The 72,089-nt window shown below is 40.7% G+C and overlaps 3 protein-coding genes across 4 annotated transcripts; 2 read left to right on the top strand and 1 right to left on the bottom strand.

Moving 5' to 3' along the window:
* The first annotated feature begins 1,176 nt into the window (after positions 1-1,176).
* On the top strand, positions 1,177-6,330 carry tmem168b (transmembrane protein 168b). The gene is made up of 4 exons (XM_029522118.1): positions 1,177-2,674; positions 3,196-3,338; positions 3,711-3,985; positions 4,834-6,330. Exons 1-4 carry the CDS (start codon positions 1,538-1,540, stop codon positions 5,379-5,381), a joined length of 2,103 nt encoding a protein of 700 aa, XP_029377978.1. The 5' UTR covers positions 1,177-1,537; the 3' UTR covers positions 5,382-6,330.
* Positions 6,331-8,656: 2,326 nt separating this feature from the next.
* On the bottom strand, positions 8,657-30,135 carry ptdss2 (phosphatidylserine synthase 2). The gene is made up of 12 exons (XM_029522119.1): positions 29,019-30,135; positions 24,908-25,009; positions 22,025-22,107; positions 20,058-20,125; positions 19,314-19,448; positions 15,684-15,734; positions 15,078-15,191; positions 14,104-14,222; positions 13,844-13,958; positions 13,128-13,273; positions 11,092-11,277; positions 8,657-9,837 (listed from the first exon to the last, which is right to left on the bottom strand). Exons 1-12 carry the CDS (start codon positions 29,249-29,251, stop codon positions 9,684-9,686), a joined length of 1,506 nt encoding a protein of 501 aa, XP_029377979.1. The 5' UTR covers positions 29,252-30,135; the 3' UTR covers positions 8,657-9,683.
* A 7,449-nt stretch (positions 30,136-37,584) lies between these two features.
* Positions 37,585-39,949, top strand: cdkn1cb (cyclin dependent kinase inhibitor 1Cb). 2 transcript variants are annotated; one of them, XM_029523419.1, is made up of 3 exons: positions 37,585-38,432; positions 38,606-38,723; positions 39,186-39,949. In XM_029523419.1, exons 1-2 carry the CDS (start codon positions 37,898-37,900, stop codon positions 38,719-38,721), a joined length of 651 nt encoding a protein of 216 aa, XP_029379279.1. In that variant the 5' UTR covers positions 37,585-37,897; the 3' UTR covers positions 38,722-38,723; positions 39,186-39,949. The 2 variants fall into 2 exon arrangements, with proteins under 2 accessions (XP_029379279.1, XP_029379278.1); XM_029523418.1 differs by lacking the exon at positions 39,186-39,949 and having other exon boundaries at positions 38,606-38,928.
* Positions 39,950-72,089: the final 32,140 nt, after the last annotated feature.

Below are 72,089 nucleotides of genomic sequence, written 5' to 3' on the forward strand. Positions count from 1 at the left end.
ACTATCAACTCAGCTACAAACATCTCCAGTGTTGAGATAATGTGTGCTGTTTACATCCCCATATCATTTTCTAGTAATACACATCTCTTTGCTGATATTGCCTCTGATTTAACAGAAAGAAAAACAGTACTGTTCATATTCAAGCTCTGAAAAAAATGTGTTTGTGACCAATTGGTGCATTTGTCTTCCAGTGTTTCTTTTTGGCTCATTTGGTTCATGTTCATCTTCATTATCAACATTTTCAACATTTTCAACAATGCAGAACAATGTGTGCTTATAGTATGGTTGTATTTCTTTTATAAATGAATGTAAATGTAAACTGTCTGTGTGACTTTTTCTTTTGTGGACTGTTTTGTTTTATTACTATTATTATTATTATTATTATTATTATTATTATTATTATTATTATTAACAACAGCATTCTTGCTGTGACTATTAAGAAATTCTGAAGGGAAATTATATCTCAGGACACAGAATGGGTCATTGACCTGTCACTGAAAATACTTATCAGGGCTGAAAACATGACTAAAATGTGGACCTGTATTAAGAAGCAGAAATACATAATATGCAGAAATACTGCATTACATATATTATCCTACACATACATAGTGCTCTGATGTATAGATGTAAGGGGAATTTCGGTCATCTCTGTTATGCCTTCAAGTTTAGAACATGGAAAAAGTTAGTCTCATGGCAGAAGGCCTCAATTTTCATACCTAATATTTTTTATATGAATTTATTATAGATCCTTAAACAAGGAAATTGGAGATAGAAAATGTCATTGAGTAGAAAGGACCTCCAACTCCCAGGAGCAACAGATAACGATACTTCACAGTAATTTAGTAGTAAGCTCATTTTATGTTCCTCATTATTCAATTCTCTTTTTGGTTTTCTGTCTTTCCATCTTGTAACATCTTGTTGGTGTCATTGTGTGTTTAACTGAATTTTAAGGTTATGCAGAGGATCAAACCACTTGGACTGTATCAACCTAAAGTCTACATGAGAGGCAAATTACTGGGAAATACGCCGTTTTGGTAAAATAAATACTGTTGAAATTGTTAGTGTTAAATATGCGCGATTTTAAAATTACTAATTTTTGACTAGATTAACCCTTTTTTTACGTTCGCGGGATACTTTTGACGCTCAGTGCTTTCCGTAGTCGGAGCAAGTGTCATGGCGACTGTCATCTGACTCAAAACTTTTGACGTGACAAACTTTTTCAACGGATATGTCTTTCACACCCCTGACAGCTACTTCCTGGGCGCCCTGTTCAACGCGTCTGAGGACATTGTGGGCCACCAGGTCAAAAGGACTCAAAACAAATTCCTTCAAGATGTGAATGTTTGTGCCGCTGACGTTAAACCAGTTTGGAGATGCATCGATGAGAGCTAACAGTTGTTAGGCTAACCACCCACCGAGGTTAGCTCAACCTGTTGCAGGTATCAACGATTTTTCAAACGTCCAACCGGACAACAAATCGACTGTAGCTCGTGAAAGTGCCCGTTTTTGGCTTTGACGGGCAGTCTTTAATATCAAAATGGTTCGTTTTGTTCGCTACTGCGTAAGCCACTGCCTTCACGGAGCCATGACCCGGCTGGAGGGGGTCAACGGGGAGGTGAACATGTGGTCGTCGGTCCGGTGGCTTGGCTACCTGTCCGGACTCAACCTACTGCTGGCCCTGTGCCTGGGGCTCTACGCCCGCTGGGAGAAGACCGCGGAGTCCAGTCTTCTTGCTATTTTCGTGTTGGCCCTGGTCGTTCTGGGGATAGCCAGCGTGCTGTACTGCAACTGCAGCATGGAGCGGATCAGCGGCAGCATCTTCCATCTGTGGTTCGGCTTCCTGCTGGGTTTGCTGTGCCTCCTCAACACACCCGCCCTGGCGGGCGACATGAAGGAGCGCGCCTCCAACTACCTGCTGCTGGCTAGCCTGGCCCTGAGGACGCTTTGGGCGCTACTGGAGAGGCTGCTGGGATGTGCAAGGTACCGCCCCGCCTTCCTCACCGCGGCAGAGCGTCTGGAGTTGCTGGGTTTCGCCGCCGCCAGCACGGCGCTGCTCGTCCACAAGTCCCTGAGCGTGATGGTACTGGTGGTGGCGCTGGCCACAATCATGGTAGCCCTTCGGATGAAGGCGGTCTTGGCTCTTCTGAACTTGGCCCTTTTCGCCGTGATCACCGGGGAGCTGTTCTTCAAATCTCTGAACATCAGCACGAACCCGTTCGCCCTCGCCTGCTTCTTCAGCCAGCTCATCTGCGACCCGCTGCTGGACTTCTACTTCAGCAGTCTCTCTGTGACCGAGCGCTGGCAGCCTTTCCTGGTGTGGGGAGTCCTGTGGCGCCGCCTGTCCGTCCTGCCCCTGCTGCTGGTGGAGGTGACCTTCATCATCCTGGCCTCCCGGAAGCTGACAGACCTTTATCAGTGGTACTTTACGATCCCAGCGTTCGTGATCTGTGTGATCTTCTGGTTCATCTGCCACTTGGTGTTTGTGATCACCGTGTGGGGCTTTCACACCAAGCTCAGTGATTGTCAGAGGCTGTGCTTTTCCCAGGGGACAGGGATCAGCGGACTGGACAGGATCATGGCCTCAAAGGGCATGAGACACTTCTGCCTGATATCCGAGCGCCTGGTACTCTTCACTATGGTGACAACTGTAGCGGTTGCTGTTTTTTGCTGGCAGGTACAGCGGCTGTACCACATTTAAATTTTTAAGAGGCAAAATCACATCTAAACATCTCAGTATCACAGAGCTTTATTATGGTGGCATTTTCAAAGAAAACAAGCTGCAGGTAGCGATGTTCTACAAGCACTAAAACATTTACAAGAAGTAGATGTACAACAAAAATCATGAATGGCCCAAACAACTATCCAAAAATGCAATAAATACACTGCCCTATTATCAGTAATGATTGCTGTATGAAAGTTTAAGCCGTTTACCTTTTGCAGTCAACTGTTTAGTCTAACAATATTCCCAGATCACAGATAAATTTGTCAAAGCAATCATCCTGCTGTGCAGTGGTACACTGTCAAAAGGTGTCACATGAACCCACCTGTGAGAACTTAGTTGTTATGAGGGTAACATCTTTCTCATCTACACTAGAGAATCTGCTAAATTGTGGACTCCTTGAAGTATTTCACTTGCCAGTTCAAATAAATAAATAATAAAGCAGCAGTTCATTCACTCATGAATGTGCTTTGCAGGCCTCCAGCTTCATCTTCGTCAGCATGTTTCTGCTTGTCCTGCCCCTGGAGTCTCTCTTCCATGGGCTTTTCCATGAACTCGCCAACAGTCTTGGAGGAACCTGTGTGGGCTACGCCGTGGTCATCCCCACCAACTACTGCAGGTAGATTGGAATACATGAGACATAAGACAGTTACCAGACATTAGATTTGTGAAGATATTAGTCAAATAATGATAGTAATAAAAAAAAAAAATATATGATGACAGTTGTAAGAACTATGTATCAAAATAATCCCACCGTATATATTTGTGTATGATGTGTATACACACACACACACACACACACACACACACACACATATATATATATATATATATATAAATCCTCATATTGAGCTATTTCCACACATTAATAAAACAACGATGGGCCGATATTTACTTGGATTCAAGTAAAAATGTCTGTAAAATATCTTTCACTGGACATGGTTCACTGGTTCACTGATGTCACCTGTATTTATTGGCATTCGTCCTATAGCCCTGATGGCCAGCCCATGCTGCTCCCTCCTGACCAGGTGCAGGAGCTGAACAGACGCTCTACAGGCATGCTGAACAACGTGCAGCGTTTCTTTGCCCACCACCTGATCGAGACCTTTGGCTGTGACTACTCCACCAGCGGGGTGACACTTGAGGCATTGCAGGCCAAAATCAAATCCTTCTTGGAGCTCCGCACCGCAGACGGGCCTCGCCACGACACATACGTGATCTTCTACAGTGGCCACACACACAGAACTGGAGCATGGGCGCTGGCAGGTGGGACGAGCATCCATTTTTTGTCATTGTCTCACATACACAAAAGCATATGTCCTTAAGATCACAAGATAATCTGTAACAAATAATGATGCTTAATTAGGGTTTTTATTGTGATATGATACTTTTTCTAAAAAATAAACTAATAGCATTTTCTATAATAATCCATAATAATCTCTAATAATTCAGATTGTTCAATTAGGAAATAAAATGTCCTTACAGCCCCAGTTATTATCCTTGTACTTTCACTGTGGGAAAACTATGTTCATGTTTATCATCAATCAACGTTTATTACATTTTTGCAATTTGAAAGCATACATAACATAATGTAGATTAGAGGGCACTGAAACTACATTAGGTCTAATGATGCTGTAGGGTGAAAGCAGTTGCCACCACAGTCACAATGAACTGAGTAACACTTTATACTTTTAACAATACAAGATCTGGGATATATTATTCATTTTAAATCATAAAGATACAAACAGTAAGATCTTAAATCCATATTGACATTTCTTGAATCTAGTTAGTTAAGAAGTTTATTTATTTATTTTATTTATTTTATTTTATTTTTTTAATGTAATCCAACTGTGGTCAAAGAGGAAAAATTTTAAAAACAGGAAGTGGAAATCAGATTTCCTCACATCTTCTATTTAAAAATGGTCAAGATAAGCAATATCAACAATGTTAATATTGCCTATAGCTTGAAGACTGTTTTTGTTGTTTTTCAACCAGAACATCGTACATTACATTTATTTATTTATCATCACCTACAGCCTCCTCTACACATGCACTTATTGTCAGTGTGATTTGTAACATGCTGGTGTGTGTGTGTGTGTGTGTGTGCTCATTAGGAGGAGACACACTCCGCCTAAATGACATTGTGGACTGGTGGAGAGAGAAGAACAGCAGCTTCTGCGCACGCCTCATTCTGGTGCTTGATTGCGATGATTCAACGCTGTGGGTGAAGGAGGTGAGGAAGGTCAAGGGCCTGTATGTGGCTGTGCAGGGAGCGACACTCACTAGAGTGGCGGACGTGGAACTGCAGGAGACCCCGCAGCTCGGAGACTTCACCTCCCAGTGGGTGGAGTATAACTGCAACTCAAACAGCAACATCCAGTGGTCAGAGAGGGGCAGGCCGGTTTCTGCTGCCTACGGCATCTCCAAACATTGGGGTGATTACACACTACACCTGCCAACAGGAAATGACCTCACCAACCACTGGAGCATATACTTTCCCCGGGTGACCTACCCAGTGGTCCACTTGGCACTGTGGTGTGGCAGTTTGAACCTGCTGTGGATCTGTGGCATCTGCCTGCGATATCTCAGGAGAGTCAAACTCAACTGGTTTCCACCAGCAATACTGGACACAGGCCAAGGCTTCAAACTGGTCAGATCCTAGAAATACAAACAGGCCTATTTTTATTTGTAGCAAAAATGTCACAGACCATTTTCTACAATAGGCAGCTAATGGATCATTCAAGTTACAGATTGGTGCATTTTGTTGCTTTGCCAGTTTTTATACTCTTTTCAAAATAGTTTTATGCGTGTGCCTTTTTGATAAAGCGCACACAGACTATTTTTTTGCACATTTTTGCATTGTACTTTCTATTAGATAAATTTGCATGGTGCCTTCTACCGTAAACCCAAAACCAAAGAACATCAAGCTCACCAGGCTGAGGAGGCTGTGGAAATTTTCCAGAGAAAGATCTCAGGCATACATTATATTCCAAACAGCCAATTTCCAGATAGTTTGATTCAAAAGGATATATTTTTGTTGATGGTGAAATGATTCCTCTGTACTTCTCTATGCATTTTATGCTCAAAGCTTTGACTGTTTCCTATGCACTGCTTTGTGTTTATTTTCTCATGCTTTTCAGGACATTTTTTTTTTATCCACTCCAGCATCATGGTATTCAGAAAGCGTTTTCACTGCACTGATTAACACAGTCCAAGCAAATGTGTGTTGGAATACAGTACATATTGTACAATAAACCCCAGAAACACACTGCCAGATGAAATGTTTTTTCTTGCTGGGGTTTACTGCAGTTTACTGGGCTGTGCAAGATTTTTCTGATTGATTTTATGTGAACGCAAAGTGGTTTGTTGAAGAATGGATCAAAATATACAATAAAGCACAAACCGGACTTCACAGCTCATTTTTTTTATTTTAAAAAAATCTTCTGTTGATTGGTCTGTACCATTGTAAATACATTTGCATGTCATTTAGCATAGTTAGCAGAGCATCCCTTTTGTGTAAACATTTTTATCATTCCTTTGTTGGAGATTTTCAACTTCATAGTGACAGATTAGTTGAGGCGTTTAGAGACCTGTAAAAGCTGAACACAGCATTTTACAATGTCTGAAATACTATTGCAGAAAACATGTAGTTTAGCATCTTGGTTGAGTTCAACATGCAGACAGATGGGGCTTACAGTCATTGGGCAACCCATTCTACCACCTGAGCCATTAGAAACTCTGTGGTGAGGAAGAAGGTTGGGTAACACAAGCAGCTTCAAAATAAAGTGGAAAAGTTCATCTTCTCCATCTACTTGTCCAACCTGCCTGGTGAAAAACATACACAAACCACAGCAGGACACACTGGTTAGTGGAAAGCATTCATCAGCACAGTCAGGTAGTTTCTCTCAACTCTTTGTGATGGGCTTGGCCAAAAATGAAGCATAAGCTTAGCCTGATTCAGGTTTATCAGATTTTATTGAAAACATTATAAAATTTTGTGGCATAGCAGCATATTTGTTTTATAATCTATAACATTTTCACATGTACACAAACCAAGTTGAAAATGGCTTTTACACCAAGTTGCCAATGATCCTTGAAGAGGAGACCAGAGCACAGGACAGACAGGAAGGACACATCTACCGCCCCCATGTGGCTACACCAACCCCTCAACCACGCTGTAGGGAAAGGCCCTGCTTTACACTGCTGATTTTTAATTTATTATATTTTATTCTGGGAGTTATTAATTTTATGTTATTTTACCATATAATTTAAGAGTTCAGTCTCTCATATCTTTCCAGAGCAGATGTGCAAATTGTTGACAGGTTGGTGTAATTCTACAGTTTCATACCAAAGCACCCCAACCAATCCCAGACAAGAACACAGTGAATCCCCCAGCCTAGGTACAAAAGCGCTTTCCATTAACAAGAAAAACAAACATACAAAAAAAGGAGCAAATTCTGGAATTCTAACATGTTCTGATGCGACTGTGTCATCACAGCACAGAAAAGCAAATACAAAGTTTGATATATTGTCTAAATGCTGAATGGATGAGCTTGAATCTGAGTGTGGCATAAAAGACAAACTGTCAGAGCTTCAAGCTGAGCACAAGTGTTGGTGGTGATGGGGCCCTCTCATTTTAACAGAACACTGCTGCGTTACATTCACAAAGAAATGACTCTTTAAACAGCAGCCTAGTCTACAACAAGAAGATTCACAGATGTTGTCTACTCTGTCAGATGTATTCACTGGGACAAGATGAACAACACACAGGTGTTTACTGTAACAGCCACTAGACCTGGAGAAGTTAAACTGTCAAGCTATTTCTTTTATTTTTATTTTTTCTATTTTTATTTTCTGGGGGGAGCTAAAGGGTGTTTTCAGTTTGGTGTAAATTTAATTGTATTGCATCACCATGAAACATCTTGATCATTGACCTAAGCTTGCAACAGACCTCTTATTATAAATCATTAAAATTCTGACATTAAATCAGGAGAATCAATAATTCAACAATCAATAATTAGGTGTCTAAACCCAAACATATTCAGATCACTATCACAGAAGAAAGGAAGGTGCTCCCAGAGACGGTTGGGTTGATTTGATTTTAAAGAGTTAACGAAACATTTAATAGGTGGATTTTCTGTTTATCAACGGAATGATTGATATCTACAGGTTCAACTTAACATATAATTCTGACCAAACTAAAAGAAATTATTTCACAGCAGACACACCCAGTGTTATCGAAACAAGGGAGCAGTAAATGCATTTACCTGCATTTAATGTGGTTTCAACAGCCTGACCTGTGTGCTGGTTTCTGTCTGACATAAAAACTTAACTGATCCCAATGGCTTTGAAATGCTGCTACAGTTGAGATTACAAGGAAGAGAAATGAGGTTTAACAGCAGTTTGAGTGGCTCAAGTGTGTCTGGGTGCCATCTATGGCTTTAGCAAGAAGGAGATCTAAGCCTTGGGTGATTGCATGCGCAAAATGACAACCCTCCCACCCCCTCAGAGCTGCAAAGGTCTGGCTTCTTCCCAAACTTCAACTCCGCAGAAAACCTTTCAGTCTCACCCTCTCTCAAAATAAAGCTGTTTTTAATATTGCTTTACACATTTCAAGTATAATTTTGTAATAAAATGCAAGTCTTATCTGGAAAATAAAAATATTTGGCATAGAAAATGAAATTCATATTCTGATGTGTCTAAATGAGCCAACAGTTTGAGGAAGCCAAAATTATAGTCCTGTCATGGTGGGGAAATATCCAGAACTGCCTCTGCTGTGTGAGCTAACTTGTCTCTGTCAGAGGGAAACTGAGCACAGCCTTCTGTCGCTGTAATTGCCGTGCATCATTTCTCAGCACCTTGCACAATCTAGTGTTCATAATCATTGTCCCTTAAAGAAATAGCAACAGTGATAAAACAACTACAAAATAAACACCAAATCTATAGCTCACATATGTCTATTATCAGCAGTTAAATACTTAGATTATTGTACAGTTTTGTTTTGTTTGTTTGTTTTTTTTTGTTGTTTTTAGTACATACGTGTTCTTTTCAAAAATGACCCAGAGAGGTGAGGATGTCTTTGGCTGGTTTTTATCTCCTCTCTGAGACCGGGGGAGGATTCCCAGCAGTAACAAGGATCTCCATGAATCACAACCCTGAACTGCAAAAGAAAAGCTGATAGATTCCCATGTGTAAACATGTCAAAATAATAATAATAATAATAAAAACCTGGTACCAAACACAAGAAAAATTCTATAAACTGTGAAAGATGAATAGAACTCAATTCGCAAAAAAAATGTAAATTTAACTGACCTAAATAGAAATGTCATTACTAACCGTGCTGGATTTTAATTGCTGCTTGGAAATATTGTGGCCAAAGTCCCGCTGACACTGAAACTGCCCAGCAGTGGACAATGAACAGAACCCAAATCAGTCATTACATCTACAGAACCTGCCCTGAAACGCCCTCCTCTTTCCCCATTGACTCTGAACGGCACAGAACCACAACGCTCATCACTACTGGTCTGAAGAAAACAGCAGTTGAGAAACTAGAAACTGGCATCAATCACCTGTCTAGACTATAATCTACTTTCTGCTCACCTTTATCCCTGCCTCTGCTCGTGTCCCACTTTGTCTAATCCTACATGTATAAATTACACAGTTCTGTCAGATATGTAATTCTCCATATGTTCTTAAAAAATAGATTGAGGTAAATCCCTGTAGTATGACAGTAACTACACAATGCACCAAATGAAAACTGCCCATTCCACCCCTCACCCCAGTTGAATGACTACTCTGTTCATGTAGGCACAAAAACAGTCTATACAGCACAGACGTGTCCTTTTTGTGTGATGTTCTTCCTTCAATCTCCTAATTTTTCCCCATCAAACATTGTCCTTTCTTCTCCATCAGCTCCTGGTGACCAACGGCCACCTCATCTCCTCCCACTTCCTCCTCATCAACCTCAGGATTTCCTCTGTCGCAGGGTCTCGGAGTTGCCGTTCAGTTTGCTGCGTCCGGAGGTGGTGGCCGTGCTGCCGTTGCCCAGTGGGCGGTCCCGATCAGCTGGGACCTCCTGTTTACGTCTACGGGTCTCTTTGTAACGAAGTGTGATGTCACTGTGAGGATCAAGTGAAAACGGACACATTATTAATGGAAAAGCAGCTGAGGAAATCCCCTGCCTCAGCGAGTTCCTGTTCCTCCCCCTTTCATTACTTAATGTCTTTTCTCACAGAGGGTTTTTTTATGGACAGTCCATTTCACAGCCATTATTACACTGGAGGATAATTTTAAATGCCATTGTTTTAGATAACAGCTATTATTTGCCATCTTTAAAAAGAAACTTCCATGGGTTGAAACATAGAATTCCTATTAAAGGACAAAAATTATCATCTGTCCATTAAACCTACACATCATAAGTTACATAAATACAGCAGCACTCAACACACTTTCTTTGAAGTGTTTAGTTTGTACTTTGGATGTCAGCTATCTGGGTTTTTGTCACAAACCATATTTGGAGAAAGTGAAACTGAGGAAGATCTGGGGATTGCCCTTTCTGGTACAGAGTAGCCATGTCCCAGTGAACACCTTGCTTTATGGTCCATTTTTGTCTAAATGTAAGTAAGTATAGCACCAAATAGACAAATGAGAACACATACTCACTTGGTCTACTCATGTAAAAAAAAGTCAGGCCATTCCAGAGACTTCAATACAATCTGATTTCTACAGTTGAACATCTTGAATCAAGTAGACTTGTCTCCGGTAATAATGCTTTAGTGTCTGTACAGGCTGAGTACAGGGAGGTACACCATGAGAAGTGGTGGTTCTCATCAGAAGGAGGACACTTCAGTGTGCTGGCATGTTGACTGGAGCCTAATGTGAGCAAAAAATGTGTCTCTGTCTATCACCTCTAACAGTGTCTGTCCTCTGAATCACTGAAGAAAATCAAATAAAAATGATTTGAGAGGAATAACTAGCAAAGTGCCATGCAGGGGACTGATCCAGGTGGACTAATGGATCAGGATGGTGATAAAAACAAAACAAGATACTGCAGACATGAGGGAATGGGTGGTGCCAAACACCTTTCTCCTATACCTACCTCACTGGTCATTACTGTATTACTGCAGGAAAGAATTAAAAGGCCGGGGAGGAGAAAACAACATTAACATGTTGGGGCAGAGCCATTTTTAACAGGGAGAAGGCAAATCACTCTAAAAGTTCAACAAAACTTATGCAGGACCAACTCAGTTGTTGCTGTAACAGCAGCAAGGCAGCTTTAAGTGTTGTTACACTGGTAGGTGCTCCTCTGTTGAAACAGTCCCAGTTCCAATACCCAATTTGCCCCAACCACAGTGATACATGCCACCTCTTACCGGATGAAAAAGCGCCAGAGTGTCCAGATGAAGATGAGTAGGATTCCCAGTAGCCAGCACTCCATGATGAAGAAGGGGATGGGCAGCATGATGGTGTTGGGGTCATACTTGACCACTATGAGGAATTCAGTCACTGTGATTGCAGCCACTAGCCACGCTTGCTGGCCTAGCTTCTTGTGGAATTTCCTGATGGAAAAATAAAACAAGCTGTTAGTATGGAACGGTAAAATGACTGGGGAATGTTTTTGCTGTTGTAATAATAATTATTGGTTTAACAATTTGAGGTAAAAATGCCATCTCTAATTTCAGATCCTCAAAGTTTTTGTTAAGATGACAAAATGCACTTGAGCAAACAGTTTCGAAACCTAACGACGCTTTTATCTTAGCATGATTTGACAATGCTCCACAGAGCTTCTGATGATGTAACTAAAAAACACATCTTTCTCAGGGATCAAGGATTAAGTGGAGCTGGAGGAAAGAGTTAAATCTTTCCACCATGTTTCACTGTGGTATCATTCCCTCTTCTGCTGGTATCCTTACATAAACTCTTCTGTTCCTGCCATGAATCCAAAATTTGGATCTGCCATTAAACCACTCACTGCAATCATTTCTTAACCTACTTCGTACAGCCTCATTTTCCCTCTGAAGAAGAGTTTTGGGAACTGCTGCTGGTAATCAGAGTCTTATGTTATTTATTTTGCAGATTCTGTACCTGTGGTTAAGTTTGTTTTTTTTTTTTTTTTGTAACTGCCTCTCTGGGAATGTAGCTAGATTTACAGATCCGTTCATGGTCTTTGATAGAAGCAATTTGACTTTGGACATTTTCATTAATTTTTGTTCATTTTGGCAATCATTACAATAAGATGGTCAGCAGCAGGGATCTGCGCCAACCTTTATTTACAGCCTTATTAATAACAGTTGAACACTGGCAACAGATTAAGTTACTTGAATAAGCCTTAAATGTGCAGATCAACTTCACAACCAAAGAAGAAAAGCTGACCCAAGATTAATAATTTAATCTAAAATCAGTGCTGAATCTTAAATGTTTTCCTCTTTATTGTACATAATTGAAAAGGAGATGTTTCTGAATGCTCAAACTTTCTGATTGTTTCCAGGTTTACAGGAGAACATGAAAGATTTTTAATATTGTTTCAGATGTTTTGACCCCACTGCAGATAAAAATAAAACATGAAAGCTCCAGGACAATTATACCCATCAATTCAGATGATGATGTCAGGCAAGCAGAAATGTTTTTTTTTTCTGTAAGTGGATGTGATACAAGCTTACACTCAGTTAAGTACACCCACTTGCCACCCCCCCCCCAAAAAAAAAAAAAAAAAAAAAAAAATCTGATGCAGCAGACACTGTCCACAATTCCTCTTTTAGCACTGAACTGAAAATAGGAGACTTGACCTGCAGTGACCACACTGCAAACTGAATATCCATGCACAGTAACTTAAGTGATTTTGTCCCTTTATAGCTAGGATTTATGGGAACTGTTAGGAGTGATAACACAAAGTACAGTAACACAGTAGTCACACAGTAGCACAGTTCATGTATTACTGCCTGCTCAGTCTAGCTGTCAACAGGGACGATTTTGAACCAGTTGAAGAGACAGCTACAATGCCCATATGCAGCCCAACACGTCGCTGTAAGGTCACTAAGCAACATTCCACTCTTACAACTGCTATTATTTAAGGAAATTTAGGTAGCCCTGAACATAAAGATAATTCAATTTTTTTTTCATCTTCTTCTTCTTTAGCTCTTCCTTATTCGGGGTTGCCTCAGCAAGTCAGCTTGCTGAGCATTTCATATATACTTTATATTTACTATTAAATATCAAATGAGGAGTATGTTGTCTGAGTGATTGTAGTAATTAATATTCGCCATAAAAATCAGACATGATTGGCACCAGTCTTCCCCCTGTGGTATACAGCTGGGCTGCAACAGTACAATATGTGGCCATAGAATCATCACCATACATCTTCACATCATTCTGTGGTTGTTCCTTCACCCAGCCCGAACTAGCTACTTACGGGTCATCCATGAAGTCATAGATCTCCCTCATGGCTACGCCTCCCACATTAACAAAGAAGACCAGGCGGAGCAGCACCAGGTAGTGTTCAGGAGGCATCCACAGCACAAACTTCAGGTAGAAGGTGTTCAGCTCTGCTAGGAGGAACTGGGGCGATACAAGCCCAAATAACATACATAAGAAATTAATTCCTAACAAAATGGAGTGAAAAACAAAAAGAAGCCTTTTAAGACTTGCACCAACTACCAAACGATACATTTGGGGATATTATTATGTTCTCATTTGTTTGTAAAAACTATTCAAATTCTCTCTTCTGGTTAAAAGCCAAATGGCCAAGTTTCATGTTCTCTGTTGTGATTACATAGGTATGTGTACTTTGGAATTGACTGAGCTTAATTTGCTCCATCAGTGCCATCTGATTTTCTTGTTTTTTTTGACAGCCACACCTTGATTATCACACATACATTTCCACTGGTTAATTAATTGTTTTTTTATCAATCAACTAATTGCTTTAAAACTATGCTTAATGTCTAATGTTTCAGGCATTATACCAGCTTGCAGAAATAATGACAAAAAGCAATGGTGGGTGAAGTTTATGGCGGAAAACATTTTTCCATACAGACATGAACTTGTGCAGTGCTTTGGCCATATGAATGATGGAGGCTGAATTTTTATTTTCCATTCAAATGCATTGTTATGTCAGTATGACCCTCTCACCATAAAGATGATGCCTAATACAGCAAGCCAGCGACGAAGGTTTGAAGCCGGCTTCCACTCAAACTTCACCCAACTGTATGGCGTAAACTGGAATGCTATACGCTTTATCTTCCCCCTGGGAAGCACAGAGCAGAGATTTAGTTAGGAGATAAACACATAAATCCCTAACAAAGAAATATTTACATTAAATGGTAGGCTTGTGGGGATGAATGTTCTCAGGGTAAAGTGAAGAGGAAAGTGGAGGATGTGGAAAGTCATACTTGTATGTAGGAATGTTCCACAGGCCTTGCCATTGGTAGGGCTTCATTGACAACCAGGCCAGGGTCTTCATACCACAGTAGATCCCCAGACCATTACACACTAACACATCCATGATCCACTGAAGAGAGAGAGAAAAATGCAACAAGTTTATCAAAAGCTAAGCGAGGGCAAAGCAAGTCTCCTATACAACGGTGATACACCCACACAAATTTCTGAGATTAGGACCGTGTGGGGGTGGATACAGACTGAGCTCGACTTCAATCTCCCTATTTGTGTCATTGCAATGTAAGGGGAGGCAAACCTAACATGATCAATTTATTTCTGTCAGAATACCTGACAGGAAGTTTGTCACACAGACTTAATATCATTACATATGTACGTGAAGTCTGACGCACTGTTTTATTTTCTCACCATTTCAAAGAGTAAAACTGTATTAACTGAGAATAAGCTGTTCGTCACAAATTAAATAACCATTCTTATTTCTTACTGCCACATTTTATATTTTTCATTTGTAAAATGTAACATCTGCAGTGTATCCCATATAATATCCCAGCTATTTGGCTGCACACGCTATTTTACTAGGGCACTGCTTCACACTGAGCCTTTATGAACAGAGGACTTTGCTTATTAGCTATCATTAACACGGTGCATGCACCCAAATGAGATACTTTTCCATCTTATTTTCTTTGGTCCTGCGTTTTGTCTAGTACCGCTCAATCCATCTGTTCCCGTGACAGCTCTTAGAAACATTCTAACACCGAGAACATGCCAAAGTTGGTTTAGTTTCTAGTACAGTGACAGAATTGAGTCTGTAGCATGGCTGTGAGGTTCTGCTGACATTTCACATGTTGATGTTGCTGTCTTTTGCAAACTTAATATTACAGATACAAAATTACAGCATTTAAGTAAACCATGAAAGCAGGGGAAAAAAAAAAAAAAAAAAGAAAAAAAAAAAAAAAAGAGTTGTACATACATGGTCCCACCAGCATTCAGAGAAGTTAGGTAACTGATGTTCCAGGCTGTATTCCAGGAACTCAAACATGACACTGATAATCATGCACATCCACCAATCCCGGATCATCAGAGTCTGAGGAAGAAAATAGCACAAGAAGAGTTGGAGTAGGAGGAGGAGAATGATGTGTAGTGGGAGAAAGTCAGTAGGATAAATCACTGAGTTAGTATAGTGCATGAAAAAGCCTAAACTTCTGCTGTTTTCCATGTGTTTAATGCAACAGCTGACTGAAAACCATGGTAGCCTATAACAGGATATAAAGTGTATATGTAACATCGTGATGAGCCAGAATGTTTTATCTTTATATTGTAATGGCATATGAGTTGAATGAAGGTTTTTGAGACATTTGTGGATCATATTTAAGAAAATGTCTTCTTCTGAATATTGTGTTATCTGAGATTAAAGAAGTAGAAAGTGCTCTCAAAAAGTCACAGTGCAGACAAGGGCCACTAGACTTATCTGTTCTGATCTGATCTCTGCATCTGAACAGCAAATGTAAAGTTTGGTTGTTAGGTTGCAGCTGAAGGGGTGACAAGCTCCTCTTTAAATAGTCTGGGTCAAACTAACTTTGATATACCATCCCAGGAAATGAGCTGGAACAAAGCCGTCCATCTTGTCCTGCAAGATAAATAAAATGCTGTTAAGCTTTATTCATTCATTTTCTACTGCTTAGCCATTAATGGCTCATGGGGAGTGCTGGAGCAAATCCCAGCTCACATTGGGCAAGGGCAGTATACACCCTGGGGTCACCAACCTAGACATGCATGGGCTTGGACTGCGGAAGAAATCAGAGTACATGGAAAAAACCCACGCCAGCATGGAGAAAACAGGCAACCTCCACACAGAAAGACCCTAGGTCCGGGAATTGAAACCACACATTGCTGTGAGGCAACAATTTGTTTGTTTGGCTGTACTTTAAACACATATTCATTTATTGCTGCATTGCAGTTTAGCACATTTTAGCTTTTTATAAATTTTTTTTACACATCCAAATAATTTTTAATTTAAGAAAAACTGTCTTTTTGTTGAAGTAAAATAATGTGATTATTTGAAACTTTGAGAAAGCTCTTCTATTGATTGGCTATAATCGTGTTGGGTGGACCCACTGAGAGGCTGAAATCAAGCCGATGGAGATGAGTCCTGTTTGTGGTGGCGTCCACACACTGTCTCCTCAAGAGTCTAAGAAGGCCTGGTTCTAAGTCATGTGCCATAATCTGCATAAGACACAAACTGCTGGAGCTAGTTATCAGACTGACCCACTGTTTTTTTTTTTTTTTGTCTCTCATGCATACACACAAAAATACACAACGAAAGCAAAGAGAAAGAGATAAATAAGGAGAAATTAGGAAAGTTGGTTTTTTGGTGGATGGGTGAAGGGAACAGAAAAGGGGAAATAGAGGAGTCTCTCAATTTCACAGTCTTGCCAATTTATGCAAACAGACTTCTTTAGGGCCCCCAGTTTGAGTTCTGGGTCATTTTCTTAACCCTTGTGTCGTCCTGCGGGTCTAAAAATGACCCACCACCATGTTTAGCTGCAAAAAAACCCCCATATAACCCTCTTTATGACTTTTCCTAAAGGGGCCCCAACATTAAAAAAAGTGAAACTCTGGTTTTGTATACATTTCCATGTGGGTTGTACACCACTTGGGTCCTCAGATTGTCTTATGGGTCATTTTTGACCTGTGCGTTAGAAAAGCATTTACATGACAGAAAAAAGTTCAAAGGCAAAATCCCGAGTTGGTTCCTTGCTGAAGCCGTGAGTGGGCTTCACTGTCCAGCAGGTCCTGGAACAGATTTTTTCAGAGGTTCAGGATGAGCGAGAACACTATGATGTGGAAGAAGAGGTATCTGAAGAAGAAGATGAGGCGGAATACGACACAGACCATGAAGCCTCTTCAGATGAAGAAGAAATTACCCAAGCTGACAGAGAGACATTTTTATCCAAGAACAGTAAAATAACATGGTCCTCATCAAACACGGACGGCACCCCAGGAAGAGCGGCAGCACAAAACATCATTAGGATGACCCCAGGGCTAACAAGATATTCAGCTGCCCATGCCAAGGACATCTCCTCCACTTTCCTCCTGTTCATCATACCAGCCATTGAAAAGATCATACTGGAAATGACAAATTTTGAGGGTTCTCGTAAATATGGAAACAGCTGGAAAAATATGGATCAGACTGACCTGCGTGGCTACATAGGGATTTTGATCTTAGCAGGTGTCTATAGGTCTTGTGGTGAGGCTACATCTAGTTTCTGGGATGCAGAGAGTGGAAGGGCAATTTTTTGTGCCACAATGCTGCTGAAAGTCTTCCACAATTTTTCAAGAATGCTAATATTTGACAACCGTGAGACCAGCGTCAAGGCGTGAGACAGACAAACTGGCAGCCATTAGAGACTGTCCCTGGGACAAGTGGGACAACCCCTGATCTGAAGTCACAGCAGATGAGCAGTTGGTTCCATTCAAAAGTAAATTTTTATTTTTGTAATGTTACTTACCTGAAATTTATATTTTTACTTTGTTGATTCATGTGATTTTTTTCTGTGACACTCACACTACTACTATGTTTTGTTTTTTTTTTTTTAAATCAGGTCGCTGTCCTTCCCGGCAGTATATGCCAAGCAAGCCAGCAAAATATGGCAGTAAAATATGGGTGGCCTGTGATACAAAATCCAGCTATGCATGGAATATGCAGGTCTACACCGGGAAGCTGCACGGTGGAGAACCAGAGAAGAACCAGGGGATGCGTGTTGTACTTGATTTGACAGTTGGACTGAGGGAGCACAACGTCACGTGACAAGTTTTTCACCTCCTATGAACTCGACCAGCAACTCCCGAAAAGGAAAATGACCATGGTTGGCACTGTTTGGAAAAACAAGCTTGCACTCCTCGCAACAGGAGGGAGAGTGGTCTTTTCGACAAAGTTTGCCTTCACCCCCACCACCACTCCTGTTTCTTACCTCCCAAAAAAGAGCAAGAATGTGGTCCTGCTGAGTACACTGTACAAGGCAGCTGACATCACTGATTGTGAAGACAGGACGCCAGTCATCATCCTGGACTACAACCTCCCTAAAAGGGGCGTGGACAACCTTGACAAGGTTATTGGAACGTACAGCTGCAGAAGGATGCCTGCACACTGGCCCTTGGTCATCTTCCACAACATCCTTGATGTCTCATCATACAATGCCTTTGTGATATGGCAGACGATCCACCCAAATTGGATGGCTGAGAGGAAGAACAGGAGGAGGATCTTCCTGGAGCAGTTGGGAAAGGCTCTTGTCACCCCCTGCATCGCAAGAAGGGAGTGCCTCCCCACATAGAAGCCTCTGCAGCAATTGTGAGAGTTGCTCAGGGAGCTGAATCTTGTCCTGAGCCACCTGAGGCTGCAGCTGGGTCAGGCAAGAGAAAAAGATGCAATTTCTGCCCCTGGAAGAAGGACTGCAAGACGAAAATTGTGTGCTGACACGTGAGAAATACGTCTGCAAAGCCCATGCTCACGTTTGCACATACTGTCCCACATGTGCTAAGGTTCAATGTTAAGCAACTTTTGTTATTAGACGAGAAGAGATGTATTTGATAATTCACTTCATAAAGAATATTAACAAAGAATAAACTATTGGAAAGGTTCCATACTGTTGACTGTTACTTTACCTTTCAATAAAATTAATTAAATAGTAATTTCTTCACATTGATATAATAGTAATAACAAACCTTTACTGTATAAAAGAAAACTATTATGACAGTTGGATTGCGGTAAAAAAAAGAAAGAAATAAAGAAAAAAAATCATATTCACTGGTGAACGTCTTTTTTCACTGTTAGAAAAATATATATGTTGAAACTGAATAAAATTTAGTTGATTTGACAAATAACAGGATGCTTTATCATACAAAATAGATATTGGATTTAAAATTCAATTAAGCTGCTTTATTTTAGGACTTCGGTGAAGGCGGGTCATTTTTGACCCAAAGGACAAGGGGAGCATACAGAATGTTAAGACCGCACAAGGGTTAAAAGTAATAACTGCACATGAAGCATACTGGAATCTAAATAACAGAAACAAGTCAGAATTTTATTTCTTGGATGATGGCTATGGACTATACGTTTAAAAATATCTATTTAATTTTTGTTTCAAACTGATATATCAAACACAGCCACTGAATACATATGGTGAATTAAAATGATGATGGGCCTCACCCAGATGTTATGGAAGGGGTCAGTATTGTTGCCTGGGTCATAGATGAGGCAGTTTCCTCCATAGTCTCGCTCTGGCAGGGGAACCCCCAATTTGGGGTCAATATACTTCATGAACTGTCGTCCATCATGCACCGTCTGGATAAAAGAGTTTAGAGGAGAGACATAAAAACTGTAAGCATCTGTCAGCACTTACTCTCCCCGAGAATTAAGACGGAGAATTTCAACTGGACTTATGAATTTGGGATGTTTTTTTCCAGGCAATTCTAAAATTCTGTGGCATAAAACACAGTTTTTATTGCTTTGGCAAAATGTTCCTGCATATATCAAGAATGCAACAAGCTCAAGGGGTTTATACATTTTATTAACAGTGGCTAGTGCTCAAGTGCTGTCACTTTGGCTCAGTTGAAAGTCATTCTAATTAAAAACTTAGAAAGAGGCTTCCAGGATTCCAGATGTGGAAGCAGATAAGAACAGATGAGGCACCGGTGACTGGAGTGGAACTGTCATCTACATCCTTAATTTTGGTATTAAGATGCTCCAACATGTGGCTTATTCTGCTTTAGCTGCACTGCTTCGGTTCCTTTAAACACTTCTAACAATCAGTGTGAACCTGACAGATCTGACTTTCATTGAAATACTTTTGTGTGATAGCAATATATTTTTTTTAATCCATTGTAATTGCATTTTGATATCAACTTGTCCCGATTAATGTTGATTGTAACTGTTTATCATCAGTGCACCCACCTGGAATAGGATGAAGATGAGAAAGAGCTCATAAACAACAGTGACACAAAGCCAGAACCGCCAGTAAGCTACAGGGAGAGGGAGATAAAAATTATGGTTGGAGTTATAGCAACAATTGAACACTGAACATCAGCAGTCTTCACGATGTCTTCAGTTTGAGTTTTTCCCGTAGTTGAAATGGTAAAGATTAAAGATGATGCATCTGCTATATGATCTGAAATTATGTCAAAAACTTTTGTTGCTGAGATTTTATTGTTATTTTATTTATTATTATTTATTATTATTATTTATTTTGCAGACTTTCCCATGAACTGTATCTATATACAAAACTACAATGAAGTAACATTCAGTAAAAACTGTGGTAAAAATATAGGGCTTCTTAGTTACTTTTATTATTTCAACAGTTATTTTTATCATCAGAGCTTGTAAATTCACATTTTTAAGTTTCAGTTTGCTTAGACACTCTCAGCCAGGAGCAACCCCTGCAGGTCTTTTCCCAGGGTACATACCTGTGTTGTTTCAACTTATTGCTAACAACAAAGCATCCAACTTGGTTGGATCAACAGGTCAGGGTGTATGACATAATCACACAATACACCCAGAAACAAAACCTTGTTGTCTCTCAAGACCAAAACGAGAGTGTGGGAGGTGCAAGAGGGCAGAAATATTGCAGCAACAGTGGACAAAATTCTTGCACGGCCACTACACGCCTCCATCAGCCAACAATATTAACTGTGTGCCTCTATCTGTCCACCACACCCTGTTATCTTCCTTCCCTTCCCTTCCCTCTGGAGTTAGTAATGTAATGGGAAGCAGTTTTATCATGTTTTGAAAATGCTGAAGCTGATGCTGTTATCCAAACAACAAAACAATTAGCTTAAACTCTTGGATGAGGAAAGAGTTAAGAATGATGCAGCCACAGGGATTCAACTGCATTTATGCATGCTATAGTTCAATGTATGGTTGCCTGAGGGGCAAGTTATAGAGTTGCGAACAAAACAAGCTTTAATAAACTTTGCAAACAGCCTCTCCCATTTCTGAGTTTGTGAAATTGTTGTGTACAAACGCAGGGTATTTATCCAATAAGTCATTCTTCCTGTCTCTTTTCCAGCTGCTGCAATATTACTGCCAACACTGCCATTTCATAAATACAAACAATTAACCAAATCTGAGGACGGCTTTTCATTTACAATGATGGCTAAAATGGAGTCATGTAGCAACACCTGAAGCAAGAAGGGCAGTAAGAGAAGAAGAAAAAGAAGGAGAGTGAAAAGTTGGATTATGTAGCTTGAATTAAGTTAGATAGATTTATGACCTATTGATATCCACTCTGACTGCCAGCGAACCACTCGCATGCACCATTCTAGTACAACAAAGCCCTTTGCTCTGCATTTAAATGGCAGCACTCTGATCCATGGAAGGGGTTTTGTACTTAGCTGGACTGTCTGTTAAAGTAAGTACATCATTTCTACATTTTAGCTATTGTGTCAGTGTGACAGTCCTTTCAGTGGCCACTACTATGAGACAGTAGACAGATTTTTACCTGGTGTGGACTTTACTTGTCTCTGAATTCATTCTTTGAATGTTTTTATTGGACATCACCTCATGCCATGAAAACATCTTGCCTACCTTCAACAGAATTCTCCACTTATTCTACTGTCCCCTCAATTATACTTAGTTAGCCCGTGTGTATTGATTCCCAGCACTCACGGGATCATTAAATAACACCCAACATTTGAGTTTCTATTGATGATATCAGGCTATATGTAGACGGCGCACACATGCACGCACACACACACACACACACAATATGGTGTGTCAGAGGGACATGAAATGCTATAATGGTCCTAGATGTGCCATTTGCTGTTGAGCACTGAGAACATGAATGTGCTTTGAATGAGATTTATGGCAATTAATTTACTTTATGAATTCTTGACTTTTTTACATCATAAATACACTCATCTTACCTGGATGTGGTCTGGTGAACGGTCCATCTTTGGCTTGTGTCACACCAAAACAGAGGAATACCAGGATGCTGGCTACAATCCCCCTATAGAAACACAATTCATACGTTATATTGGATACAGTATGTATACAAATAAGTTTTTTTTTCTCACTGGGAACTGAAACTGGTGTAAATATAGTTGCAAAGAGGGAAAACAGGAATCTAGAGGCCTGTGTCAATAGGTGATTGTGATCCAGACGTGAAGCTAGTCTTCATAATCCAGTTCTGTTGCCATTAATGGCTCAGTTGTTGATGTGTTGGGATTTGAAAATCTGTATGAAATGCTGCTCTGAACTTGGTCATGAACAGGGAAAGCTCAGACACCGGACATAGAATGAGATTACAGCTCAAGCTTGCAAAGAACTGTGCAAACTTCAGTGTGTGTTCTGTGGGAAGGACAATAAACGCAAGTGATTCACTATATCAACATGACGTTTTGTTTGTCAACTAGTAGGAGTGAGTTATTTGAGATTGAGTATGAGAGGATGCGTGTGAGTGAGAATGTGAAAGAGACTTAGGCCGTGTGTTTGCGCCACTGCCAGGAAGAAGATCTAGGTTCTTTATCACAAAGAGCCGGACTATGCTGACTGCAGCAAATCCTGTTAAGAGCAATCCCACAATCCTTCACAAACACACCCTATAATCACACAGTCTCTATCACAAATCCACACATCACTCACGCAACTCTCATGTCCTTGTACTATTCTAATAGAACTCCCCCCGACACCGCCCCACAGCTTCAAAGCAATTTTAAACTTAAAATGAAAGCAGTTCATTTTAACACTTAAATTAAGGAGTGTTTCTCTATACATTTAGTTCACATGATCCATTAAACTAATTGTGTGTTCTCATAATACAGAGCCCCCAAAGACTTATCAGAGCCATGTCATTCATTAATATAACAGAAAAGAACCCTGAGCCCCGAACCATCTCAACTGCCTACTTTTAAGTCTCTAGAGCTCTCAGTGAGCCCAGATAGTGCAAAGAGTGATCACTCAGCAGCTAGCATTCACAATTTTATTCCTTCAGATGCTGCCCATCCAACTCATCTCTTGTTTCACAGCAGTGGTCCAGTACCCCACCTACATTACTGCTGATGTATCTGATATCTGCACATACTCCCTCAAAGACTCCCAAACTTGAAGCAGCAAATCATTCCTGAGGGACTAGAGCTCCAGGGCCACAATGACCTCCACGCATACAATTACAGAAAAAGTAAGCATCAACAACAACTGGCTGCAGTCTCTAACTGACCAAAAATCACAATGATAGTTGAAATAAAAAGGATCGGCGGCAAACTAAGCCCTTTTACCTTGCTATTCACAATCATCTTTTTCTTTGGACTGAGGATGCACACACTATTGCTAGTCGACATCAGTCCTCAGATTGATGTTAGGGGAAAAAAATCTTCTGGTAGGTTTTCTATGTTGAAGAACAAGAACCCTGGATGTCTCTTGCTGAAAGTGTTTATTAAAGTTTGACTAATCACCGAGAAAGAAGGATGAATCCGGTGTTCTGTGCATGATGTCGCCTCAATTCTGATTAAAGGGGCCCTGTCTCTAGTCTTTACTGTTTGGAAAAAGGGATGTCTCGGCATCCTATTGGTCCACTAAATATAACCAAGCAATCATCGCTTGTACAGACATGGGTGCAGTTTGGTGAAGGCTGAGCCACTTGTTGCTGACTATCCAAGGCCTTCTGTTATCTACTGTGGTTCCTGCAATAACAGAAAAACTCACAGCTGTGTCTGAAGGAGTCACCTGTACATCTCCTTCCACAAGATTTAGTAAAGTAGCTGGGCAACTGAGACCCTTGGCCTTACAAAGACCTTTATCCAGTCTCCTCCAAAGGCGGAGAGCGAAAAAGCCCTTGTGGTTGCGCTCCTGCGAAAGTGTCAGGGCTTCTGTCTAAGATTTTTTTTTTTTTTAGAAACTTTTTCTGGGCTTGATCCCCAGCCAAAGTGGCTTAAGTAGTGAATCAAATGCAACCAATAGGTGACCATTGCACAAAGCACAAATAGTCAGAGTACAGTTGTCAAACTATTAATTTCTGTGACTAGCATTCACCCAAAAGTGCTGCCTTTTTATGATACTGCTTTCAAGAAGTGTAGACCTGACAGTGCAGTCACCACGTTTCCAGTAACACTTTTCTTTTATGACCAGACACAACTAAGGTAAAGTGGATCAGTTAATTTGCATTTCTTCAATATTGAAAGAGAAAGAAATAAAAAAAAGACACTTTCATATGTATCAAATTCAAATGCAACCTGAAGTTCATGTTTTTCTCTTTCACGGTCATCAGGTTTTACTTTTTAGTGAAAAGTTACCGCTATCAGCACATGGCCGTGAAAAAGGGCCAGTTGTACTCAAGGGGGACTTCAGGTGTTAAATATGAGTAAGACTGCTGTGCTTCTTGGCTGGTTCTGTAGCATGACCCTTTTTTTGGAATTTGAATTACAACGTGACAAGATCCACAAAAACAACAAAAAGACAGAACAAGTAGAACATTATGCTGGGTTAAAATTGGTGTTGAAGGCGTACTGAAAGAGACCAATATCTAAACCTGCCCTGACACCAAATTAAAGATCTAAAACAGGAGAAAATTTCTCACTGAAGATTATGATCAAAACATGTTTTCTCTCAGGCTAGACTGATGCCAAAATGATCACATCAAATTTCAGTCCAATAAAAAGGCCCCAGAAGGTTTGGTGGATTTTTTATTTATTTATTTATTTATTATTATTATTATTATTATTTTTTTTTTTTTTTTTTTTTTGGGGGGGGGGGGGGGGTTGTCACTGGGTCCTGCTGGGAAATAAAGGAAGTGACGAGTGCAGGATACTGACCTTTTAGTGTTGTAGGTTGTGTCCTGGGGGGTCTCCTCCAACAGTGTGATGTAGACCAGAGCACAGGTCAAAATGAACAGCACTGTGACAGTATGGGCTCGCCTGGAGAGAAGGGGGTAGAGGAGGGACAGAGAGAGAGATAAAACAAACAAATAAACAAAACAAACACACACACTTTAAAAGCCACTGGAGAAGAGGAGAAAAATATACCATCTGGCCTGTGAAACTAAGTCGAGTTTAGGGGTTATGATGATGATGACTCCTATCTCCCAAACCTTTGCCTTTGCTGACAGTTAGACATAATATAGATATTCAGACATATATCCATGCTATCAGTATAATATATCTGCTGAAGGGACAAAATGTATTTATCTTCTTGAAGTTAATGTATGTATAGATGTATAAAAAGAGCACACAGATGAAGCTACAGAACCCCAGGAATTTTCCTTTAGAGATATGGGAAATATTTAAGCAACTGGACAGTGTTTGGAAGTTGACAAGGGAAAAAACAGCAAGACCATTCATAGTCATAGAAAATAACAAATAGTGAGAGCATTGTCAGAGTCAAGGTTTAATTAAATTGGAGAGGCCTCAGAATTAGTCGGAGTTCAGGATGTACCAAAGGAATCAACTCAGAAAGAGTGTTCTTTCAATCTTAACTATTGTAGATCCTTTATTTGTTCATGGAATGCAATACTGACTAATACTAAGCAGCACTGTGAAAATGTTCACTGTGAAGCTCACAGTTATGTAAATAACCAACAGTGAAAAGTTACTGTGCACCAATAAGATCAATGTGACCCATACACCAAGGTGAGCAGTGATGCTTAAACCAACTTCTGTTTATCTTTCAACCAACATAAATGACAGTTACACATCTGAGATAAGGCAATATCAGTGAAACTGATATCATGGCCTGAGCACATATCTCTGGATAATACCCAGAGATTTTCTCATAAGCAAGTAGCAGTCAAAATGGAACTAAAGGTGAAGTGAATATTGGACATTCCATTCAACGGGTGGTCAGAAATGACAGTATTGGATGGAGGCCTGTCACAGCAGCAGACAACCTTTTCGCTGCTGGCAGTATGCCTTAACAACTTCTAAACTTCTAAATGGCATGCAGTGGATATGTATCTTTCAGATTCCTTAGATGGTGCTTTGCTCCCAAAAGACTGAAAAAATATGGAATAAAGCCATGCAGTCATGGAGATGTTTCAAAATAAATACACTGTCCATGCTTGATTTCGTAAAAGGAAAATATATTACCTTGCGCAATAGTGTGGCCTTTTGTTGTGTTTTTAATAGTTTTGGAACAGAGTGGATGTCAATAGGATTGAAGTGTGGTTTATGGTCTTATGAACTATAAGCTACAAGATGGTACCTATACAGAGAACGGCTTCTTCAAGGAGACTTGTTAATAGAAAGATAAAAGAACATCAGTCTTATCATTTAATAGATACTGTATGTATATAATTGGCTTAAAAGATTAGCTTGAATTAAGATAATTCCTGTCATCTGTCAAATTAAAGAATGCCTCCCCATCTGCTAGCCCTTTTACTCAGAGTCTGACTCACAGAGATAACACATCAGGTGTCATTTTTATTATCTCACTGTTCTACCTCCTCATCTAACCTGTTTGGCAGGAGACACAGGGGAGGATCCAGTTTGTCTCTTGCCTGACAACCACACAACACCACCAGGAGTGACAAGCTGCAGCAGAAATGCCGGCCTAAACCAACATATGCAAGAGAATGCCAGTTCTATGCTTAGAATAAAATTTGCCACTAATATTGAAGCTGAGCACCTAGTTTAAAACAAGCCACCTGCCAAAAAAAGACTGTATCCCAGGAAAACATATGCAAAAATATTCTAATGCAGTCCAAATGCTGAGTAATATTATAAATGCCCTCGACAAATGCAGTTTGTGCATTTACTAGACTTAAAAATGTGACTTTATTAAACACAACAGGCTCATTTGTTAGTTGCATGTATTTTACAAACGCCTTTGGCTCCCATAATCAACTTTTGTCATAAACCAAAGTTTTGCTGGCCTTGTGACATGCACAACATGCTAAAATTGGCACAATGTTCTGTACAGCAATGTTACTAGCCTATATCTAGAGGTCTTTTTTTTAAAAACAGCATTTGCAAATCAAACAATTTTCATTACACCATCAGTAATCTAAATTAAGAAAGCAATTTCAAAGAAATTAAATGTTTGTGCAGAAAATCTATTTCAGGAAAAAGCTGACAACAAAAAAATAAATAAAAAAACAAAAAAAACACAACAACAACACTTCTCCAGTTCCAATCTGTGGCGGTAAGCCAGGTTACATGATGCAGTTTTTTTCCTTCACTAGGGGAAGTCAACCAGCCATCATCATCAAAGAGCTCTTCAAAATACCACTCACTCAACTCCCACACAGAGCAAAAGTGTTTCTATACTGAGTCTATGACAAGCCAACAACTTTTAACTTTCCATGCTGCTGTGTGGTTTGGTTAACGCCCAAATCCTTCCCTGTGATCATGAATCAGCTCTTACTATCGTTTGATTTGTGTATAAAATATTTAGTGATACACATAAAATCGTCGATATAATGTGTGGCAATATACCACGACCACTAGGTAAGGAGCTAAAAAGCCCTTCTTCAGTATCAGTTTTCCATTATGAGTAAAATGGGAAAGCCAAGCAGCCACTGAGAGACCAAAATCCAATACAGTTATCCCATGCAGTATTAATTGATCCATTGGTCACCACATTAAACCAGTGATTAGTCAAAAACATAACATGTTGATGCTGTGTCTTGATAATGCATCTTGTTATTTATCTGTACAGTCAGTTGTCAGTTTAGTGGCTAAAACTAATAACTTTAATAAAACAAACCCATTAGAAAACGTACCTTTAACACAATCATCGTTTGTTCATCTTCTACCGCTTACCCATTTCCAGGTGGGGTGCTGGAGCCAGTCCCAGCTCACACTGGGTGAGGGTGGCATACACCCTGGACAGTTTGCCAGTCCATCGCAGGGCTAACACAATCATAATGTCCACAATTTTTCAGATTTTTTTGTGAATTTACAGCGCATAAACCATGAGGTGTTTTGCTCTACACTGACTGAAACCCCTCACCAGACTGCAGGATGTTACTGTTTTCATTACTCTGTTATAAGAAAGCATTGTTTCAGCTTAGCTCTTCTTTAACCCTGCAGTTTTAGAATGACAGGAAACCTGGAGTCGAAGGCTGCAGCACAATAATGAGAATGTTTTATTAAGTTTCCTCTGTGCAAGGTTCCCGTTCCCTTGCTTGCTCTCCATTCCTCTTTCTTTCTCTTTATTATATATATATATATAAAATATTATTATAATGTTTTGTTTTTTTTATTGCACCCTGGTGAAAACATTGCAGAGCAGACAAACAGGGGCGACAGGTTGAAAGGCCATAGCTGCTACAAATGAGGGCTGGTGAGGAGAATGTCACTTTTCCAGATTAGCTTCATGTCCTTGCAAGAATATGCCTGCATTCTGCATGTCAACAGTCTGTCTCTTTGTATGTCTTTCATTGGGTGCATGCATACAAAACTCACTCCCCCACTTTACTGCATGGACCATGAATATCTGTCTTGACTTCCAGTCTGTCATCGATTTCCCTCTCTCTCTGCTCAAGGGACAGGTTGGGATATTAGCAAATCTAATGCCAACAAACTCTGAGTATGGACATGCAGTGGAAGCACCAAAGAAAGCACTGCAAACATTAGCAGAGCAACTCTGAAACTGACACCTCATGAACTAACCTGGTCTCTTGCTTCAATCTGAACAATTTGGAGAAAACAAATCATGCCTTACAATATAAATCACTCTACATTTAATGACGAGATACAAGGTCAAGGTTTCTGTTGGGATTAGTGGCGGTCACTTGGGCCTGGCGCTGCTTCACCTTGAATCCCATAACAAGCTATCCTGTCAGCAAACACACACATCTTACTGCAGGTAAGCTGTCAACTGTAAACATTTGCTTATATGGAGGTGACAACACGATCCCTTCACTTAAGATGATGCTGAACTCAGTAATGGACATATACACCGCTGACATTGACAGACGGCACTCACCAGAAAAAGGTGTTGGTTCCGTCGTCGTAGACCTCGCATTCCGTGTTCCTCCGGTGCAGGCTCTCCCTGGAGGTCTGCTTCGTAACCTTGGCTTTGGTCGGTGTGCTCGGATCCGGACAGCCCGGTTCGACAGAGCCGTTGTTGACTCGCTCGGCGGCGGATGACGCTGTGGTGCATTTGACTGCTGCGCTGATGGCAGCCACTGCGCTCCTCTTCGACTCGGGCTTGGTCATGGCTTCGGGAAGCGGGAGCCCCAGATGCGTTAAGATGAGCCTGTGTTGTTTGTATTTTTTATCCCAAAACTGCGCTCTCGTGTCCTATCATTCGCGGGAGCCCCACCCTAGTGACTATTGGCATCCTGGGGTGGTCGGAGGAAATGCAGGTTACGGAGCGAGGGCGGAGAAAATAACCAGAAAATCACGTCCTGCGTTGGTTTTGATGGTTGAGTCGTGAACACCTTTCAGTGAGGCAGATTGTATATTTAGTCAAGACTTCTTCTTTCATTAAACCTGGCGGTTTTATACCAAACTAGAGGGGGCAAGGCTGTTATGTCCCAACTAAGATGACTTCCTTGTGGCTCAAGCACTGTTCCCTGTCCAAAATGTATCTATCCTGGGGTAAAAATACACGAATCGTTGTATCTGCACTGAAATAAACGCGACGCCTTCACGTCAGACCACGTAGCTAACAGTTAGCTGTTAGTAGCAGACTTTTCACTATGTGACCAAACTGACAAAGCTAAGTTATCTGACTAGCTTTTCAACTATTTAATGCCGTGAAAGGCGTCACAACACGACATCGTGTTTAGCATTGTACGTGTTTTGAAACGTTGACGGTGTTAATTAAGCTAACGTTACTTACCAGTTGAATTTATGGGATTGCTGACAGCAGTCCGGACGAGTTCGGCAGCTGCTGACTCTACATTGGTACAAAGTCGATAAATATCTGTCCTGAAAATAGAGAGAAATTGGTATTCATCGGTTCAGTGAATCGGATTTGAAGCGGAAACCGTCTGTAGTGTGGACACAAATAGATCGACAGCTACGGGCCGGGGACAGCTCTGTACACAAGCTCCAGACGCTCACATCACATGGGCATGGCGGCGTCTGCAGCGTCCCGGCAACAACAGCACGGTATCCGGTACCCTTCAAATTAAAACACAAGCCAAGAAAAGATAAATGGAACCACTTTTATTTTGAAGTGAATAGAATTATTACGGATGTGGTGCGTCTATTATTTTCCTCCAATTGCCTCAATAACAGCTTGACTTATCTGGCGGGTATAGCCGGGGATCATTGGTTTACGGTTTATAAATCCGGATGAGTTCGTGTTAAAGCTTAAAGTTATTTCTGAAAAGTAACAATAGCACTAGACTATCTGTATACTAAATCCAACATAACGCGCCGTTTGATTTGCTGTATTGTATAAAACATTAAGGTATGCAAACCAGAGTGTAGCCGAGTCAGCGTGTTTTGAGTCGTCTTTATGTCGTCACTTCCGAGTAATTTACGCACCAGATGTAAACTGGTTCTTTTGTTAATAAACATATATACATATTTTTCTGTGGGGAAAAGCCAGATAGGTTAGGAATATCTGCTGAGCAACCATAATTGCAAAACCATTGCCTTATTTATTTATCGATTTTTATTTTGAACGGTTTCTTGCTTGAATTAAAAATCCATCAAATCTCCGTTTGATCTCTGCACTGCTGAAACGATAGAAACTGCAATAATACAATATTAAAATATAATGCAAATGTCGATAAGGTGCATTAATGTGTAAAGCATGAAAGGATTTAATAATCTACGAACGGTAGGTGATTAAACAGTAGGTAGTTATATTGATCAGCTTGTGCCAATACTGAGTTAATGCTCAAAAAAACATTATTCAAAGTACTATTATCAAAATAATTTATAAAATCATTTTAGTTCAACAGTCAAGCTTTTAGACACTGGCCAAACAAACCATAGTACATTATGAATGTGCTTTTTTTCCTTCTTTGCACCTTTGATTGTGATTTGTTCTGCATCAGTTTTTAATAGATAAGTAAAGGAAAAGGGAGACAAGAAAAGCACAGTCAAGTACTGTTTTCACTTAGTCATTTCAAATACCATGAGTATTTCAAATGCCATTTAAATTAAAGAATTAGCATGCCATTTTAAGTACTATTAAATATTTTAAATATTCTCTACGTGCTGGATAAAGCACACTGAGGGTAGAGAAATAGAACAGCCACTGTAGATCATAAACTGTGAGGGCAAAGGTTTTGTAACTGTAAAGGTAAAATAAATGGCGGGAGTAGCCCCAAGCATTTAGCATTTGTTAAACCCTGTTAACCCTATAATGTTTTACTAAATGGTATCTAAAGCAATTTGCATTCTACAACAAACATTTTTTGTGTGATGCTGCTCCTTTAAAGACATTTATTAACCAATGAATAACACTTTAATATATAGAAAGTCTGAAATTCAGAGCACATCCCTCCTTAAATACATGATTTACAAACATATTTAAAATCTAGGACAATACAAATCTGGCCTTTGCACACTTTAAAACAGAGCTAGAGCAATGTAGAGGCTGAGTCCAACTCTACTCCAAAGTCGCAAGGAGAAAACACACAGTTATAAGGTCTCACATTGAAAGGACTGGCACAAGTCCAGTGAAAGCAACGTGTGGCTGACTTTTCATCACCTATTTTAATTTAGCTCTAGGGAGAGAGGGAAAAGTAGCATAATGAAAAGACTTCCAGAGCTATTGTTATGTAACTCTCCAAAAGGTGTTCCTAAATGATTGGGCATAGGTTTATTTCAGTTCATGGTGATTTGCAAGCAGGATTTGCATCAAATGCAGACAGTATGTCACATCCCATTAAACCTACATGCTGCTTTGGTTGTGCCTTCTTAAACTCGAAAGACTTTTATGAAAGTAATAACAAAACAAGATCAGATGAGATACCCTGCAGATTCTGTAATTAACAGTGTTACCAATGCAAACGTATCAGTTGCATGGCTGAAGTTTCATCCACCAACAAGAGATAATGAGTGGCACTCTGGATTTCTCCCGGCTCCTTAAAAGATGTGACCCTTTGAAGTTTCGGAAGAACTCATAGGCACATATATAATTTGGTGGAGCAGATTGTTATATAGGAAATAGGTGCGAACTCATCCAGGAAATCATCTCAGATGACGGGTGTGTCAAATGATGGCTGACTGCAAGCTGAAAGGCAGCATGCAGAGAGAACGGTTTTATAGGCGTTATGTGGAACTGTGGGATTGAGTGAGCATTTGTCCTCCTCTCAAAGGACCCCGTGGTTTTGCCTACAGCCCCTCTGTAACATCAAAAAGATGAGTCTGTTCAGGCAAGTGGTCTCAGAGGGGGTGGATAGGAGTGTACTGGAAATGTCCTCTTTTTTGATATAGTTAATGCCTTCTACAGGTATAAAACAACACAATCATTACCATATGCCATGGTACAGAAGATCACAAAACACCATTGCTGACAGCCTCATATTGTCATACTGTTTTTTATACAGTTTTATACCAATCTTTTTGTAGAGCCCTTTTTTTTAACTGGTGAGGGTTTTTTTTTTTATTGCACTTCTCTTGTCATTCTGTCTATTGCCAACAAGCATTTTGCCCACAGGCTGTTTTAATTTCTGTCAAAGAGCAAGTCAAGCCAGTGATTGTATGTGCATGTATGTGTCTGTGTGTATGGAAAGATGAAAGGCCCTAACCACTAGTGCTGACCTTTATGCAATGTCCAAATAGGTTGGAGGACATCACAGTAGCTGAATGACCATCGCCAAATCTGTGAGGGCATCTACCCTATTTAAAAGCAATGAATTCATATTTTGTTGTTTTTCATGGGCTCTCAAACATCGGCTGATAATATCTGTTATCTGTTATCTGTTATCTATCTGTTAAAAAGAAATGTTGCCTTGGGAGCAGCAGAAATTTCACACACAAAGTTTGAAACCTTTTTTAAACTGAGTGACTAAATGGAACAAAGAAGATAATTTTGTTCTCTGTAAATAATCTAAACAAAAGCTCTGATGAATTTGGGTACACCAATTATCATAGTATGTAATCCATTCAGGGGCGTAATGTTTATACACTTCATTGATCAGTAATATATAGTATCAATAAGCTCAAGATCGGCATTTTATTAAATTAATTTTATTTATTTTACGTAATTAAATAGTCCGACTTTTTTTCCACATGCAGAATAAATTCAACTGATCACAAAGGCGAAAAGTTCATAAATACATTTCACCACTGGAGGGAGCCAAAACACCACACAAACCTGCCATGCTGACAGAAAGGGGATGACTGTGTTTCTTGTTTGTGATCAGAACCACAATGCCAATCATTAGTTAGGTGTAGCCTTAATCATAGCTTGACTTAATGCACTCAAGAGTTGATCTTTGTCGGTTTCAGTTACTTTAATTGACAGCAGTAATCAAGACAAGCTGCTTTAAATTGATTACAAAAGCATAAGAAAATTCACACCGCATGAGCTGCTTAAAGAGCCCTCACCCTCACCCACAGAGCTATTTTTTTAGGCATTAATAGCATCATCTACCATCAGTGCAATAAAATTCTTAGTAGTTGCATTATTAGTTTAATGCACATAAAGAGTCAGAGGTTGTAGTTGAAAGGGATCAAAACCTTTTCACCACTTATTTAGTTTATACACAGGTGAACTGATGTGTGTCTGTAGGCCTACAGAGAATCTGCAGCATCATTCTAGATGAATCACATGAGGGGTAGGACATGACCTGATGAAGGGACAGGACTGTGAGGAAGAGCACGTGACTTTTTAGAATAGTTTAATCATTTATGAAGCTGCTTACAATGGTGTCCCCTCCAGATATGGTCTCTTCAGCTAATTCATTTAGTCACCCTTTTATTGATTCATGAGTTCCTCATGTGACATCATGGTGTAACAGTAAGATCAGCAACCTTTCTCCCTCGGAAGAAACTTACAGTAGAGTGTAAACAGAGAGTCACATGTTCAAACATCACACTAACCACAGTGTGCTCCTGCTTTCTCACATAGCCTCCATAAAAAGTGTCAAAAGCCTCCTTCTTAAAAAAAATTACTACAAAGACATACTCTATATTTAGTGCAACTAACTTAGACCATCAAAATAAAAGGTACCCAAGAAGCACACTAGAAACTTTACAATAGAATTGATACAATAAATATACATATTTATAGAAATACAGCCTATGTTACCAACTCTTGGTTCTCTGTGTGTCGAGCTTGTGTCCGACACTTTCCTGGACAGAGATTTTGGACGTTTTCCCCCAATCTGCTGGAGTTCTTTCAATTTGGAGGTCAATGTTCAAATCAACTTGCCTTCACTTAACACACCTTTACAGCTCTTTTTTCAGCTCTTGGCATTTCTTCTTCGTGCATTCCTCCCTCCTGATGTTGCTGTCACACACTCTAAAAAGTAACTCAGAGGGCCTGTTAACACCACTTGATTTAATACATGGATGCAAGTTAAATATTGTAATTAGTTATTTTTTTAAGTTGTTATCAAATAATAATGTTGGTAATTACATCAAATTAATTTTGTATATCATTTATATTCAAATTTCATTGTTGGTGGGTTTAAAACAAAATTCAAGTTGCTGTAACTTAAAAAATTTAGCTTAATAACTTAATTTTTCTCAACATTGACTTTACAAGTTTAAATTCCCTCTACTACCCACACAATGTGCCTGAACTATTTCTGAGTAGGGACGGTGTGTTAGGAGGATGAACAACCTTGAGTCTTAAAACAACCAACAACAACCAAAGTCTTAAAAGACTTTGGACAATCTAATCAGATTTACATTTTGTAAAATTTCCCATTCTTTTCAAAGATGCATTTTGAGTGCAAACTGTGTAAATTTGAAACCTCCACACAAACTGGGTTGCTCCGGCACTACAGGTTACGTCATGGTCATGGGGAACGTCTGCCATGTATTCACCAAGACAGTTTTTGTTCATTTAAAACATGGGGTAGCCATCTGTCAAGACAGCACTCTCATGAAGCTCAGCAAAGTCTCAGCAAAGTGTCAGATCAGAAACTCAACACTTGCCAGTGTTGTAGCACTAGTGCAATATCAGAGAGAGAGCTCTTTGAGCACCTTGGTCGACATTTGAAAAAACTCAAGTCTGTGGTATGTGTCTTTAAAAACTGCAATTTTAGCTCCAATATTCATGGAACATTTGCCTCCCACAAAAGCAGAAAGCACACTCCTCACACACTGCAAGACTAAAGATGATGTGCTAAAGAAGTATGCATCTTCTTCAAATGCAGATAGCTACAGTGATACAGAGGTTCAAGATGTTGAAATTTGATGTGTAAAGAATACATAACACGAAAGGAATCACATAATGCTTTTGTCACTGAGGAGCAGTTGAAATTTGAGTTTGTTTTCTTATTTTTTATTTTTTTTTTTTTTGCAATGCTCAAATGTTTTTTGTTCAACTGAAGAAGCAAAAAGAAAGTTGAGAATGGTTTCTCTGTCCGGTTGGTTAATGTAATGCTACATGTTCAAGATTAAAATGTGTTGTTTAGAGAAGTATGTACATGTTTTACCCCAAAGAGAATGTTTTTGTGTGTTTTGGAAATGAATGATGTGGGCTTACTTGTAATGTTTATAGGCCTCTACTTGTGTTACTCTTTTACTCACTTGCAGCCAGTCTCGTGACTTTTGCTGTTGTGGAGACAACGATTTTGAGGTCACACTTATTCGAGATGCTTAAGGAATACATAACACATAAGGAATTACGTAATGCTTTTGTCACTGAGGAGCAGTTGAAATTTTAGTTTGTTTTTGCTATCTCAAGTGTAGTTCACAATAATAAAAAAAAAAGTTAATTGCAAAAGCAGTGGCTGAACTGTTTTTCTTGAAAGCTACATTACCAAAGAAAAAAAAAACCTACAAAAAAAAAAAAAAAGCTGAAGAAAATCTAATGGGAGCAACAGAATGTATTTATATTGTTGCTACTTAAAAATTTGTGTGCATTATTATTGTAATTAACTAGACAACAAATAAAAGTACTTTATAATAACATGGTAAAGCCAGTTGGAGTAACTTAATTTTTATGAGTTATCAACTTAAAAACTTGCCTTTAGGCTAATCGTTATTAACCAGGTTGTTCTCAGTCTTTGACTGAAAATGAAAAGCTAATTCGCCCAAAGTAATATAGTTTGTTGGTTCAGTGTAATTTCAAATTAAGTTGTCACAACTAAGAAAGACTAATGGAAACTGTTGCGTTGATTTTTTTTTTTTTTTTTTTTTTTTTTTTTGAGTCTAAACATTTCTTTTTAGAGTGCATCATTCATGAAAATTTGAATGCTGAACCTTAAACAGCCCCTGTTGTGTGACTGCGTGGTGGTATACGGTATATGCAGTTATGGGATTATGCACGCAAAGGATATAGGTGGCTCGTAGATTAGTGTGAAGGGCTCTGAGACTCAAATGCAGTCCTCTTCCGATTTACAGATCCTCTATTGGTGGTGGTGATGGCTGTTAGGGCCCCTCCTGCAGTACCGTGTTAGAGCACAAGGAGCCGCTGTGCTCCTGTTATATCACCGCGCTTTGTCATCTGTCTGTCATGCTGGAGACTGTGCAGGCACCAAGCATCCGAAAGCACAGCGCCAGGACGGTTGTCGTGACTTCAACCACATAGAGGGGCATGCACGCAGAGATCCCATACTCCATATGAACACCTGTGTTAATGGACTTAATGGATTACTAATCTTTTTAAAACATAAGATCCGTGACCCTGTCGGGGTATATTATTTTGTGTAGAACTGCTCAGGTAGGGTTTATGCATTATGATGCATTGAAAGGATTTTCGTTTATGGCACCGCCTTCCCTTTGTGCTATTTACTTTGCTTCTGTGTGTAAAACCAAGCTCTCTGTCTCCGCAGAGTGCTGAGTGTAGATATAACTACTACACGACCCGAGATGTTGTTATTGTGGTGAAAGAAAAGCGCAAGAAGTGTGTGTCACGACTGCGGAAGATGTGTGTCTGTGTGTGTGTGAGAGAGAGCGTGTGGGGGGTGCGAGGTGGGTTGGCATCTAGGGGTCACACATAGGGCAGTCTAATGGCTTGATATGAATTCTCTTACATTTACATTAACCGCATAATAAAGTAGTAATAAGTAATAAGTAATGCAACAGAATTCATCACATCGCTATTAGTCCATTATCGGACGCAGAGCAGAAATTGCGCAGAGGGTGGAGGAGAGCGAGTTCGTGTCATGTAATGGATGTATGCGATCCTTGTAAGCACCCATGGGTGCGATCTGAAAGTGCAACTCCGACAGTTTCACAATGACCCCGGGAAAGTCCACCGTTGTCCCTGCATTGACGCTCTGAGAGAAAAATCAAAAAGCTCGGTGCACAGCCAAATTGGCACCGATGGCCGACGGGAAATCAGAGTGGGGGTTGTGTCGTGAGTGTGTGTGTGTGTGTGTGTGTGTGTGTGTGTGTGTGTGTGTGTGTGTGTGTGTGTGTGTGTGTGTGAGAGAGAGAGAGAGAGTGAGTGAGTGAGTGAGTGAGTGAGTTTCAGGGGAGGGTTGGACCTCAGAGCAACCAATGAGAACGTCGTCCGATTTGGCTGCTGTGGCTGAAGACTTGTTGAGAGGTTATAAACTCCACATCTCACTGCGAAGGTACATTTAAAGAGAACTGTGTGCAGCAGGGAGACAACAGAGCGAGGGGAGAGAGGGACAGACACACGTACACTCTTCAGACACGACAATAACAATAACAACAACAGCAGCACCTGATACTCTCTTATCGGGATCAATCAGTCTTTTTTCCACATTTGCTGTGTTCTTTGGGGGCTATTCTGGAAAGATTTTGGCGATGTCCAACGTCCAGTTATCGAACAGCGCGCTGGAGAGGCTGGTGGCCAGGAGGACCTTCCCTCTACACAAACGCACCAGCGTCTGTCGAAACCTCTTCGGACCCGTGGACCACGACGAAGTGAGCCAGGAGATGAAAGCCAAGATGAGGGAGATTTCCGAGCGCGACCAGCAGAGATGGAACTTTGATTTCGAGACCAACACCCCGCTGGATGGGGATTACAAGTGGGAAGAAGTGTCCGTGGATAAGACCCCGGCGTTTTATCAGGACTCTGTACAGGACGGCAGGACAAGGGTGCCCGCGACCCCCGTCAAGCAGAAGCCCACTGCGGACTCTCCCGTCCCGGAGGCGCCTCGCATGGATGTACTGGAGCGCTTGGCCGTACCGGAGAGCAGCGGCGGCGTTCCCTGCCAGCTGGAAGTCAACCAGGAGAACCGCAAGGACAAGCTCAACTCAGGAAAGCCGAGCCACAGACAGGTCCGGTGTGTCGGACGCAAGAGGACGGCCGCTGCTGACAACAACACACACATCACAGGTGAATATGAGACATTTTAACATCCTCACACTCAGGCTTCGCGGCTGCGCCCTCTTTCCAACCACCCCCCCATCCACCCACCTTGCCATCTCTAACCCGTTCTTCTCTGCTTCGTGCGTAATTGTGGTTGCGGCGGATTTATGTGAACTAACAGTTTCTCTTCTTCTCCACAGACTTTTTCGCGAAACGAAAGAGGGCTGCTGATAGGTATTCTAACGATCTGAGCGCTTGCCACCTCTCCAAGTCCCCGATCCCGGTCGAACAGACTCCGAGGAAGAGGATCCGCTGAAGGTACGAAGCTCTGCCTCGTTCAACAGTCGGGTTAAAATGCCTAAATCTAGTTTGAAGTCTCCATCCCTATTTGTCCGAATTTAAATAATCACAATATAAGGACGTGCTCAATTGTGTTTGCTGTGTGATAAACATTTATTTCTGTTTAGTATTTTTAGGGTTAAGGATTAAGTGTAGACGAGCCAAAAAAGCGTAGACAGGCTTATCAGGGAAGCGGGGGGGGGGGGGGGGGGGGGGGGGGGTTTCGGCGGTGGGGAAGTAGTAGTAGTGATAGTAGTAGCTGTAGTAACGCCAGTGGTTGGGGGAGGGGGTTGTGCGTCACGATATGGCGGGAAAAGGGCTTGTGTAAAGGGTGACGCCTGCTGCCGAGGCTGCATATCCTGTTTCCTCAGAAAGGCTGACTGACGTCTTTTATTTCGGGAAAGGGAAAACTAATCGTTTTTATTATTCCTTTTCTTCTAGGTGACGACTTTTTTCTGTTGTTTTTTTTTTCTTCTTGCACTATTTTCCTGCATTTTTGAGGTCGGATGGGAAAATCTTTTTGTCTCCGTTGGAGAAAGAAAGAGAGAGATACAGCGGTGGGACGGTCGGAGGCTGGGGAATGGAAAGGAAGATGCCCAGTCAACTAGGTCCGGCTGGCGGCTCCGGCTCGGTGAGTCCCGACGGAGCGGAGCCTGAACTCGGGAGCAGACTCTCAGGACTGAACGGTTTGCGGGAGAGGAGCGGATGGAGGAATGGATAGGAAATATCGACGAATGACTTCTATCCAGTACAAATGTAGCATTCATTATTGCTTTTGCATTCACCACTCGACAGTGTTAAATGTTTTAACATCTGTGCAATCCTATTTTACTAAAAAAAAATGTCTACACTGGCCAAAAGTGTACAGTTTTATAGAGACAATAGCCTATAAATGTTTATTTCTGTTCTGGTTTTCTGTAAATGTATATTTTTAAGACTATTCTAACTTATAATTTATTTATGTTTCTTTATATTTGTTAAATGCCTTGTTGATTTAGCCAAAGGGCATGTTTTATTTTTATTTTATTATTGACATTTTTTTAATTTGTGATGTTTTGCAATCATGTAGCTTCCCCATAGTAGTTCACACTTGAAAAAAAAGATAGGTTTCCTTGTGTTTCTGAGCCGTTTCTATTTTTGTGATTTCATATAAGTGCCCTAATTATGTATTGCAAAAGATGAGAATAAATATTTTTCAGTTCGACTTTAAAGCTGATTTGTTTGTGTTTTTTTTTTTTTTTCTTATTGGTCTTCTTATTGGTCTGACTCATTTTGAGATTGAAAGTGGTTATGAGCTCGACGCCATGCATAGTCTGGTGTTGGTGTTTTATCTCAGTAAGAACAAAGGTTTTTTGTAGGCTTCTTTAAAGACAGGAACATTCACCTCATCGGCTCTTCGCGGCAGTAAAGGTGGATTTTAAAGATGTTTTGTGACGTTGCAGTCTTATCACACGCATTTCTGACTCCACTAATGGCGCAGGTATCCTTTACACACAACAGCCCCTCCTGTGTGTGTGTGTGTATGCGTCTGCTCTGGGAGCCTGGTATCTACCTTGCTGGGGAACAACGCATTCAGACATGCAACCTTGTGCACCGTGGCAGCTGCGGGATATAGGCTGGGATTTAAAGGCCCTTTCGCCCCTCTAAAGAAGCAGCAGCTGCCTTTGGATCCCCGCTTTGTCCGCCACGAAGACACCCCCACATCCACCCGCACTCAACAAGCTCTCCTAAAGACCCCCCCCCCAACACACACACGCATACACACACTGTTTACCCCGTCGTGGATACACCGGGCGTGGAGGCCACCTGCCAGAGCTGGAAAAAGAAAACTACTAGTCTTTGTAATTGTCCTCCTCTTTTGAAACAAACCATTCAACAGGTCATACTTGATAGTTTACCCTTAATTGAAAGAAGCCAAATGCATCATCATCAGCAGCCGTGTGTTTGAGTGCGTGTGTGTGTGTATTTGTGAGTGCGCACTGGGCCTGGACTCACTATCAGTGCGCGCATAAGACAAAGCCACATTTATTAATTTCCCTTACATTTTCCGCGGTGTTTGTTTGAATAGCTTTGACTATCTGACATGAATGTTTTGATGAAAATGGAGACTTTTGATGGCTAGAGTGACTTTGTCAGTTCCATACAGCCATAAGCTCTAACGGGCTTGTTCTGATTTCCAACACAAAGCGCTCTCCGGCTCCATTCTTTCCTTTTTGTTGCCATATGGCAAATCCATGTAGACATAGCCAAGTCCCATTCAGTCAGCCACAGAATGTCCTGCATCAGAGAACAAAAGACACTTTGTCTGGCTGCTCTATTGATACGAATGGGCGAAAAAAATATTATAATTAATCTATGGCTATATCCAGCTAATTAACGCCCATATGCCCAGGGGGAGCTGCGGGGCCATTCAGTGTAGTTTTAAATTCTCAATAGTTTACATGTTAAAGACAACAGCTGTTCATGTGTTACTTTAATGAAGTCCCCTCTATGTTGGAAACTGGACACATTCAGGGGACTCAAGTCCCAGAGTTAAAGGGGTCATCTTGCTTTATTTGTCTCTACAGCTGTGCAACTATATAGAATTTGTCCCAATAAATAGAACTTAAAATTGCATTGTTTCCTCAAAGAGGCATTGAATTCAAGTCATTGTGTGAAAGGTCGTAGACTAAGACTAGAAATCCAAACAGTAATCTTCTATTTAAATGTAATAATAATAATAATAATAATAATAATAATAATAAAATATTAGAGGTTCTTTAAACTTCAATTCAATATAATCAAGCTCCACATGCATAATAAATTATGTTCATCACAAGTAATAGCAGCGTTTGTTCAGAGGCCTTCATATTGGGCTGGGCTTTTACAGGTTACATGGGCTCTGCTGAACATATTATTTGACAATTATAACTTAATTCAGCCCTGTCTTAAATATGATGGACTCAAAAAAGGAGATGACAGCTAACATACAGACCTCATTAACAAGCCTATTACAATAGCATACAATTAAACAACCAGCTACAGATGGAGAGAATCAGCCTCATGGGCCTATCTGACCTTTAAACTAACATCCACATCCATGGTGTCATTTGTCTCAGTAAGTCTTCAGAACAGTTACATTAATTTTATTCAACCAGTTGAGTACAGCTTCAGCATTGATGTACCTGTCTAATATCTGTCTCTATATCAGATATGATCTCAATTGTGCTGAGAATAAAATGTAGTTTGACCTTTTTGATGCAGAAAATAAATAAATAAATAAATAAATACATAAATAAATAAGAAAAGTTGACAACCCTTATAATAATCTATGAGAACATTCTTTCTTTATCTCTTACATTTATTTGGTTTGGATTAAAAAAAAAAAAAACCTGTTTTGTTTTATACAATTTAATTTGAAAATGTCCTGGGATTGACAAGAAAAAAAAATGAAATTTTGAATTCCTGCATCTGAGAGAATTTGAACTTTAAATGACAGGGATAATTTTGCCTTTAGGAATTAATCGTGTAGCTTGTGAAAACGTGGGCCTGAAGTGAAAAATTTGTGGAATTTTGCACACACTGACACACTGTGGCTTCTGGGTTTCGTGCCAATGTTGCGACAAAAAATATAATTTCAGACCCCCACCCCCCCCCAAAAAAAATAAATAAATAAACCACTCAAAACACACAATTATCGAGACAGTCTGCAAAGACTGCAATTAAATATAGAAAGGGGGGAAATCAGCCAAAGGGAATTAGCATTTTCCATGACCATCTGGCACCGGCGCAGGCGACAGGGAACAAAGGCGAGCTGGATGGAGAGGAGAGGCGAGTGTGCCATCGCATTGACCTGCAAATGAGGCTTTGTCACCGAGTTAAAGCTCCCTGACCCCCTTTACCCCCCCTCCACCTAAAAAAGACTTCTTTTTTAAAACCTATAGCGTGACGAATGGAGGCCTGAATCCATGTCTGTGTGTGTTGTAGAGCTGCAAACCCAAACTTTCCAGAAATTGATGACAAAATGCAAACAACCTAGCTTCTCTGAAAATATTTTGAAACCATGTGTGTGTGTGTGTGTGTGTGTGTGTGGGGGGGGGGGGGGGGGGGGGGGGGGTTAGGGTTAGAAAAATGACAGTTTTCTATATTTTCTGAAATAAAGACGAGCTTTTATCTGAATTGAAGCAGAATGAAATGATAATGAACTCCACCTAGCCTTTTTTTTATTAAAGAATGAAACAATATAAAAGCCTCATACACACAATGAATGGTACTAATGTGGATATGTGTGTCAGACCTGAGGAGCCACTATCGCACCATAAATGAAATGTTTCTCTTCTGCCTTTATTTTACTATAAATAAAGGTGGGAATGCAATTAATTCAGACTCAAAATACCCAAAATTAATCCCGTTTGGTTCTCTGTACTCACTAAAGCGGTCAATGGCATGAAAGTGTGTGGATTTGGGGGTGGGGTGTTGGATGGCTGGACACCTGTACCTCCTCCCCCTGGCCCCCTGACAACCACCCCCTCCACCTCCACTTCAGGAGTGTAGTCGGCAGACAGACCCACGAGTTTGTATAAAGGTGATTGTATCCGGAAGAGAGATCTATGTTGTGTGTGTGTGTGTGTGTGTGTGTGTTTTAGAGACGAATTAATGAAGTATGTCGAATCAGTGTTAAATGCTGTAGAATAATCACAGCACAGACAGTTGAATATACATTTCAGGGCGCTTCAAGGTCCATATACAGGAACAAAAGATAATAATATAAACGTTACATAAAGTCGTTATAGAGCAAATTTAATTAGTCTATCCCTAAAAATATTATGTTAGTCATCAAAACATCTCTAACTGCTACACGCCGCTAATCTAATCAGAATAATATAATATTATACTTTCATAATAAAGATGTAAATGATTAGGGGCCTGCGCATCAAAACTTAATGTAATTAGGAAGTCAAATGATTTGCTCACTGTTTAGGAAATAACATGAATAATGTAAACACCTTGACTCAGTATTATGGCGATATTGTTATGGTTATTTTTAGTTTGAGCGCCTCCTGATGCAAACGTGCCCCAATGTTTTCCCCTCTTTATTTTTCTCCTCCTCTTCTCATGGGCCCCTTTTCTCTTTACAATCCACTCAGTATTCATGCCCGTGGACAACAAAGAGCACGGCTCAATCCACGCAGGAGGCGGTGTGACAGGGAACTCGTGGCAGCTTTTCAAATATCTCCTTTCTGTCTCCTCCTTTTTTCCCTTTGCAATCGCGACCCAGTTGGAGGGAGGGGGTCATCAGCCTCCCACCTCAATCTCTAATTCACTTTACTCTCCCCAGGCATCAAGGGGATCGGGTTTAACTCTGCCCAGAAAAAAGGCAGATCCTTTACAATGTTTCCCAACGTGAAGGAGAGCAGCTCAGTGTCTGCGCTGAGAGATGCAGTGTCGGGAAAGGGATCAAAATCTAAAATGATGTAGCCTACATAAATCTCCAAAACTGAGAGCCTCGGATGTATTTTTATCTGAGTGGATTGTAAAGAGAAAAGGGGCCCATGAGAAGAGGAGGAGAAAAATAAAGAGGGGAAAACATTGGGGCACGTTTGCATCAGGAGGCGCTCAAACTAAAAATAACCATAACAATATCGCCATAATACTGAGTCAAGGTGTTTACATTATTCATGTTATTTCCTAAACAGTGAGCAAATCATTTGACTTCCTAATTACATTAAGTTTTGATGCGCAGGCCCCTAATAATAACTCCACAGTTTTCCTGCTTGATGAGTATATATATATATATATATATATATATATATATATATTACCCTTTACTCGTTTTTCAATTTGTCGATGAATGCATTTCGAATGATTCAGCATTGATCTGTTGCATCTTTGCAAAGGTTTGCAGTACTAATGTGGAGCAGCTGATGTCAGCAAGCTGCAAAAATTTAAAATCAATCAAAAGGGCAATTACTTTGTTTTATTTTGTGAAAAAATGTATTAAATCTTAAATTCCCGTATTTTGAAAACATTAAATCAAACTTCTCCTAAATTACACCTCTGTAGTTTAAATGAGTCCATGCAAACATTTATCTTTTTTTTTTTCAGTCGATGGTGCATTAGTCAAAGGAGGGATGCGGTGAGGTGGGGGTGGGGGTTGTCAACCCATCGATTTGGCGCCAAACTGCTGTGATCCCACCATCCTCATTCCAACACAGAAAGGCTCACAATGATCTGAATATGCTGTTTAAACTAGTAAAAAATGTATTTAGAAGGAAAACCCATTTTTTTCATATTTGATACCGGGACAAAGACTTATACCTACAATATATTATAATACAAACATGATACATCACAAACATGTTATAACTTAGTCAGCACCCTGTGAGGGATTAAAGCAGATAGACTATAAATGACATTAACATACAACTCAGCACTAAACTTTGGGACTCTGATTGGACACTGCCTTTTGATTGACCCATTGACTGCTCCCTTTGGCAACATCAACAGATCACAGACGGCATCTGGTGTGTGTGTGTGTCTGCTTATGAATGTTGTTTCCCACAGAAGCCACATATCAGTGCCGCTAGTGATGCAATGCAATCATTGGATGCTTGCACACACAAGCACACACACAAATACACATGCACAGATGTTAGGGGAATTCCAACCTAACCAAAATATGAAAGTGCCTCTTAGCCACTGAAACTCATATTTCAATTAATATTAATTAAAACCATGGCCTATAAATCTGAGTGCTTTTTTCTCATCACTTATTAAAAATCATTCTATAAATAAATAAAACTGAGTATTTACAAACTCATTCCTTGCAATGTTCCCCTAATTTTATTTTTTGGCCTATGTCTGAATTTAATTAAGAAGTGCATTGTATTATTGTAGAAAATCAAATTATGGCTGACAGCAGATGATTTAATCCTGCGCTATACTTGTGGTCTACAATAGAGCGCCGGCATGGCAGCAGTCAGAGGAAATCATGTTGAGACAAGCGGTCGGAGCAGCAGCAGCTCACACTCAGTCAAACAACAGCCCACTGTTGCCCTTTGAGTTTCACACATACTGTACCTATCAAAAACTGCATAGCTTTACTCGGGAGTGATAGCTTTACAACTGGAGAGCCATATGTAACTCTACAGGAAGAGGTCTGCCTCATTGTTGGGGTAATTGGACAGAGAGGAGAGAGGAGGAGACACAGATAGCGCGATGACACTTGAGAAATGAGATCGAACTCCATCCCAGCGCCAGTCCTGACAGCCAGAGTCCTCCACCTCCATTCTTCTGCCCTCTCCCTTTGTCTGGATCCTTTTCAGTCCCTCAGAGCCAAACCTGTTCCCCTTCACATCCCTTTTTGCATGGGATGTGAGTCCTCTGTTGAGCGGCTGCTGTCTGTTTTATCTGTCCATCCATCCATCTCTGACACCTCTCCTCGTCCCCCCTCTCCTTCACGTCCCTCTCCACTGGCAGAGCAGTTTCTTCTTCTTCAATCATCTTGGCTCATAAAACTTGGGGAGGAGGGCTAGCAGGCTGTGTTTTCAGGGCTGGCTACACTGCTATGGGTGCACTGACTCGGACTAATGCTATTCACGCCTCACATTTGCTCGCCAAGTCTTATGAAAAGGGATGGCCACGGCAGCCTTTATGGGACACAAAACAAAGGACCATCATTCATCAGACGGTAAAGCACCGAGGAGTGGCAAAGTTTGAGTTCGTCCTGGGAGTCTTCAGCTGCTTGCGTTTGCTCGCATCGTGTTTGGGCATGGTTGTATTGTCAGTGGGACCTGTAATCAAGGTGGCTTTAATTTTGAAAAACACTACCTGCAAGTGAAGGAGTTTAAGGTGATGAGAAGCAGTGGCATGATCAGAAATTGTAACTTGTTTCTTGTTTCACTCTGAGACAGTTTGATGTGTACAGGGTGTCTAAGTTTGGTAACCCCTCCTCAAACCTTCACATGGTGTGTGTGTGCGCGTTCAACACACATGAAAACACATGTGCTTTGGTTGTGTGTCTGGTGGCAATATAGATTTATAGTGATACCCCGAGGTCACCAAGCCACTATTAATCTTCACCTTTCCTTGGCTGTTTCTTCACACAGCGCCAGAAGCTTTAGAATCTTGTTGGCAGCTCACAATAACAAACAATATCCAGAATGCCGTGGGGCCTTGTCAGCCTGTCCTAATTTGTGACTGTGGTCCTGGAGTTGAATTCAGCCGCTGCTGGCTGCTTGACCTGCTGTATTCTGTTGGCGGATTAGCAACATCTTTTCGTCTCCACACGGGGTCACACCAATGGGCTGATACGCAGCCTGCAATTACACAGCAGGAAAACCCTGCTTAGACACACACACACACACACACACACACACACATTCACACACACATGCACTAACACACATATAAATGTTTATAGAAGAATAGATGAAGAGTTGGCTGAGGAGAGCAAGAGAAGCAGGTGACGTGTCGGTGGGTTGCTTTGAAGAGGTCTTAAGAAAGAGAGAGGGAGACTGAGGAGAAGGGGAAACTGTCTCAATGTGTATTTAGGGGTTTTGTACTTACACAGTGGGTATTCAGCCTATATTGTGTACATGGAAATCAATGTATCGAGGGACTGAGCAACAGCTTATCTTCACAGAAATGGCACGGTACCACAGCAGAGCTTCCTGAGTCCAACAGATGCTGGACAAAGATGAAAATGGCCAAAAGCTTCCAATCTAAATCCATCACAGGGTGAAACCATGAAAATGTCTCATAGCATTTTTATAGGGACTGAGCTAAAGAAGTTCCTTCACCATTGTTGGCAAGTGACGATACATAAAATGAAAATTAATGTGCATGTTTGATCATTTGCGGGAAGACTTTTTTGTCCCTAAAGGTTTGAAATTACTTTTAAACAAATCAACTTTATAATGTTTATGAACATTGAAGTGATCTTTGTCATTAACAACTTTATTAATAGCTCGCTTTAATATTAAAGGGCCATTCCACAGATTTTACATAGAAATGTTCAAAAGTGTACACTCATCATATACCTTATAGTATTTCTCATCAGTGATTATTACTTGTATAATGTCTTGTGCAGCCTTGGAGAGACGTTTTTTAGAGTCTGAGAGAAAAACCTAAATAATGTCATCATGAAAACCATTGATCACAGTTGCAGTTGCAGACATCAGCTCCAGAATATGAGAGAATAATTTTTGAGTGTTTACGTTAAATGTGATTTTCAAAGATACAAATACAAAAAAGTGAATGTACACTCACTGTCTGTACAATCACTATCACTCTACAACTATGGTCATTGATCATAGTAACTGATAACTGTTCTGCTGCTACAGTTCTGTGAATTGTTTTTCAATCAGAAGAGACTAACAGAGCTTGATAAATGCAAGTAAAATGAAATATAACGTGAACAGAAGAAATACACTTAGAAAGTAGAATTCCACGGATGCATAGTGCCGGGCTGTGATTGGATGAGAGTAGGTGGAGCCCATGGTGAGCTGGTCTTCTTGATTCCAGAGTTTTGGGATATTAGACATTCAGTCTAGAATATAGAAATTACATTTTGGGAAGTGTAGGCTCTACCGTATTTGGAGATTGACTGGTATTAATGGCAGGACGGCACTTTACTTTATCTGGATAGATTTTGGACAGTTCTTCCTGATTTTTTGAATTGCTTGTCATCTTTATTTTAGATCAGAGTGTAGAAACGTAATGCCAAAAATGTTAATGAAATATCGGCATTAAAAACTACAGAGTGGACGCCTTTCTGTCAACATATCACTTGAGCAATTAGTTTTCACTTGACAATGGTAAACCCTTAATAACACGATTGTCTGTTTTTCACCAGCATCAGGAACTTGCATTGGTTTACCATTGTAATTATTCCACTGTTCCTGCAACAATATGACAATATCACTGGTTAAGGTTTTCAGTCAAAAGGCAGCACATAGAGCGTTCAAGATGCCTGTAGAAGTGAACACACAGATTTGCACTTGTTGTGCCTGAGTGAAACAAAAGACCTCAACATGGATAACAACAGGCAGATATGCAGCAGGTCAAGCACAGATCAGAATTGGCAGCGCCATGTGCCATCTTACAGTGCACACAAAGCCTTCCACGATGGGAATAGGAAAATTGGCAAACGTAGTGTGGTCCCCTGCCATCATCCTTTGCTCCCTCCCTCCGCTTCACAACAGATGCTGTGTTCCATGAAGACACTGTCAGCTGCACAAGAATGGCCTGAAATTTGTCGACAATGATGGTGGACAAAATAAGACGAGCCAAAAAAAAAAGAAGAAGAAGAAGAGAGAGAAAGAAAAAACAGAAAACTGAGCTTACAATGACGACACAGCATCGGGGAGGAGGATATTGTGCAAGTGCGTGCACAGACCTCTCTCAAGGAATAGGAGCTATCACTATGGAAACATGCCCCGATTCCCCTCCCCTCTACTATTACTATAGTATACACATACACGCACACACTTGTCAGCTGCAGGCCAGGCGCTGTCTGAGCCCAGATGGTGGTGAACTGCATAACTCACTTATCTGTCTCTAGCCTCTAAAGGAATGCTTAAAGGCCTCTCCAATTCCCAGTGGACGTCACCAAAAAGGAGAGAGAGCATGAGGGAGAGGCACGCCATCTGCTCTCAGACACTGTGGGCACCCCCCTTTCCTGTCTGCCCCCCAATCCTGCTTTTTTTTTTTTGTTGTTGTTTTGTTTTACCTTCAACTCCCCCAAACCCTCCTTGTGATCCTTGAGCCATTCCTAGAGAGTCACTGTGGGTGGGGGTGGCATTGGAACAAATCAACATAATTTGATTTGTGTGCTGCATAAATCCATTAGATAATTTTGCTTAGTAATTTTAGGACATTAAGGAGGAGTTTCACCTCAAGGGTTTGATCCTTAACTGAATGAATCATGAATCATGCCAAGATTAATCCTTCCTTTTTTTTGTCTCACCTATCTATTTATTAATCTATTTTTATAGCATAGATTATTATTTATTTTACTTTCTGACCTTTGAGTGCTTTAAGAATGAATCAGAGGAATTACACAGGATGTCCATAAAGTCTCTTTACAACTTATCATCAATTACCTTTGTAGTATTTTTTTTAAGTTGTAAAGAGACTTTATGGACAACCTGTTTATTGTTTATACTATACTGAATTAGATAATTTCTACAAAAATTATTGAAGATACCCAAAGTTAAAATAAAATGTGACCAAAAAAAAGCTGAACGCTAAAACACACGTTTGTGTATCAGACTTTAATCCTTTTATAAATTTATCAGATTATGTTTAAAAAGACAAACGTTTCTTGTTAAAATGGGCTTCAAAAGTTGACAGCATCAAGACGTTTGGAAATCCCAAACATCTGATGGATGTAAACAAATATGGAGGTATTGTTCCAGAAATGGAGAAAAACTGAAAATTAAATGCTATATTTCTTTCACCCAAATGCTTTACTCACACTGTTAGCTCCTTGTACACTATCTTGCTTTGAAAAACAGGGTTAGGGTTAGCAGACTAACAGGCATTCCTTTCCTTTTAAAACATATGTACAAACTGTGATTACGCTCTGCAAAAACAAGACAGCACTGACACTCGTAACTCCAGGACAAAGGGAGCTTGCGTAGCTTTTGCAGGGACAGTGCAAGCCAAGGGTCACTAGGTTCAGTCTATAGAACTTTCTGTGCAGAAATCTTCATGTTGCTCTACATGATTTGCAGACTGGGGCTTTCCAATAAATCTGTATTTACTCTTCCTTTTCATGCTGGAGATATATGATGCAACTGAATGTTGCTGTTGAAAATTTGTAGCATACAAACTTATGCATGTGATCGTAAATAGAAATAGTTTCTTGTGCTATTACAGATATTTTTCAGGTTGTTGTATGAAACTTTAATCAATTAATGGGAATATTTCCCATTGTGGTTGCTTTATCTGTTGCTGCAAGTTCACTGCTGGAAAGACATGCAAGGGAAATAGGTGTAATCAAATAAAACAAAGAAGAAAGGAAACATGTTAAGGAGGGCAATGAAGGCACCAGCATGATTTACCCTCATCAGCATGCCAACTTTTTACTCTCACTCTTAAAGCTCCCAATTAGCTGCACCACCATTCACCATCCTGCTGAATATCACCGCACTGTTAAAGTTCTCCACCACCCACAGAGCCAAGTGTGGCTCAGGTGTGTGTGTCTTCACCACATGTGCTTGTGTGTGCCATGCATGCTGGTGTGTGGTCTGCCCAGTTCATGTTAGCATAATCAGACACTTTTCTTGTGCGTGCCTGCATGTGTGCACACTGAAAACAATAAATGTAGCTTTTCACAAGCAGCGAGAGAGCAAAAATAACGACAGATACAGTGATGGAAATGTGGTTTGTCTTTGCATGTGTGATGAGAGAGAAAGGGGGGATTTGAGGGCGGTCGGGGGGATTTCCCTCTGGAAACCACAAATAAAATCAAAAGCAGATAGCAGTTTAATACATCCTGGTTTTCTTACGAGGACCAGAACCATGAATAGAAGTGCTGTCTTGTGTGTTTATAAAAGCTTAAATGTTCTTCACTCAGGATATAGGTTGGATTATGCGTTGTCAACTGTATTTAAAAAGCTAATTGTGCATGCTCACTCAGTGGCACGGACTGTTCTTGTTTGTCCATTCTCAAATGAAAGTTGGGGTTCTTAATGAGTGTGATTTCATTCAGGGGCAAGACTAATTTGTAGCCTGCAGAGTCACAGTCTGTATATAAAAGTGGCCAACGACTCTAGGGCTGAGAAGTGTAGCCAGTGCTTAAAAGCTTTAAATATACATTCTATCTAATGACCATCCACTGGTGGTAAAAAGAAGTCAGATTTTATTGAAGTTAAAGGGACAATGGCCCAGAGGTCTCTCATTCATGGCAGATTTGTCTCTAGCCACAGCCACATTTAAACTCAGTTTTGTTTACAGGTCTCTGGGCAGTTTTCATGACGCATTACTGCATTTTCACTTGTTGATGGCACACCAACAGTGACAGATGTGATTAAAAGGTAACAGTCTGATTGCCCTTTTTAGCTATGTGATCACTGATGGGTGCACCTGATTATGCAGTTACAAAGATGTCACCTTCTAATTTCAAGTTGCTTTCTGTCACACACACACACACACACACACACACACATATATATATATATATATATATATATATATATATATATATATATATATAGTATTTATGTTTTCCCATTCAGCACAATCAACCCTTACCCTAACCCACATCAGGCTGTTGCTTTGTAGGTAAATTTTAACAAAGCATTCACAGTGAATGAAACTTTGCTGATACTAATTTTACAGATAAATGATGAAGCCAGGTTTGACTGAAGGACTGTTTATACAGACTTTAAGTTGTTGTCTACAGAAAGACTGAGCCCACTAGCTGTTGGAAACATCTGCAAGCTAATCTTTAACAACTGGTTACAGTGAATCACTGGCTGAATCAGTAGTTTCAAGCAGTGGAGCTCTGCTGACTTTCCATAGTTAGCTCAGCTGTGATAATTCAGCCAATGTTTCTTCTTCGTGAAAAATAAATGGCAGTGTAATCCAAAGAAATAATCATAATAAAATTCATAAATTGTTTAATATGTGAGTGAAGACTAGAGCTGAATGCTGTAGCTGTATGATGGATTCACTTGGTGTCGTATTCACACAGGTCTGAGAAAAAAACGTGGAACAGAAAGATGAAAGAAATTGTTTAAGTTAGTAAATGATTTGAAGTTCTTAGAAAATCAAGCCACAAAACTGTACAGCTTAAATAACACACAAGCAACTTCATTCCAACTCTATCACATGGGTCAAGTGCACTTAAAACAGCCATATCAGATGCACCTAGGGGTGCAGTGAACACTACCTCCCCTCCCTTCCTTCTATCAGATGCACCTAGGGGTGCAGTGAACACTACCTCCCCTCCCTTCCTTCTATCCAGCCATCCTCTAGTTCATCTTGTCTTTTCTTTAGCTTTCCTGACATTTATCAAAGTGGGCTCAACGATCCACTGTGAAGGGCCTTGAACTGCTTGCATTCAGTGGGTTAAAAGAAGTGTGGCAGGAGCAAGACAGTAATCGTTTTTTGACCCAGGCTTTGGTTCTCAGATAAGTTAAATTAACTTGACATTTCGCTATGGTGTGACAAAATCAACACTGAATTGGTTGTTACAGTGCTGGGAATGTCTTTATAAAATGCCATGTTGTCTACATAATTCAGCATATTTTGGAGTAATATGGTTTTCCTCTTAATTTCAGTCTTTGTTTCAGACAGAAAAAGGCACTAATGCACTTTGTAACAGTGGGATGCGTTCAAAATCCTTGTGTTGACAAAGCTTTGCTTTTCTGACAGAAGATTCATCAAACTTTTCTTTGTTAAAAAAGGATTACTTCAGATTGTTGAGCGCTTAAGTCTCTTAGGTCATGACATAAGTTTTCAGCAAGTCAGGACAGGTCCTTCGATCATGTCTCGAAGGCCTCACAGCACCACCAGCTCTGAGCAGCTTTTCCTCAGCCACCAACAGAATGTGTGGAACAAATGGCACCAGCCAAATGGAGAGGCAATAGGGCAAGGGGCCCTCAGTGAAGTGCGTGTGTGTTTGTGTGTCCGAAAGTGCATGTAAGAGCGTGTGTGTGTTGATAAAGTGTACCCAAGCAGACAGGACGTGGTGTGTGTGGATTTTGCGGTGTGAATGGTGATTGTGTATTTTCAAAAGAGAGGGGGTGTCTCCCTGTGCGAGAGTGAATGTCAGAGCCCTCTGAGTGAGGGCATGTGCATGCGTGAGTGTGTGTGTGTGTGTGTGTGTGTGTGTGTGTGCCTGTCACAACAGGCCAGAGTTTGTGAGAAAAAGAAGTCTTTTGGTTCAAGTATGCCCCCATGTGACTGTTGGAAGAAGTTGAAGGTCGAGATGGGAGGATGACAGACTCCTGGTTTCCTCCAGACCCATCAAGTTGGTTGTAATTCATGCAATAGAATAGAATAGAGTGAGTTGCTCAGACTTTCAATGCCATTGGAGGGCCACTTCAAAATTGGCCATTCAGGGAGTGCAAGCCCCTCCTAAGGCCAATGTCAAATATTTGAAATTCGTATTAGATAGTTTGCATCTGGCCCCAGTTCCTGTCTCATCCCTCTCCCAGGTTTGGGGCTTTTCTTTTTTAAATACTGCTGCCAATAGACAGACTTCCTATTGGAGGTGAAAGTGGAGCACCAATTAAGAGAAATAAGTGGAAATAGAAACATTAAGTAACAAAAACTTAAGTAATGAATACTACAACAGCTCGGATGTACAATGCAGTGACCAATCATGTTCCAAACAGTGTACACAGTATAAACATACCCCAGCACTATTATGCAGCAGAAATGACTCAAATGCAGCAACAAAACCACAGCAGCAGTGAAGCGTCTGCACTCTTCATAAAACACAACATGGCTGAATGTTTTGGTGCCTGTGTGCTGCGGTTTATCATTACTGCAGCTGTCACTCTGTTGGACGTTCAGCCATCGAACACATGTATGAGACAATTATGAGGGCAGTCGGGCAGGTTACGATGGATCTTGATGGACTGATTCATAACAGTTATAATTATGAGGGCTAGAAGGCCCTACAACATCTGCCAGATGGAAGCGATTAAGGCGGATAATGGCATGGCTGAGGGGAGTCACACAGATGTTGAGATTTTGAGCTGTAAATGGGATCTGTAGACTTATAATCCCCTTTACGCTGGAGATGCCCCCCTGAAGAGCTTTCCTGTCAGCTGTGAGACCATGCAGAAATGCAGTAGATGAGAAAATATGACTTTTCTTTGCTTTTGTGTTTAGCGAAGTGGTCCTACTATGTGAGATCCTCCGAGATGTGAATGTCCAGACGGGAGCTGATTCGCCATCATTTGGCCTTCCCACACTTATGAGACTTATCACATATAGTTGACAAAGTGCCTCTCCACAAGGCACTATAACTCTGAACAGTACAAAAGATATTCCTTGATTTGAAATTTGGCAAATTGTGATGGGACACTAATATGACATTGGATATGATGACTTCAGCTAGGACAGTTTGACATGTTGGCAGGAGCAGTCGAGAATTGAATATTTCACCCTGTGATCAGTAGATGATCTGCCTCGTCACCTAAGCCTCAGCCCAGCAGTGAGCCGTCATGCCCTGCATGAAAACATCTGTATTTGTTGTCATTCGGCTAATTAATAAAATTTTTACATGCAATCATTTAGCTCTGTGTTGTTACCAGCCACTCATCTAAAATAAAATGGAAATATGCTGCTGTTTGCTCATGCCCTCTAGATGACACACAGATTATTATGCTATGTAATGCAATACTGGTATGACTATGCAAAAGGAAAATTATGCCTTGTATTACTCCACAGCTGTTTGAGTCAGAAGTGCATCAAATAACACAAACTACCATGATGACTGGGTTAGGCATAACCACAAAAGTGATTTGGTAAAGTTTAGCTAGACATCATTGTGAAGCCGATTTCACATAAAAACTCACATTCAGCCACCAAAACCTACACTTCTTCAAAGGCTGATAATGCTTCAGGGGCAATTTAGGTTTAGGTTCAGCAAGCTTCTTTACCTACTGAGGGTGGAGATGGGACTTGGCTAAGGTTTGGGAACCACTCATACGATAATTAGCTTCACTGAGGTGTTCAGACCAGGCTTATTGTTCTGTATCATGAGGTTTTACTGCAAAAAATTTCAATACCTTTGCTGACTTTGTTTATAGGTAGACTGAAGACCGAAAAAAGGTTCTAAACTTCCTGCCTAAAGAAATTTAACTGAGCACAAGGGGCTTCTTAGCTTTCAGATATACACATCAGCTACATGAAAACTTGCCTTTTGTTAAAGTTTGAAGGCTGAGGACAAGCAGGACAAGAGAAGTGCCATTGTCTACTTACAGCCTATTATTTCCAGAATCACAGCAGAAATCTCACCATGTATATTCCGTTCAGTGGTGATTAATGAGTTCTCCCTGTGGAGGACTTCACTCTGCTGAAGCTGAGTGGCTTGTTGACTGTCTCATCCAATCCCCGTTCTACCGCATCCAAGAGGATTTTCTCCCCTTTGATTAAGCACCCCAACAAACAAGGAGAGTGTTAAGATTTTAAAGCCCCACATAAGACGCTGTCAGCCTGAAGAGACACTTGCGACACAGAGAGGAGGGGAGGCAAGCAAAGTAAGCAAACAAAGCCACTGGGACAGAGATAGTGTGTTTTTCTTTTGTTATGAAAACACAATTCACCCTTTTTGTGTTGCTCTTTTTTTATTATTATCAGATGGCCATAATGAGCTGCCTTCTGAGCGGTTCAATAAAAGGGCTTATGATCAGAGTACACTCTTATCATCAACAGAAAACTTCAAAACGAACAACAACAAACATTTTGAGAAGCCAGCTCAACCCCTGGAGAGGTAGCCCTTTTATCTGCCTCCCATGTTCCACACTGAGACTGTGACTCTGTTTCATGACAGAGAGTCTGGAGTTATCGAGCCATTAGGCTTACTATGATCTCCAAGTCTGTTGTCTCTGTCTCAACCTAACTTTCAGTCAGGGAATTAAACCTCAACTTGCTGCCTCTTTTTCCCGCACGGATGAAAACAAAGAAGAAACAATGTCCATTAAACTCTTTCATCTGCCCACAACATCACATCTGGACTGAGATCTGACATCAGCACACAGGCCTGTGTCAGATGTGGTCCCCAATAAGCAAACATGGTTGTCGACCCCCCCTACCACTCACTTCAATCCTTTTTCTGCATTTTTAGCATAGAGAAGCAGAAAGGGCTGAGATGAAAAGGCTAGTTGGGCTGCTGAGTAAGAGTGTAAAAAAAGTACTAATTGCACTTGGCTGCTCTTTATGAAGTTGGAAGTTGTGTTGCTTGGTGCCACGCCCACCTCCTTCCACTTTAAAGTCACACAGAGGCGACAACTACACACTATAAACACTGCCCTGGCAGGATTTGTGGTTGCTGCGATCAAAGTCACAAACGGGTTGATAGGTCTTGTACTGGTGCTTGTGTGTGTCTGTGTCAGTGTGTTAGTGAAAGAGAGGAGGTCATGTATGGGGTTGTGTCATTGGAATTATTTCTGTAACCACTGTACAGCTTGATGAGTGAACAGGATGCTCACATGACTCTCCATGCATGTGTTTCAACAACCAAAACTCATGCAGTGTGTGTTTCTTAATTGAATTTGAAACCGAAAAGATTGTTGTCAATTCAGCTATAATATGCAGTTTGTCACCCCTTTGTGATGTCACCCTTTGTTATGTGAGCTGCTGTTTTGAAGACTTCCATTTGTAATAAATTAGTTTTGTTTGAACCCAGAAGAAACCATATTTGGAGCAGTGGGTGAAGCTGACCTGCTCTATGCTCTGCACATTTACATAAAATAAATCTAATTAAAATAAATAAATCCTAAAGAAAAGTAGGGCCATGATCCCATAGCCTTCACTGCAATCTGTCTCCTATTTGCAATTGTTACTATTAACTTTGAACAGTGACATTTGTAGGTCTGGTTTTGTACTCAACTGAGTAAGCCAAGCTACAAAATGAATGATGAAAAGCCACATTGGTTGGTTGGTTGTGCGATCTCAACAGCCATGGATGAAACTGGAGTAAAAAAGTGAGGAGGGTGAATCAACAGAATGAACATCTCATTATATTATTACTAAAGGAGATGCTGTTCCTTAGTAATTTGTTTGAATGAGCGCCATCTGACCCAAATAACCTTGAATGGCACCCCCATAAAGTGTTAAAAACCAAGTTTAAACAATAAGTCATCTTTTTGTGAAGTGACAACGTTATCATAAAGGTTATCTTATGGCTTTAGGCACAGACACAACACGGTTTGGTTTTGGTGGTGCACTGATAAACACATGGTTAAGGTTTTGCTGATAGATAAAACCCAAAACACAAAAACAATGCTGCCTGTTTGAATCAGTTTGAAATTGAATCTTCTTCCTGACTGCATACTTGAAAATACCATGAGCGAGGAACAGTGACGACATCTGAAACATTAAAACACACAAATTCACTGCACAAAGACGAACAGGGTCACTTAGACTTGTAATTCATTACCCATGCGGAGTGACCTTGTTGCCTATTGCCTTCCATTCCAATGGTCTCTTCTTTTGTTGGTCCAAACTGCATACCCTCATACCCTGAGCATACATACTGAAATAAGGTCAGCAGCATTTGCAAAGTGTTTCATTTTTGGAATTCCAACAACATAGAACAGGAGGAGAAAATGCCACAGAGTGGACACGGATTAAATTTCTGCACATGGATGCTGTTTTCTGCTGCTAATAAAGAGCAACTCCACTGCAACAGTTTACACTCATGCCATTGATGGTGCATGCGGCTGCAAAATAGAATCTTTGTTGGTTGTCAGTGCTTGTTGTGCCTCAAATGTCTCTGTTCTACTGTGTGTTTGGTCAGCTGGTAACAGCTGGACAAAAAACCTTTAATTCCCCATTACAGCAGCTCTGATTGTGGAAGAGCTTTCATCTAAGACTGTGCAGAATGCACACATTCTTCCAGGAGCCCTGCTGTCTGTTTGAGGAGCCTTTTCTGTGTGTGCGTCACACCAGTTTGAAGATGGTGACTTCAGTCCCTCTGCTGATTACTTCCCTCTTTGTTCTCCCATCCCTTCCCCTTATTGTTCACTTTCTCCTTTCTCCTTTCTCCTTTTCCTCTTCCTGTTTCTTATTCTTTCTTTCCCATCCTTTTTCTTCTTGTCTTCTCCTTTCCTCTCTCCTCATCCTCCTGTTGCTCCATATAGGTACAAAAGGACCGTCAGGCCACTGTGGTTGAGTGCTGTTTTGTTGGACTTTGTTTTCGCACTCTTCTCTGCTTTTCTTTTCTTTCTTCCACCCTTTCTCTCTCCTTCTTAACATTTTGTACACATTTGGATTGTCTGCATTTTACGTAAATCTCTCTTTGTTTCCATTTGCCTTTCTGTCACTTCTCCTGTCTCTGTTCTTTTTCTTTTTTCTGAATGCGCTTTGTCTCTCTTTTGTCTTCTTTTCTGTCTCTTTCTTGGTCCAACTCACTCTCTCCTCTCCATTTATTATCGCTAGCTTTGAAAAACAGAGGAGTCTTTTGGTGCAGAGCCAGAACAAACACTGATATCCAGCAACCCCCCACCTTCCTCATCGTGCTCTCCTTCCACTGGCAGCTGTCCATAACTAAACACACAATATTACAGTACACACATACACACACTCCCTGGAGTGTCCACTGTAGCTGTTTGCTTGGCTGACATGCTCTACTATAATTGCAGTGGTTGGTACGGTGCACTACAGCCTGCAGCTGTGGACCTTTCCAAAGCTTTGGCTGCAGCCAGCCAAAAACAGCAACAACCTCTGGACTGCCAGAAAATAAAAAGCGCTTTTAGTCTTCTACATGGCCTCTCCAGTCATTTTTCCCGGTACTTCTTTGGAGGGTTGACTGCTTATTCTGACCATATGAAGAGGAAGGTTGGAACGGGTCTGAGCATGGCACATCACTCAGCAGAAGCCTTCAAACTATGTGTTTACTGTAGATGGGATGATGACTATAATGATGTTGATGATGATGATGGGTTTATCATACTGTATCATCAGTCACATCATCAGCGTGAGGAAACTGTTACGTACTTGACACCAGTGGGAGCAGTGTCATTAAGTTCCCTCTTCATAAACCCGCAGTCACACTCCCTTCTCTCATTGGAGCTATTTTCACGTAATTTCTCACCATCTTTTGAAAGTTGCCTTTTGCTTGTAGTATTTTGTGTTTATGTGTGTGTTTCTGCCGTGTGGGTCTTTTTCCTAACAAAACTAATTTTGCCATTGCCTACACACACTTTTCTTTTCCTTCACCTTTTTTTTAGGGCAAAGTTTCACACTTTGGAAATTGTACTTATTCACTTCAAAAAGAATTTTACCTCTCACATCTGCTCAGCTACAGCCATGAGCCACTTAGCTTTGCTTAACATCTTCCACTCGCCAACACCTCCACAGCTCACTAATTATGACTTGTTTCATCTGCACAAAAACTAAAGTGTAAAAGCAGCAATGCTGCAGTTGTATGGGGTTGGCATGTGGTCTACTGCTGCCCATGTCTGATATCTTCACTTAACCTCAACAGAGAGATGTCACAACTTGTTTGTTTCATATTTCAGATTTTCCCCATGAACATGTTAACCTTGAAACTTTGTGGGGAAGTGTGAAAGTTAAACTTTTTTGTTTATGTCGGTATAAAGCAATATTTCCCCAAAGTGTTGACCTATTCCGTTAAGTAATCTATTGTAGGGAAAACTGGGATCAGACTGCAAAGCATTCTACCTGCTGGATAATCATAAAGCAGGATGCTGAGTCCCTGCCAGGCTACTGGTGTGAAGCTGTGAGGCTGTGGCTGGAGGAGGCCTAACAAACACAGGATTTCTCCTGAGGATAGTTAAAGAACACATCATCCAGTGGTTGCTGCTGCTATTACTACTAATTTCTGTGTATCTGAGAAAATAAATAAATAAATAAATAAAAATAAGGAAAAGAAATTTGCCTGATCAGTGATCACTAAAAAACCCAATCACAATCATCTTCTTGTTTCTACACCTGTACACAACTGGGGTTTAGATATGCACGCCACTCACCAACTTTGCATGTGAAAAATAAACCATTCTCACGCCAAAAGCATGTTTTTCATAGCTGAGGCCTGTTGCAACATGCTGAATTTGTAGAAAAAGGAACAAAACTGTGTTTTGCAACCTTGTTGCAACAAATATGTTTATTGCAAGAATGAAACTCACATACTGTACTGTAGGTCAAAACAAGGGTTGAAAAAAAGAACAAACACAACATAAGGATGTTTTGAAAAACTTGTTATAGTGCAGTTGCTCATCTTCAGCTTTCCTTAAATTTCCTTATATTGATTGGTTTTTAGGATGTCCCCTTAACACAGATGTTAGATTAAAGTAAGCCCATTGCTTACTCTCACTTGTAACAGGGTCTGTTATTAGCTTCATTACTTGTCCCCTCCAAAGGTCAATACTCAAATTTCCAAAACCTCCAACTCCTTCGTATAATTTCTTGACTCTGCTTTCAGAGTCAGTCTATGTGCATGCTACATATAAATATTTCTACCCTAAGTTTAGGTCAAAGAGCAGATATGGTTATCAAGCATGCTTTGAATCAAGTTTTTTTATTGTGATTTTTTTTTTTTTTTACATTTTATTTGTTATTTGAAATCTGTGTATTCAAACCATCTTTTATGGTAAATTCCCTGCACACATGTGTCACTGGGGTACATATTCAATTGTTTCCACACACACATGCTGACAGCTTGTTAATGACAGGTAATAAAGGTTGTCTAAACACATCTGTTGGAGCTATGTTACCATACAGTAAAAGGCCTCCTCTCCTGGCTGTAAAACTGCAGTACGGGACGTCCATTATCAACCCAGAGTCCACACTCTGGCGCCTAGAAGCTCGTCACCGCACTTTGTTTTTGGTTGTTTGTTTTGTGTCTATTGTGGAAAGTTGTTTGAGGAATAGCCTTCAGCTTGGATGCCAACCCCCCCCTCCTTTTTGTGTTGCCATTGTCTTTTATTGCTTCACACTGATGCTTCACCCTAAAAGCCAATGATTTGGAGACATCAAATCAGCAAAAACATCTGTACAAAGCTGCTTCAAAATACTTCAGCAATTGGGAGAACAGCAAATCTTCTTTTCCAAATGTGAGCTATAGCTTTATTCAGTGCAAATACAGTAATATAAAACTCAGTATAAAGTTTCAAGATGTGGATTTCCCCACAAACACAGTAAAATACACACATGGAGAATCTAAATCTAGAATCCAAGGATCAGCACCTGCCCATCCCCCCTGAACACGCCCATCCCAACACAACACACGCAGCACACACATACATACTAATAAGTATCCGGCAGGAAACACAGTAATGGCTGGTAGTCAGTAGCACCTCCACATTGGATGAGCAGGTTGCCTTAGTGTTGCGTGGTCATGTCTACTGGGAAAAGGTGCCACATGGCTGACAACCAGATGCCTCATGCTCTGAGCAAATGGCGCTGGGTGTATCATTAGTATTGCAGAAGTGTACACCAAATGAGATGAAACCAATAGCAGTGGTTAAGAACAATCAATAACAGTGATTAAATGAGATTTGACACAAAGGAAAAGATGCTAGGACGCTGAAAACAGAAGGTCTGAACACGTCGCAGAACATGTTTTAAAGACCCGCCCAGGGGCAAACGAGATTGCTGTATAAAACCAGTCTCTTTGATTCATAGAAAGGATGCCAAAAGCATGCAGGATAATTTAAATCTTAAATGATACATGCTAATGAATGCATTGATTTTATTATTTGCAAGTCAATGACCTTCCTTTTGAAATTCAAATGGGGCAATGCTGAAAATAATGCCTCTGACTTTACCCTGAAGGAAGGCCCTAAGAGTCACACCTGTGCACACATGTTTTTCCCACAGACACTGTATTTCAGTGCTTTCCGCATTCTTAGCTGCACAGAGCAACTGAGGTTTGAGTGTTGGTGTTTTTAATGGAGCTATCAGTGAGTTCTCTCTGCCTGTGAAGGTAGTTTCTTGTCACATACCGAAAGGTTCATGCCATCTGTGTATTCTGGGCTAACTTCACTATATCACAGTAATAAAACAATAAGCTAGTTGGTTAGCATGCTTACTTCAATAGAAGAGAAGATAAAGAACCAAGAGTTAACATTACGAGTCTATAACATTTTGTAGACTAGTAAGCAAACTGGTGTGATCAGCTATCATTCAGTCATTATCCTGTGTATTATAAAGTGTTTTTTTACATTTTTCTGTCCACCAAAACAGTTAACAAAACAGCAATTTTTTTTAATGTATTATATGTATTTTAGGACAATTTCAAGTTGTTTTTTTTCCTACAGGTTGGATTTGTTTTTTTCTTTTTTTTAATTTGAACTAATTTAGGATCACAGTGAACATGGTGACGAATCTAATAATTCGATGTGATGAAAAGTGAACAAATGAAAAATTATAATGTTAGTAAAAAAGTGGGGGGAAGTGCAGGCTGTGATGTCTGTTTATAGCAGACAGCTGACAGCTGATGTTTTGAGTTGTTTGATTTTGTTTACCTAACATCAAGTGACATCACATGAATGTTTTGGCCATTTCAGAATTACTCTCCAAATTAAAATGGTAATGTCTCTTTGTGCGAAAAGAGTGAGTGAGAGAGTGAGAACTTTCAATGTATGTACAAGACACTGTAAACCTCCAGGAAAGGAGGTATACACACACACACATTGGTACTCAAACACAACCTGTACATCTTATAGGTCTCAGAGTGTTTCCAGGTGTTTTTGACGTTCTGTTCTTTCCTGCTCTGAAGGAACTTTGAATTACAAATTATATATAATAAAATGCCGGCTACGTCTTAAGGCCAATGCAGCACATGATCAAATGCACACCTGGAAGAAGACAGTTAAGAGTGAAACTGACGGAGAGGGAAGCACAGATGAAGAGTGTGAAAGGGCAAAAGAAAAAAAGGGGGGGGGGGCATGGAGGGGTACATATAGAAATTTGAATGTTTCTGCTGATGGAAACTGTAAAAGAAGTTTCAGAGAATGATCATTGATATTTTACTCTTCTAAAATCCACCCACATCCTCCCTCAGTGAAAATGATTGAGTGATCTGGGACATGAAGAGGAGCCAAAAAGGAAAAGTGATTGCAGCGATATGTCCTGGCTTGTTTTCATTCAGCCTCTGACTTGTTTATGTCAAATCAGCGAAGTAGGGGTGGGAGGGGGGGCTGGAGGAGGAGAAAGGGGTTGCTGGGTGAGGTTCTATGTTTGCATGGCTTTGTGTATGTGTGTGCTTGAGTGTGGTTGTTTGACTGCATACATAATACAAGTTTACAGGGAATAAGTGAACAGAAACAAGGAGGGTGTCTCCTCCTGAGATCATGAAGCCCGTAAATGTAATGAGTGTGAGAGGCATATACACATGACAGGGGAGTGGGAAAGAAAAAGAAAAAATGCACTGTTGGAAATGTGCCAATTTGGTCCCTCTACTTCTCCAAATTGAAATGTCACTAATCATATGGTGTCAAATGACATATAGATTGTAAAATCCTCTGAGACATAACTGTACTAGTGAATTGTTTTCCATCCAAAATGGGAATGAGTTTTTCATCAACTTGTTTTAATCAAGTGGAAACTCACTGTGATGCCAGTCATTGGTTTGTGACTATTCTCCAGTTTCTCCAGACAAGCCTCCAGTTTGTGGCTGTCGCCATTGCCTTCTTGTTGCCGACTTGTTTTATTTTTTTTTTTTCAGACCAGGAGAAACCAGAATTTGATCTGCTCTGTATCATGATCAACAGGCAGGTTGTCCAAATATTGTGCTACAATCGGTCAATCACATGTTACCCATTGCGCAATGCATACTATTTTCCTTTCTATGATGGAACAGTGATTGAGGAAGACTTGAAACTAGAAACTGCAACCTCAAACTGATTAGAAAAACATTTACTGAGGTAATACATTTAGTGAAAAGTAGTGTTAGGATCTTGTGTGTTCTCTGTTTGTTTTTGTTTTTGTTTTTTTTCCTGTCTATGTCTGGCCGGGCGTGGCTGACCTACTTCTCTGCTGCATCTCCTCCTCCACCACCTGAATGGTATCACGGCTGATTGACACTCACCTTGGCTGCAGCTCAAATACCAGGTCTCATCCACCACTTGTTGCCAGTTCATTGATTATCATCCAGTTTTTACCAGATCGGCCCATTTTCTTGCATTACTCTTAGCCTGGTTTGTTAGATCCTGCTCGTTTACCTCGTACTAACCTGCGTCTCCACTTCCTTGTCCTCAGTGCCCTGCAATAACCACTGTCCATTTTTTTGGAAGTTCCTCAGCTCTGTTGTTCTTCTTTTTACTTCCAGCGGAGTCGCCTCCTGATGCTCATTAGATAGAATACATATGCTTTTCAGCATTGACCACACTTTTAACAAATTAAAGGGACAAACTCTCCACACTGCCTCAGTGACAGTTGACAGTTAAATGCCCAAGCATGAGTCCAGCATGGATATTATCATGTTTACCAATAACTTCTCCTTTTGTGGTGTGGTTAGTTTTGTTTAGTCAAATGTTATGTATTACAATATTGCTGTTAAAAACAAGCACCCCTTCCCCTCATTGATTTGGCCTTTGAGCCCCTAGTTGGTGCAAAGATTTTCATCAAAGTGGATCTCAGGAATACGTACCATGTAGTCCGAATGAAAAAGGGGGATGAATGGAAGACCGCCTTTAATACTCCTTTGGGACACTTTGAGTATCTCGTCATGCTGTTTGGAACGTTCTGGGATTTCCTGATTTTTTTTGTGTTTGATTATCTGGATGATATTTCCATTTATTCCAAGTCTGAAGAGGAGCATGGTTCGCATGTAAGCCAAGTACTCACAGATCTCCTTGAAAATAAACATTTTGTGAAGAGTGAAAAATTAGAATTCCATGATTAGTCTGTTTCTTTTTGGGGGTATATTGTTCAGGGCGGTTAAGTCATAGCAGATACCAGACAGGCCAGAACTGTAGAGGAGTAGCCTGTGGCGAAGACCCGTGAGGAGTTGCAGCGGTTCCTGGGGTTTGCTAAATTTTACAGAAGCTTTATCAGGGCCTACAGTGAAGTTGCCTCTCCTCTGACCGGACTCCCTCCTGTTGGTCATCTGAGGCAAAAAAAGCTTTCAGCAAGCTTAAACAGCTTTTCACTTCTGCTCCTGTACTCAATCTGCCAGACCACACAAACAGAGTTCATCGTGGAGGTTGATGCTTCTGAATCTGGGGTTGGGGCTGTACTCTCACAGAGTGTTGGTCTTGATAATCTTCTGCATCCCTATGCTTTTTTCTCCAGACGTCTCTTCCCCACAAAGCACAATTATGATGTGGGTAATCGGGAACTATTAGCCGTGAAGCTGGCTCTGGAAGAAAGGAGACATTGGTTGGAGGGAGCCGAGAAGCCATTTCTGGTCTGGACCAACCATAAGAACCTGTGTATGTATCCAGCCAAGAAGCCAGCCTAGAGATTGACTTCTAGAAAAGCTAGGTGGGCTCTCTTTTTTTAGTCATTTTGCGTTCTCTCTGGCTTTTTGCCCCAGCTCTAGAAACACCAAGCCAGATGCTCTCTCATCACTCTATTCCTCAGATGACAAGACCTCTCCTGATACCATTTTGCCTCATGGTCATGTCATCGTCCAGCTCTCATGGGGGATTGAGAAGACAGTCAGGGATGCACAGCAAACCCTACTGGATCCAGGTAACGGCCCTGCTGGAGTGGGCACACGCTTCACGATTTATCTGCCAGCCTGGAGCTAACAGAACTATTGCTCCTTCCAAAGCCACTCATTTCATTGCCCTGGACAAACTGCCTTCTGCCACTGAAACCGCTCATCTATTAAGAGAACATGTTGTTCTTTACATAATAGGCTTTCCCCCACGATATGGTGTCCAATCGGGGTCCCCAGTTCCTCTCTCAGGTTTGAAGGGCTTTCTGTAAAGCCTTGGGGGCCACAGCCAGCTTGTCTCTGGAGTTCCACCCCCAAACCAACGGACAATCAGAAAGAGCCTGGAAACTCCCCCTTCGCTGTGTGGCTGAGAGAAACCCTACTACCTGGAGCTCCCATCTTCCCTGGGTGGAGTACTCCGACAACTCAGCCACAGGTATTTCACCCTTCCAACCTCCAGCCTCCTTTTTTTCCTTCTCATGAAGCCTCCATTCCAGTCCCGTCCATTCAAGAATAGATCCAACTCTGCAGAACGAGGCACTGCCTCAAGCCCAGGACACAGCCCAACAGTGTGCCAACCAGCACCAGAGACCCGCACCAACGAGGTCTGTCACCTTGGTTATCTACCAAGAATATTCCTCTATGTACAGAATTCCGCAGATGGTCACCCTTTTTCATTGGTCAATTCCCTATGGAAAAGGTCATCAACCCCACTGCAGTGAACTTACCCTACCTCCTAACATGAAGATCCATCCCACATTCCACGTCTCTCAAATCAAGCCCATATCGACCAGTCTGTTCTGTCCTCCATCCGAGCCCCCCCCCCCAGTGGTGGATGACCAATCCTGCCTTTGTTGTTTGTCACCTCGTTCACTGGGAGGGTTATATACCTGAAGAACGCTCTTGGGTGCCCCATTCCTTTATTCTTGATCCCTTTCTCTTCGATGACTTCCACCGTGACCACACTGATCTCCTAGGAACATCGCTGAGAGGCTCCGTTTGGGGTGGGGGTGGCCACAGCTCAAATACCAGGTTTCATCCACCACTCGTTACCAGTTTGTTGATTATCCTACAGTGGCAACCAGCTCTTTCTTTTTCCTGCATTGCTCAAAGTATCCTCAGTGCCTTGCCATACTCACCATCCGTTTTTAGCCACACTCTGCCAGCCACCTGTGTTCCTCCCTGGAAGTTTCCCCAGCGCTGTAATTCTCCCCTTTCCTCTCACCCTAGGACTCTTTGTAAATAAAGTTGGTTATTTTTTGTGATCTGCACTGTGGATTCAGCTTTGTTTATTAAGCTTAGATATAACAGTTATTGCTTCAATTTTAAAACAAAAGTGTGGACTTTGTTCTTCTAATCATTTGTCTTTGTTCTTCTCTTAATGAAGTTACAGTTAAATGGAAATATAGAATTACCACCAAAAGCATCCAAAAAGGTTTTCTCTAACAACTGATTTGCCAGAACATATAGTTAAATGCTATGAGGGAATATTTTAGTCCTTGCTTAGTTTCATTAGATTCGTTGGTTACTGAATGCCGGCGGCTCGGGTCCAATCAGCACCACTGGCTTGTCTTCGCTCTTCCCTCGCCCAACATTCCACCCCTCTGGCTGGTGAACATAATCTTTCACTTTCTCTCTCGACTTTGGGACTATTTTCCATTGCAGGAAGCCAGATGGGACTGTGGCATGCCAAGCATTTCACCTGGTTCTGGTCGTGTCTCTCGACGTCTCCTGCGTCGAAGGTCTGGGCATAAACCACTTCCTGCTGAGGCATGCGACACCTCTTGCATTGTTCCCGGCTTTGGCTGCACCTCGGGACTTCACCGCAGGCTATTGTTGCAGCTGGTGGGGAAGAGATGGAGGCATGTTCACACAAACAAGGGCAAACTCACTCACATGTACACACACACACACTCAAAGACTTTCATTTAAACTTGGAATCTTTAAAAATCTGAAAAAAAAAAAAAATTCTATGAGCTTTCAAAGAGCACACACCTATGTGCTTTTTAATCAAATTAAATACAGTGATAACACTTTGACCCTGGCCAGTTAGCGGGAGCTGTTCTCTCTCTCTCTCTCTCCCTGTTTCAGCTGGCTTCAGCCTCTTCTACCCCCTTCTTCTTTGCACGCTCCACTTTCTCATAAAATAGCTGCATTTTTTTCTCCTTTTTTTCCCTCCTCATTCACTCCAGTCTCTCCACAGTCCATCCGTACGCCCCTTTCTTTAACATATTGCATTACATTCCTCTGGCTGCAGGAGGTTGAAAGTTGCAAAAGCTCTTTCTAGGTCAATGCCTTTGTGGTAAATCTTCTGCATAAAGGAAAAAAGAAAAAGCTGAGCAGAGATTGTTGATGTCAAAGACAGTAGCTTTAATATTTATGAAAATACAAGTCAGAAATATTCACAGTGAAATTGGAGTCTGTGTTGGAAAAAAAGTATTTCACAAAGTACAGAAATTCATGACTGACTGTGAAAAATAACTAAAACCTGACCTGTGTCCACATTCAGGGCCACACATGTTCTATGAAGGTGTTGCTTCTGTAGCTGGCCTATGAAAGTATGAGTCTCCTCACAACCTTAGCTACTGTATTTTTCCCCTCCAAAGTTCTTTTTTTGTTTTGTTGTAGTGTTACGTAAAATTCAATACATATAAAAGTACAATCCCTGGGCTCTCCGGCTGTGTTGTTCGCAGTCTTATTTTTTCCATCATTAGCGTGCAGTGACTCATGGTATGGGTTTGGCCACAAGAGACCTCCTCGGAACACGACAGCCCAGTTCCTCCGCTGTGACACAATCAGTTGAGATTTATCTTCAAAGTCCAATTACCTGTCTTTCCACCTGCTTAAAGCCACTGTTGTTCACACCCATAATTGGTTTCTACGCCGAGCCACTACGTGGCTTCTCATCGCATCCAATCATGTGTGTTTTTTTATTTTATTCCACTCTGGGTTGATTTATGTTTATTTATTTTTGGTATCGCTATTGTCTCTGAATTTGTCTGTGAGGAAAGTGGAGGTCACAAAGTTCACTGAACAAATACCACTACTTCATTTCAAGTGACAAACAATCATTCTGTCTAAGTTTCCCCAGTCGGTTGTTTGTTGGATGCAGCTCGTTAAAAATCCTTGGCATTTTGACAGTCTGTCTGGAACCTCCATGTCCCCTTTCACAAAAACAGCAGCTACAATAGCAGGTTTTGGCCTTGTCTGTCTCCACTATTAATGACTTTTTAATTGAATCGATATAGTGCCACATTCAGTGACAAAGTAACTCCCTTTTTCAGGAATCATGTTTCTGACCAAATCTACATGTGTTTGGCTGTCAGTGCCTCAGATGATAGACTGATATATTAGAGTGGACAATGACTGTGGAGCTGTGAAGTGAAGCCAATGCTGAAGAGCCTTCAATTAGCTTCTTTCTAATTAACACTAACTGGGGACTCCACTGTTAGAAGAAGGCAGAATCCATTGAAGTCTATGGGAAAATGCCTCAGTTTCATCCATGATTTACTACCTTACCTTTTCCTAATGATTTTATGGTCTCAGTTTCTACTTTCTAGTCTGTCTAGTCATACAAAATGATATAAATTTTAGAGGAAAATTCAGCACAGGCTGAGGGCATGCAATGCGGTTTGGCTACTGTAGAACTGATAGACTATACCACACACCCGTGACCTGTAATCTTCTTCTTCAAAATATGGTTTCTTCTGGTTTCAAGAAATCAAGACAGCCAAATTACAAATTGGAGGCTTCAAAAGAGCTCATAAATGAATGGGTGACATCACGGCGGGTTACCAATTGCAACGGACTATTACAAAGAGTCATTACATGCACTTAAAGAGAAAGCAGACACTGGAGAGACTGAGTGACCTATGACCTATCATGTCTCATCCTGAGGTTGGAGGTCTGGTCAGTGTCATGCCTACGTACTTCAGTTTCGTGATTGTGTGTGTTTAAAGATCAATATTAGCTGCTGTGTTCTTTAAACACCGTGCACCAGGTAACTGGTGTGTTTTTTGGCCTTCTAAAAAAAATGTTAGAGAGAGGAAAGTGGGTGAAAATAAGTATGTTCATCTGGCTGTTGTATTGACATCAATGTGGATCAGGGAGCTTCTACTGTAGAGTCCCTTGACCTGGCTCCAAATGAAGACCTTTCCTTTGCTGACGAAAAAACAGATTTTTTTTTTTTTTTTTTTTTTTTACAAGTGTAAGAAAGGCTTCAGATGCAGGTTTAACAATACAGCAGTACTGTCACTACTGAGACTACCGTAGTGCTCATTTGCCTAATATCATGTTTTCACTCCCTTTCAGACTAACTGGAAAGTCATAGTTAGTAAAGATGGACAAACAGTGAATTCACTGAAGCTGTACTGCAGTTTTTAGACTAGAGATATCTGCAGTATTTCCATTTGGAGAGTAATAGGATATCTGTAGTATATGCTCTGTTTCAGCTCAACTTTACAGAAACTTAATAAATCAGTAAGCAGCGTTTTGGATAAATTGGCAGCATGACAAGACGTGACAAGAAAAATTGCTTCCAGTGTTTCTGTGTAATTACTATGCTGCATTAGTGTTGTGGTAATGGTATGATGGCACAAACAGCTGGTGTACTTTCGACATGTGCAGCTTCACTAAGACTAACAGTTGGATTTTTTCTTTTTTTTTCTGTGGCTTGGGGCTTGGCTTTTTCCCAGTTCTGTGGAATTGGCCAAAACAATGGAAAAATAATTTTGAAGGAGAGGATTCAAATTTCTAAGCAGGCCTCTCTCCCTGGTTCAAACAACCACAAATATTTAAGGTTTTGGTGGTGTTCTGAGTAGAGCTGTGGTGCAAGCATTTTCCAGTGACATGGTTTTGTTTGATGCTAATGTTAAAAATCTACTAAAATTAAGGAAACGGTCAATATAATGTGTCAGTGTGAAATTCTGTTTTTGTACATCATCTACAGTAAAATTATGCAAGAGGAAATGGAAAAACAGACTGTAAAATGGTTAATTTAGTTAGACAGGTGCAGCTGAATACTTCATTCACTGCATCCTGCATACTATACATTGCAAAAAGGAAAAAAAAGTGACCAACTTTATTTAGGCGATGAGTCTTCTGCAGCTAAGGGTCCATCAATAAAATGCAGAAGCAGCTGGCAAAGATCATTCATACTGGCTCAACTTCAGCTGCAGTTTAGTTCGAGCATCTTCCATGGCAACGCCCTGCTTTGCTATTTGGCTTGCAAGTTGCACAAAGGAGAAATGTAGCTGTATATTTCTGATGCATAATTAAGTTTTATGATGTTTTATAGAGGAACTTTTGTAATTTAAGTTTAGTTTAAGAAAAACATGAATATCTTTCAAAATAGAAGTCATTGAATACCAAGCAAATGTGCCCTTATATTCATTTATTACTGAAAACCCTGCTTTATTGTGAATGTTGGAGGGTCTTTTTTGTGTATCTATATGGTTCTCATATCCACATCCTGAGCTACAAGTCCTCTTTTAGGAATCATCCAGTCACCAGACAATGTCGCATTTAGAAGGGAATAATTATCTTCTGAAGCCAACCCAGCTCAGTTTGGACTGTCTGTTCATACTGTTGTTTTTGGGGCTTCAGACTGTTTTTTTTTTACTGTCAGAAAAAGAGCTGCCTAGATTGTTTTGTTAGTTTGTTCGTTTTCTCCTCTTTTTACTAGTTTGTTAGATAGAGTCAAATATTGGTGCTTGTTTCAGACACGTCGAACAGTGTACTGCATTTAGCTGTGTCCTAACCACAGGGCTGCTGCCCACTTTAGATTATCACTCTGGCAAAATACAGCCATGGCTAATTAAATGGGAAGGAAATTCGTGACTCTTTGTTTTGTGCAAAAAAAAAAAAAAACACACTTACGGAAGCCACATTGCCGAAAAAAATTATCCGTAAAATGTGCAAGCAACAAGATACAAACTCGCTAACACATATGCACCCTGAAACACACATATTTACACTTCTTGGGGGCAACACATGGAGGGGACCACCCAAGAAGGAGCATCCTCTTTGAAAATAATGAAAATTCCACTGCA

This window comes from Echeneis naucrates, chromosome 16 (assembly GCF_900963305.1).
Source record: "Echeneis naucrates chromosome 16, fEcheNa1.1, whole genome shotgun sequence".
In the NCBI taxonomy this organism is placed as follows: Eukaryota; Metazoa; Chordata; class Actinopteri; order Carangiformes; family Echeneidae; genus Echeneis; species Echeneis naucrates.

Bases quoted from the DNA above. Each gene is read 5' to 3' on its own strand.
- tmem168b (XM_029522118.1), top strand. From the start codon at position 1,538: ATGGTTCGTTTTGTTCGCTACTGCGTAAGCCACTGCCTTCACGGAGCC. The intron at 3,339-3,710 runs GTAGATTGGAAT...TTCGTCCTATAG, and splicing joins ATCCCCACCAACTACTGCAG to CCCTGATGGCCAGCCCATGC. The intron at 3,986-4,833 runs GTGGGACGAGCA...TGTGCTCATTAG, and splicing joins TGGAGCATGGGCGCTGGCAG to GAGGAGACACACTCCGCCTA.
- ptdss2 (XM_029522119.1), bottom strand. From the start codon at position 29,251: ATGACCAAGCCCGAGTCGAAGAGGAGCGCAGTGGCTGCCATCAGCGCA. The intron at 25,010-29,018 runs GTGAGTGCCGTC...CCTTCTCTCCAG, and splicing joins GGAACCAACACCTTTTTCTG to GCGAGCCCATACTGTCACAG. The intron at 20,126-22,024 runs GTAAGATGAGTG...CTCTCCCTGTAG, and splicing joins GTTCACCAGACCACATCCAG to CTTACTGGCGGTTCTGGCTT.
- cdkn1cb (XM_029523419.1), top strand. From the start codon at position 37,898: ATGTCCAACGTCCAGTTATCGAACAGCGCGCTGGAGAGGCTGGTGGCC. The intron at 38,433-38,605 runs GTGAATATGAGA...TCTTCTCCACAG, and splicing joins CAACAACACACACATCACAG to ACTTTTTCGCGAAACGAAAG.